The 71,800-nt window shown below is 39.5% G+C and overlaps 5 protein-coding genes across 7 annotated transcripts; 3 read left to right on the top strand and 2 right to left on the bottom strand.

Moving 5' to 3' along the window:
• The first annotated feature begins 1,361 nt into the window (after window positions 1–1,361).
• On the top strand, window positions 1,362–4,532 carry LOC109163110. Its single transcript, XM_019311835.1, has 4 exons — window positions 1,362–1,645; window positions 1,750–1,832; window positions 4,044–4,099; window positions 4,195–4,532. Exons 1-4 carry the CDS (start codon window positions 1,474–1,476, stop codon window positions 4,271–4,273), a joined length of 390 nt encoding a protein of 129 aa, XP_019167380.1. The 5' UTR covers window positions 1,362–1,473; the 3' UTR covers window positions 4,274–4,532.
• A 4,306-nt stretch (window positions 4,533–8,838) lies between these two features.
• On the bottom strand, window positions 8,839–20,551 carry LOC109163108 (extra-large guanine nucleotide-binding protein 3-like). The gene is made up of 8 exons (XM_019311830.1): window positions 19,284–20,551; window positions 19,016–19,153; window positions 18,126–18,230; window positions 17,829–18,014; window positions 11,878–12,052; window positions 11,227–11,471; window positions 9,812–9,981; window positions 8,839–9,703 (listed from the first exon to the last, which is right to left on the bottom strand). Exons 1-8 carry the CDS (start codon window positions 20,244–20,246, stop codon window positions 9,142–9,144), a joined length of 2,544 nt encoding a protein of 847 aa, XP_019167375.1. The 5' UTR covers window positions 20,247–20,551; the 3' UTR covers window positions 8,839–9,141.
• Window positions 20,552–43,649: 23,098 nt separating this feature from the next.
• On the top strand, window positions 43,650–47,357 carry LOC109163109 (UV-B-induced protein At3g17800, chloroplastic-like). 3 transcript variants are annotated; one of them, XM_019311833.1, is made up of 5 exons: window positions 43,650–43,843; window positions 43,965–44,103; window positions 45,562–45,872; window positions 46,202–47,039; window positions 47,074–47,357. In XM_019311833.1, coding segments are annotated over exons 1-4 (1,272 nt in total). In that variant the 5' UTR covers window positions 43,650–43,841; the 3' UTR covers window positions 47,022–47,039; window positions 47,074–47,357. The 3 variants fall into 3 exon arrangements, with proteins under 3 accessions (XP_019167378.1, XP_019167377.1, XP_019167379.1); XM_019311832.1 differs by having other exon boundaries at window positions 46,202–47,357; XM_019311834.1 differs by having other exon boundaries at window positions 43,699–43,791; window positions 46,202–47,357.
• Window positions 47,358–53,759: 6,402 nt separating this feature from the next.
• Window positions 53,760–59,392, top strand: LOC109163196 (calmodulin). The gene is made up of 4 exons (XM_019311954.1): window positions 53,760–53,939; window positions 56,158–56,315; window positions 58,749–58,829; window positions 58,917–59,392. Exons 1-4 carry the CDS (start codon window positions 53,864–53,866, stop codon window positions 59,049–59,051), a joined length of 450 nt encoding a protein of 149 aa, XP_019167499.1. The 5' UTR covers window positions 53,760–53,863; the 3' UTR covers window positions 59,052–59,392.
• Window positions 59,393–63,096: 3,704 nt separating this feature from the next.
• On the bottom strand, window positions 63,097–63,654 carry LOC109163195 (zinc-finger homeodomain protein 2-like). The gene has a single exon (XM_019311953.1). It carries the CDS (start codon window positions 63,616–63,618, stop codon window positions 63,109–63,111), a length of 510 nt encoding a protein of 169 aa, XP_019167498.1. The 5' UTR covers window positions 63,619–63,654; the 3' UTR covers window positions 63,097–63,108.
• Window positions 63,655–71,800: the final 8,146 nt, after the last annotated feature.

A 71,800-nucleotide genomic window follows, 5' to 3' on the forward strand; every position in this document is an offset into this window, starting at 1 on the left:
TCAAACTTGTCTATAAATACCTCCATCCGTCTTAAAGAGGTGTTGGTCATATTCTTTGCGAACAAGTCTTTAAGTGCAAGTGCAAGCTAACAAGTGAATCATCTAGCTGACCATGAAGAGAGAGCTAACGCCAAAATTCAAGACCAAGTTCTAAGGACTACAGCATCAAACGAGAAGTCACTCGCCGAGTCTTGTAGTTGGAGAATGTGAACAAACTTGTGTTCAAACAATCTATCTCTACTAAGGATTAGTAGAAAGGGATGGAGTAATCTTGTTGACTTGTGAAAAATCTAGAGAGTGGTAGCCGGCTTTGTGATCAAGGCACAAACTCTCTCTATTTACTAAAGAGTTTTAGTACAATCCTCATGTGTTAAAGAAGAGTGAACATAGGCTGAGTTTGGCTGAACCACTTAAAAATTCTCTTTCTCTACTTTATTACACTCATATTCCAACACTAATCAACCAAATCTAAGCTTGAAAAGATCAAACACGTGCATTAATTAAAGAGTAAATACCCAAAATGGTCCCTCGACTATAGCTAAATTCACAAATTGGTCCTCGACTTTCAATTTCAACCAATTAAGTCCTTAACTTTACAATTTTGACCCGATTTGGTCCTCCATCTATTTGACCGTTTGTTGACCGCGATCTTTGAGGATATATATGTAGTTTAACGTGCAAAGCTCAATAGAACGCTCTTGGAGGTGACATCGTTGTTGCGGAGGGGAAAGTGCTTCTCCGCTTGAGGTGCTTGGGGATCACGAGCCGGTTCAGCTTAGAGAACGCTCTTGGAGGTGACAGCGCCATTTCGGAGGGGGGAAGTGCTTCTCCGCTTCCTGCTTGGGGATCCCGAGCCGGTTCAGCTTGCCTACATCGCTTGGAGTCACGACTTTCTCGAAGAGCCACTCCAGGGACTTCGGCGATCTATCTATCAAAAGCTATAATCTCTCCGGCATGGGGTGCAGCGCCGGCAGTGGATTCAAATGTAACAGTGCGGTCTAGAAATGCAACCGGAACCTTAAAAACCCGACGATGGACCATGAAATTACATATATATCCTAAAAAAGCGCAGTCAACAAACGGTCAAATAGACAAAGGATCAAATTGTGTTAAAATTGCAAAGTTAAGGACTTAATTGGTTGAAATTAAAAGTCGAAGACCAATTTGAGAATTTAGTTATAGTCGAGGGACCATTTTGAATATTTACTCTTAATTAAAAATAGATAAAATTTTATGCGAGTCTATTCACCCCACTATACTTGCATCCCTTATCAATCGGAACCAACAATTAGTTGTGAGTACACCTAGAAAATTAATACTCCGTAACAATAATTTTATTATTATTATTATTATTATTATTTTGGAAGGAAAGAAATGAGCAACCTTCCAGAAGCTTAGGCTATTAAGAAAGAGAAGTGAAAAATACAGCGATATTAAGAAAGTAGAAAGCTAGAGAATACAGAGAAGAAAACAATGGCTTTGCAGTGGATAATTCTTACGTACGCCGTGGCAGTGGAGGCCGCCATCGCTATTCTCCTCACGCTTCCATCGCCGAAGCCTCTCCGATCGCGGATCGTCTCTCTCATATCTCTAACCCTTCAGCCTTCGCTTTTCATCGTACCCTTCGCCGCTTTCCAGCTTCTTGGTAGCATTTCCTTCTTTATTTTTCCTATTCTTATTACTAGTACGATTTGATCTTATTGCTTTTTAGGATAATTCTTAGTGTTTTTCTTTTTATGGTGTTATTAGATATCTATTGGAAGAATGAGCACCGCTTAATGTGCACCGGTGAGATCTGCACTGCCGCCGAGAGAGACCGCTATGAGAAATCGGTAACCGTTGCCTTTCTTTCTTAATGTTTTCTGTGGATCTCTCTCTGGAAACAATTTAAGTAAATCGTTATGTTCATCATTGTAATTTAACTGAGCAAGATTTTGAAAGATTCTGTGTAGCTATGGAGATTTTGAAAGTATAAATAAATTATTGGGTAAAGTATCATTGAGCAGCTGAAATAAAATGCCTGATAAACTGATTGATTTGGTGGTGCTTTAGTATTTTGAGCGAACAGAGATTCATTCATTAAGATCATAGGAAAGAGCAGTACAAATGAAGGAAGGAGGTTCCTCGAACCAATCCTTACGATCTGCATTGGAAATAGAGTGCCGAGATAACAATGTTTGACAAATGAAATAGATACATTGTCTAGAAGGAATAGTAGATCTTTAACATCTAGGATAACAAGGTCGAAGGAAGAGGATTGAGTTTCGGAGTTGATGCCTTGAATGACAGTTTGAGCATCAGATTCGACCTCAACCTTGCTGTAGTTTATGCTTTTGAGCCAAGAAAGAGCCGCTTTAGTATTAAGCCCCATGATGAGCATCAATCATATGTTTCTTGGTTCCTGTCACCCTTGACTCCCTGTCCTTTGATTTTAGTTAAGAAACTTGGGAACTTTTACATGGCTACCACATTCCTTCTATTTGTTTTCCTTTCTTGGGCACCTACACATCTCAAGTTATCAACATTTTTCTGGTGAAGCATCTGGACAACAGTGGAGATTGGAATTTGAAGAGAATGAGGGTTTGCATTTCATTGGTGGTTATTCAGTGTATCAGTGTATGATGATGCCAAATCCTGGAATTTTAAGACGATGGGCAATGGCATCTGATTGGAGTATTGGACTAATAGGTAGAAAGGACAGGATGATGAATAATCAGTTCTCTTTGGAGAAGCATCATAGCTTTGCTTTGTAGATAATTAAGTGAAACACTGGTTTTAGTGAGAAAGATAGGGTGAATTGAGTCTCTTAACCGAGTAACTAATAGTGCACTTCTATTCAGCTATTTGTTTCCAATTATTATTTTTTGTTTTGTTTTTGAAGGAGTTGTTGCCCATTTCCTTTCTTATTATGGAAGTAATGGGATCAATAACAATTGTGTTTACTTATATGTCCATGTAAAAGAAGAAGCATGTTCATAGTTGTATGATATTCAACGAAGCGTTTAGATGCACTCTTAGTCTTTAGAGTGATGGATAGTTGGATGAGTAAGGAGCAAGCCTTCAAGGCTTACTGCAAAAATCTTAAAGATGGAGGAGATTGCTTGAATAGTTGTATATCATTCTGGTTGAGGAAACATAAGTGGGAAAAAGTAGATACAGGGTAAAATCTGAGAGTGAGAAAGAGAGAACTACTTTAGCTTTTTTGTACTAATAACTACACCAAACCAAGGGTTTGTCTATTCTTTAACTTTCTGTATGCTCTTTTTGTTTCAAAGATGTTGTATTACTAGTTATCAAAAAGAACAAATATCTATAAAATCTATCTTCTCTTTTTTTATTGCATTTCCGATCTATTTGGGGGAGATTACTGTTTCCTTTGTGAAATTAGTTTTACAAGAAATTAGGTTCCAAGCTAGACTTAGGGGATTTTTAGGTTGGAAAGAAAGGAAAGCAAAGCAGCATATATATCAAGGAATAGACAATATTAGTTCTTTTTCAGTAACAATAATTAAAGGGAAAGAACACGGTAAGATTATGTTTATGAAAGTTGACGTGAAACATATTACATAGTAATATTTATTTAATTATATATGTGTATAATTACTTACTGTCATCCTTACCTTTCTATAACTCTCATTTTATGAATGTCTCCTTACTGTCAGAAACTTTGTGTTATTACTGGAATTTGCAAATGAACTTCTTGAGTACATTTTACCAACATAAGGTTTAACTACTTGAAGTTGTTTTCTTTCATTCGTAGTTGACTTCTGCATGTGTTATGCACTTCACAGAAGGAAAATAATTGTTCATCCCAAAGAGTCATTTGAATTTAGTTCTGGTGCCAATATTCTGCTCCTTAATATATGTTCCGGTCCCTAATATTTTTCAAAGCCATGTAAACATCAAACAACATTTCTATAGGTTTATTCCGTTAGCTAGATCTAATTTGCCAACCCACCCTCATAAACCCATTGTGCCACACCAATGGTTTGATCCATGTGTAAAAATTCTGAGGTACCCTTACTTTTAATTGCTTTATCCAGATCTACAAGGCTCAAAGGAATGGCATCCTTTGTGTGGCAGCATGCCTCCTTTACTGGTAAATCACTCGTGTATTTGAACATTAATTTTGAAAAGCTACTTTAATTTAGGCTTTCTTTTGGTAACCACATTGATGTTTGATGTGGTTTTTAGGTGTATCTACCGCATCTGCAAGTACAACAAGGAGATCCAAAGGATGGAGGAAGTGGAAAAGAGAGCCAAGGACAACTAGCTCTTCGGCTCTTCGCTCTTGCCATATATTTCAATTACCAGTGTAGTTGTGTGTGAGTTGGGAGTCTAGGATGGATCAGCATTGAAGATTATATGTATGTTGCGATTTCAGTGTTTTAGTCACATGACATGCTTCTGCCATCTTGTGTTTTCAAGACCAAAATATTGAGTATAATGTAGCAAATACTGTTATAAATCTAGACACTTAGTAGTGAAATCTGGGAATGCCTTTTCTCAAAGAGGAAGTTAGTATTCTTTCTTATCAATTAATCATAGTGTTAATACAAGATTATGTGGAAATCTCATGATCTTATTTGGGGATTGTGTGAGGAGGTTGTTGGTTAAAGGTACTTCCAAGGCTTGGAACCAACACATCTTCGGTAGTATTTTTGATAGATTGCCTGCTCAGTGCTCGGCAAATTATGCTGTGGAAACGTGCAAGGTGGGCACAGTTCCACAATGGCGTCGTTTTCGTTGAACGAAAATGATGCCGTTCTAATTTTATTTTATTTTTTAAAATTGTTTTTCACTTACTCTGGGCGTTTTTCTCTTCGCAATTGCACAGTTTAAAAATTATGAATATACTGTATTTAAATTATGAATTTATAATATAGAAATTATGAATTTACATTATTAAGTTTGTGAATATGTGATAGAGCTATTATATGTTCATAATTTTATAAATATATGTTCATAATTATAGAGCTATATTTTCATAATTTTCGATGTTCATATTCTCAATTGTTGAACTCTGTATTTACAAATCATAGAATCATATGTTCATAATTTGATAACTATACAGTTTAAAAATTATAAATCTACATATAAAATTTATGAAGATAACGATGCCACTAAGACACCGTTACTCAACCACATGAAAACGTCGTCGTTTGAAATTGTACCCACCTTGCTCCACCAGCATAACGATCCCTCAGTGCTCATAGGAGAATGTGAAACAAGCAAATTTTACTTTTGATGCCGACCCTTATCGACTGGCAAATTATTGTGCCAAAAAATATATTTTTAATATATTAAAAGTATATTATTCGTGTGCTAAATGTTCATTATACAAAATAATATATTTTTTTTAAATATAATGTATATTTTTAATAAACTAAAAATTATATTATTTATATATTGAATGTACGTTATTTGATAGGCAAATTATGCTGTGCATCCGTATGCACCATTGCAAAAACGACGTCGTTTTATTAAAAACGCGCGTCTCACTTAAAAAAAAAATTAGTTTCGATTCCCAGCAACAACATTATATTGTGCATAATTTGAACTATATATCCCGAATCAATGAACTAAAATTCCAGAATCGATGAACTAAAATTTCAAAATCTATGAACTAAAATTCCAGAATGAATGAACTAAAATTTCAGAATCGATGAACTAAAAATCCAAAATCAATGAACTAAAAATCCAGAATCTATGAACTAAAATTCCAGAATCTATGAACTAAAATTTCAGAATGAATGAACAACATAATGATGTTGAAGGGAATTGAAACTGATTTTTTTTTTAAGTGGGATGCGCGTTTTTAATAAAACGACGTCGTTTTTGCATCCGTATGCACCATGCATGGTGCATACAGATGCACAGCATAATTATCCTTATTTGATAATATAGTCCATATAGCTGTATTGACCATGGTCTACAAAATAATAATTGATGTTTGAGGTATTGGCTAAGTTTGGGTTATATACTTATATAATGTGTATTGTTGTACTCTTTGTCTATTTACATTCAAAATCATTGATCACTCTCTTTTTTTTTTTCTTTATCTGATTGACATAACTATTTTGGCTCATTTATAAAAGGAATAAGGTTCAAATTAGCAAATGAACGTAATATGAAAATGTAATTAGGCCACTCAACAACAAAAAAAAAAAAAAAAAAAAAAAATGCAATTAGGCCAATAAATACTTCAAAAAAGTGCAATTAGGCCACTGAATACTTCAAATGTATGCAATTTCACCTGATAGCAGGTTACCATCAATTTTAGCAGGTTACCTGCTTACATGGCAGCTGAGTTAACATTTTTAATAATTTTTAATAAATTTTAATAATAAATTTTTAAAAAATTAAAAAATAAATAAATAAATAATCAATAAATAAAACGCCGGCCACCCCATCACTTTTTTTTTATTTTTTCAAAATTTATTATTAAAATTTATTAAAAATTATTTTAAAATTATTAAAAATGTCAACTCAGCTGTCACGTAAACAGGTAACTTGCTAAAATTGATGGTAACCTGCTATCAGGTGAAATTGCATACATTTAGAGTGTTCAGTAGCCTAATTGTATTTTTTTTCGTTGAGTGACCTAATTACATTTTCAGGTTACGTTCAGTGGCCAATTTGAACCTTATTCCTTTACTAGTTTTTCAGGATAATGCCCAGTAATTATTTTTAAATAAGTATTTTAAAGTATATCAATACAATACGGAGTATTATATAGGAGATGTTCATGCATAGGTAATAAATGTTGAATTTGTTTATTTAAATCGATAATTTAAAGTATATAAATGTAAGATAATATATGTGAGATTGATTATAATTGTCACTAAAATAAATATTTGTAACTTTGTAATAACGCTAGTTTGAATACTTAGTCTTAAAACGATAGTTTAAATAAATAATACTTTTGGTTTAAATTTATCTAATTCTTCTTAATTCTCTTTTGGGTAGCATTGTTATTGTTTTCATCTTTAGTACATGTCCTCTTTTTTTTTTTGTGTTTTTTTTTTTTGTTTTTTATTGGTATAGTGTGTCATGTGCAATTAGGTTACTGGGGTAGCAGCATAGAGGGATTCATCATGCAATGAGATTATGGTGTAGGAATTTTTAGATTTGTCTTGCTGTGTATATGACTGAGATTTTAGTTGTAATATGAACTCTTTAGCGTACAAACACCTATTGATATTTAGTAGTGGTAGTTTTTTCCCTACATGTTTTATGTGTTGTGAGATGTCTGACGTAGGTTATCATGTGAAAGTATTGAACAAAATATAAATATTTATTATATTTGTATAAAATACTTGGTAAATAAATTATATATATATATATATATATATAACATGTTTTGTATTATAACTTTGATATTTAATTACAAGATAATGTAAAAAAGAAGACAATGAACAATGTAATGAATATAATAAATTAATAAATTTGAAGGTAAGGAATCTTTAAATTGTAGAAAATAAAGATAATATAACTAATGAAATTATATTTCTTTTAAGTTTTTTTATAATGAATAATTTTTTTTTTAAATAAAGCATTATAGACATCTAATTCTAAATTAATTAAATGCATATGTATTATTTTTTGTTGTAACTACTAATTTATTTTTAATTAATAAGAGTAAAAAAGTGTCGTACATACTTTTCTTCAACAATAATGAAATAAATGATTTTTTTTTAAATTTCATTCCTTGTTGAGACAAATTATTTTGAGAGTTTGTCCACGACAATTGCTACAATTGCTGTCAATAAAGGATGATAATAAATAATTCAAAATATATGGTTACAATATATATTAATATAATGATATAGTAAAAATTAACTTACAAATTTCTTTAGAAGTTTTCATGCATTGATAAAATTTTGATGTGTAAACTTGTTCAATTGGAGCTAGTAGGATGTTAACATTGTCAATTATTTGGAAAATGATCCTACCGTTTTAGAGTTCATGTGTAATTGTATTTATGATCAACAACTTTGTAGTTAGGCCGCGCAAGTCTGACAATAATGTAAGAACAATTTTGTCTGATAAAAGAATAATAGTATAATATTTATAAAGTAATGTACAATTGTATCATTATAAAAAAAAAATACAAAAGATATTAATACCATAATGGCCTAAATCATTCCAATAATGCAAAAGCATAATTGAAATATTAAGTTTTGTTCTAAATAATCAGAAGAAGATTAATTTAAAAAAAAAAAAAAAAAAAAAACTTAACCTAAATTTCTTTTTTTTTAAATAAAAAATTCAAGAAAATCAAATGATTTTAAAGTAATTCCTAATTTATAATCTTTGAATGCTATGTATTTAGACGAGCTAATTATTTGACCAAATTTTATGTTAAATTTTATATTATATATATTTTTTAATACATTTTAACATATTCATAATATATGTTTAACAATTATGCCAACTATACTTGGGATGAGGTTCGAACCTAAGACTTTATATAAATTAAGAGTATGTTAAGAATAATAAATAGTTAACGGAATATTCCGTTACTAAAGTTTAAACTAACGGACTTTAGGGTTATTTAAGGGAAGAAAATAATATAATAGAGGGTAAATAAGGAAAATCATTAAAAGATACTAAAATCAAAATAATATTAATCATTCATTTTAAGAAACAATTAGTACAGACATTTTTTTTGTTCCAATTAAGGGCTTAACATTATTCGCTGTTATTAGATTTGTAGGTTGTAGATAAAAAGTTATGAATGTTCCCCTTTGGGAAGTTGTGTCTCCACTTGTAAACAATTGCCATTATTAAATCAGAAATTGCTCAGTTCTCACTCATCATAGATTTTTTTTTTTTAAATACAAAATACAAAAAAGACCCAGCCTATCCCTTTTATACTGCACCCTTAATATTTAGAAGTTAAAACCAATAATTACAATAAAAAAATACCAAAAAGGGAACAAGAAAACCTATTAGGTGTATACACAAACACTTACCAAAGGTGAACTACGCATTCTTTTTAGTATTCCAGTCAGAAATTCTCGAACCAATCAATCCCTTGGAGGCTTAAAAAGTACCCAAGGGACAGACTGGTATATCTAATCGTCTCTGCACTGGTTTAACTCACTGGTTCAGTAAACAGTATTTGGGAGAAGAAGATTATTCTGTGGCACTATCAAACGAATCATCACTGTGGTCATCGCCAAAACTGCACATTCTATCCTTCTCTTCCTCCCACTTAACCACTTCCCGCACATACCTGAATGATTCATCCACTGAAGCCTCTTCGCGAGCTCTACTTGGCCAGACGAATAGCTTTCGTCCGGTGATAGATGAGTACCACTCCTTGAACTTAAGAGCTACGTAGTGATATGCTTGATTCGCTACAGACTGATTGTGGCGCCGAGTTTTCAGTGGTCTGAAGTCGTTAAACCACTCGCAGGTTGTTAGGGGAACTTTGCTAATTTTGTCCTCAAAGAGGTCGTACTTGTTCAGAATTAGCACGAAAGTGGTGTTCTTAAAACAACTGTGTCGGACTAAGCTCTCGAACAAATCCCTGCTTACCAACATTTTATTTTGCGGTGGACCCTGGGCAAGGGACCAAGTCTGGTCATAGTCACTTAACGCAGCACAGAAGACTACTGCTGTTACATCTTCAAACATTTCCATCCATTTGCCAAAATCATGGGGACCCTTGGAACTAACACGAATCAGCTGGTACCTGTAAGATTGGCCATTGCTTAAAAACAGTTTGAAAATGCTCGAGCAATAACACGATGTTACTCATCACAAATTCACAACCAGTAGAGCAGCTAACAAAGCGTCTTACCTGGTTAGTGGAGATTGGCTTTCGGCATCATCAATATATATATCTGATTTAGCACTGTGATCATCAAATGACAACTCAACGAAGGCAAGTCCATTGCTAGGGGTCACGCCTTCAGCATATAGAATATCCTTTTCGGAAGGCTCATACTCATTACTTGAAATTGCAATGGCCTGTTGGAGGTAGTCATCAAATCACCTTTAGGACTTGGAATAGAGACAGGATACTATAGCTAAATACTACAGCAATCAGTGAGTGACTAACATGAATGTAACATTAGCAGCAGTATCCACCTGACTGGATAACCCAAAGAGAGAACCATATGAATAAACTAACTAAAAACACCCAGGGGCCAGGACGAACTTATTAAAGAAAAACAAAAGTGCAGCAGACACCACAAGTAAGAAAAATATGACATCTGAATTGAGGCCATCTTTGGACAACTGTGAAATAAAATAGTTAGTTGAGAAATAATGTAATAAAAATGTTAAATTTGTAAAATCACTAACTCCTCATGGTAAGTGAGAATTCTTTAAAAAAAACCATAAAAAGCGTCAAACTAATCCACTGTACTAGTTGAATTAGTGCAATTAAGCCATGAACTAAAAACATGTGCAATAACACACCTTCAAACAAGCAAAAAAATGTGCAATTTGCATTTTTACAAGTTACCATCAGGTAATGATTGCTTAGTTGGATGCTTATGCGGAAATTTTTGTTAGCTGACTGAAAAAAAAAAAAAAAAAAAAAAAAAAAAAAGATGAGGCAGCCATCCTCTGTCACATAAGGAATGAAGAGGCAGCCGCCAACCATTTTTTTGTTTTTTTGTTTTTACTTTTTTTATAATTATCCAGCTAAGCTCCTCCAAATGCTATGTGGCATGCTAAATAGAGAACTTACCAGAAAAATTGTAAGTAAACCTTTATAGATGCAAATTGCACCTTTTTTGCTTGTTTAATGGTGTAATTGCATATGTTTTTAGTTCAATGACAAGTCCAGTGGCATATTTAACAATTTTTCATTAAAACTCTTCATACCACCTTAAGAGAGGAGGATTTGAAGATGTGTTTATTCATAGGGCTCTCAGTAAGGTTCCTATGTATTCGTGGGTCATTATTTGTACACACAATAAAATGCCAGTCTCCACGCAAATTACAAATAAAATTAATATTTAATAATTAAAATATTAGGGGGAAAACATGATTGTATTCAGTAAGGCTATCATTATATAACCAACAAAACTTCTGGGCACTACACACTGCAGCACTCCCCCAACTACTCTCCCTCCCAAGTCCCATCTGGCAATGGAAGAGCATGGTAAAGTATACAGTAGATAAATGAAGACATCCCATGGTTAGCTTCATTCAGGTACACAGATGTCCAATTTTCATAATAATAAAGACTAAAATTGATCATACCTGGTCCAAAAAATATTTAGCAGTATCAGGAATAAAATGCATTTCATTTCCTCTCTTATAAGTTTCCTGAATGGCAGGATCTTTCCATATCTCATATACTAGGGGAGCATATTCACGGGTTGCAGCAGGGAAATATGCATTCAAATCTCCAGAAGCCATGATACCCAACAGCCAGTCAGAAAACTGCTTCAGTCTTTGATTGAGAGAATATATACATTGCTTACTCTCATCAGTTTTCATTTCACCTGAATTAGTACTTGGACTGTCAACTATGATGCAAATCAGCAACCACAAACAAATATTATATATGACAAAAGGAACCTGGGGAGGGGGAGCAAAGAAACTATTTCAGACATCTCAGCAAATCTAGAATAAACCTACTGCATTTTTTCATTAGTTTGAAAAGCCACTATATGCAAAAGGCAATGTAGAGAAACCATTCTAGCCAAATGCACTAAAGAATTGCAAGCAATCTAGCATAGCACCCTTCGAAAGCTCTTTGCTTAATTAAAAAAATAAATAAATAAATAAAACTATCTTCATATGAAAGACAAGTAACACCCAACCAAGCGGTAGAGCCTTCCAACGTCTGTGTCAAGAAAATGCAACACAAGATGAAAGATCTAGAAACTGTAATGAGACATTAAAAACCTGGAGAATGATTTTCCACTTGTAATGTAGAGGTGTTCTCCATTAAGGTTTCCTCTTCAAAGCGCTCTCGTTCCTCGAGTAAGATGCTGAGGTATCTATACATGTTACTTTGAATCATGAGCTTTATATTCTGTACCTCATCAGCAGTGTACTCATTTCCATACATAAACTTCATCTGTGCTCCATTAAAAACAATTGAAATCAAATTCATTAACAATCTAGAACAGGGTAAAATTCAGACTAAAAATGAAATCAGGATAAATAAATGTTTAAAGAAAATACAGAAAAAATGACATTTACCAAGAAAGGAAGGTAAGACATTCAAACTTCTAAACTGTGGATCATATCTTCCTTTTCATTAAAAATATCACCAATGGGAATTTAAACCAGTAAAAATTATCAGATCATTTCATCAAGAAAATAGGACCTACATTCTTAGTTTTCACTTATCACAAAACATATGTTACAACAGAAGGAATTCTTTATTCATGTGTACACTACACCCCTATTTATGTAGGGTAACATTCAACACTCCCCCTAAAGTTAGAACATAGATATAGATTATGCCCTAAAATAAACACAAATAAAATCAGCCTATTTCTATTAACCCATTTTGTCAATAGATCTACTAATTGATATCTAATCCATACATACCAAGTAGAAATTAATCCCCAGTTCCCAAATGAATCTTTTCACATATGAAATGACAATCCACCACAATATGTTTTGTTCATTCGTGAAAAACTAGATTGTTCGAAATATGAAAAACTGCCTAATTGTAGCACCATAGGCTCAGTGGTAGACGTGTCTTCATGCCAGGCTCTTTCAGTATGTGATCTATCCATACCAGTTCACATATTTTTTGGGTTGTCACACAATATTTGGATCCTGTACTTGACCATGCAACCACACTCTGCTTCTTGCTCTTTCATGCGAACAACTTTCCTGCAACAAATGTACAATGCCCCATAATCAATCTCATCATTCGGTGAACCAGCACAGTCAGCATCCCAGAATGCTTCAATACCTCAATACTTCAATGTGCATCATTTGTATACAAGATCCTTTCCCTTGTGCATTCTTTACAAATTTAACAATTCAAACCGCTACTTTCCATGCCGGTACTGCAGTAGCAATGTATAGTTGAGTGATAGTGAGATAGTTAAGCTTCCTAACCAAACTTCTGTACCTTTCTAGATCCTCAAATAGCTTACCCTCACTTGCTATCAATTTGACACTATGCTTCATAGGAGTATCATGAGGTTTTGATTCAAGAAATTAGGTATTCTTGAGCATATCCAGCACATATTTCCTTTGTGAGAGAACTACACCTTTTCTGGAATAAGCAACCTCAATCGCCAGAGATTCGTAAGTTTTCACTCATGTAAGACTATAAGAGGTGGAAGGACTAGAGAAATATTCTGAAATGTTGTCACTCCATAGTGTTCGAATTAATGAATGAAACTGGGTTTTGATTCAGCACAAAAGAAATCAAATAACTCACTTCTGGATTTAATTAAATATAACCAAGTGCACCTGGAATAGTCATCTTACACAAAGAAAAGAGTAAATACTCAAAATGGTCCCTCGACTATAGCTAAATTCACAAATTGGTCCTCGACTTTTAATTTCAACCAATTAAGTCCTTAACTTTGCAATTTTAACACAATTTGGTCCTTTGTCTATTTGACCGTTTGTTGACTGCACTTTTTTAGGATATATATGTAATTTCATGGTCCACCGTTGGTTTTTTAAGGTTCCGGTTGCATTTCTAGACCGCACTGTTACATTTGAATCCACTGTCGACGTTGCACCCCATGCCGGAGAGATTATAGCTTTTGATAGATAGATCGCCGAAGTCCCTGGAGTGGCTCTTCGAGAAAGCCGTGACTCTAAGCGATGTAGACAAGCTGAACCGGCTCGGGTTCCCCAAGCAGCAAGAAAAGAAGCACTTCCCCCCCTCCGAAACGGCGTTGTCACTTCCAAGAGCGTTCTCTAAGCTGAACCGGCTCGTGATCCCCAAGCAGCAAGCGGAGAAGCACTTCCCCCTCCGAAACAACGATGTTACCTCCAAGAGCGTCTCTTGAGCTTTGCACGTGAAACTACATATATATCCTCAAAGATCGCGGTCAACAAACGGTCAAATAGATGGAGGACCAAATCGTGTCAAAATTACAAAGTTAAGGACTTAATTGGTTGAAATTGAAAGTCGAGGACTAATTTGTGAATTTAGCTATAGTCGAGGGACCATTTTGGGTATTTACTCCAAAGAAAACAAAGAATCTGAAGCCAATTTTGGATGATGCACAACACAGGCCCAAAACAATAGTATGAACCAATTCAAACATAGAGTCTACCTGTTTATAACCCTAGAAAAATAGGGCAAAGGTCAGTGTATTGCAAACTCACATGACTCACATCGTAAACTAGATAATAGCTCTAAACTAGAACATAACTTCTTTAGGGGGCGTTTGGTTCACAAAATTTTAGATTACCTTAGGGAATGTTAAATTGCTGGGAATGTTAAATTAATGTTAGATTCACGTGTTTGGTTAAAACTGAGGTATGTAATATAAACATGTTTGGTTTAGCGATTATCTTTTATGTTTTAATGTTTTTTTGGTACATTAATACCTTTTAACATATGTTTATGTATTTTATAACTTCAAAATTGAAATTGAAATAAATAAATAAGGCAATTGTAACATATATAAGTACATGATTAAAAAATAATTAACTAAGAGCTTGAACTTGAGAAACAAAATTACTTTATAAGCTAACATGACATATAAGAAATAAAATAATATATATTATTACAAAAATACTCAAATATGATATGTATAATAACACAACATAAAATATATATTTCATAATAATTATAATTAAATGGCAAAAGTAGTAAATATGCATGGGAATCTCATAATACCTAAGAGATGTGAGGGAATCACATTCCCTTCAACATCCTATGTGGAGGGCATGTTGCATTCCTAAGGGAAAGTTATATCCCATGGGAAAGTAAGATAACTTAACCAAACATTGGAATGTGACATTTCAAAGCTCACATCCCCTTGGTTATGTTATATAACTTGAACCAAACATCCCCTTAAAGTAGGTAAAGATGGATGCCTGTACTAACAATGTAATTGTCTAATTGAAATGGCGGCACACTACTTAAATTGGTTACTGCAAGAGCAATTGTCTCATTTAATACATATAACCCAGCAGATTCTCTTCTCTTAGGAATAGTATTTCCTATCAAACGATCTTGAAATGAAAAATAGTTAGGAAAGAAAGAAACAGTGCAATTACAGCTTGGGTAATTTGACCAACAAACAGAAGGTTAAAAAGGAAATTGCATAAATATATTAATATAAAATGGATGATAGAGGCAAGGATGGGGTTAGTGGTTCTACCTTCACCCAAAACATAGGTTTTCGACCCATGGGTAAGGACCTAGGGTAATAGTAGTGCCATCTATTACCATGGGGTGACAGGTGGACAAAATATCTAAATTTTATATATGATTATTGGCACCTAAATTAATAATCCACTTATCCACTGTCAAGAAGATGAAGAGACCCATGCTGTGAGGCTACCTATTTGAACAAATGTTGCAAAAGAAGAAGACGACGGTTATGAAGACCGTCCATTTGGTTGAAGATAGCAAATTCATCTTCAATCAACACTGTTGGATGTAACCTCGGGTATTGTCATGTGAATGATTTAGTGCACTAATTTTGAGAGTGCCTCAATTCTTCACAATTGAAGCATACCCTTGGTCACCCGTGATCTCCTTTAAGACCATCATGATATATTGATATCTACTACTATCTACCATTTTTAAAAAATTTAATCAACAAATACAAAAAAAAAAAAAAAAAAGGTGGGCATTCGTTCTAGTCTTATTCCCTTGTTAAAATGGGGAATACCAACCAATAGTATTGCTTATCTAAAGTAGACAATTTGTGCATTAAATCCAACAAAAATCAATGTCTCTTCGGCAACCATGGGTTTAGGGGTTTCGCCTATACTAGTTCAACACCATGGGTCAAAAGCACCATGATAATGCTATTATTTTTTACCCCCTAACTTCAAGTACCAAAGCAGGCACCAAGCCTTGTCACCACCGTCACCTATAATGCCAACACTCAGTATCACACAACCTAAAGCAAACATCAAACTCTGTTCACTGTTGAGAACACTATTGAAGTAGATGCTCACAGCACAACTGCACAAGCCTTCATCATCACTGACCTAACTCATCTTTTCAGCTTCTAACCTCCACTAGATGGCCTTTGCCACTGCTGACCAAGGCTTCTACTCTCTTCCTTGCCGTAGCACTCTCCCTTGCATTGCATTTGCATAACAGCTTGCCTCCTCTTCTTCTCCTTCTTCTTCTTCTTCTTTTGTGTTGGTATCCTTCTCCTAAGGGTTTCTAAACAAATTTTCTAGAATTCTGATTCCATGTTACAACAAGAAGAAACTTTTTAAACTATTCATGTGTAAAGCATGCATACACTACGTCACTACCCCTATTTATGCATACATAATGGTATAGGTGCCCCTAGCCCATCACTAAGACACTAAAAGTCTAGTGTTACACTCAACAACATACAAGTTGGTCTTATATTTTCAATATTTATTTTACCAAATCGAAAGGACACATAATTTTCAAGACTATAAATGGAATTTAATAGGGTAAATGGATATGCAAATCTAAACCTTAGCACAGGTTGATAATTATAGCCAGTGTTTTCAATTTTGGCAATTTCACCCCAAAATTGGTTAAAATTTGTTTCTACCCAACTTATATGACAAGAGCCAAAGTTGGATTTGCAAAGAAAGGTTGTGGTGAGACATTAACCAAATTATACTGCATACTGTCTAGCGTAGTAGCGTATTCAATTTTCAAATATGGAAAATAGATGGATCTGCCAAATTTTCACCTCCTTTGCTTGCATATCATGTTTTCTTTACCTAAGACATCATTGTATTATGTACTGACTAGTGACTACTACTGATAATATGTTACTATCTGTTTCCTCACACAGAAAGGTTAAGCAAATTAGATGTATATTTTTCCCTTTTTCCCCGTCTTATAGGGTTAAAATAAGTTATATGTTTCTGGCTTTTATTGATAACAACACAGTGGAGCACACAAGATTTTCAAAATGTATGCCAATTGCCAGCTATGACACCATATGACCAGGGTAGAAATCAATATTGACCAAAATTAAGCATTGGCTAAAATTGCAAAGAAATTTCAAAACTTGGGGTGAAATTTGTAAGATTTTCCCTAATAATATATATTATATATTATATATTATATATTAGGGCCTTAATTAAGTGGCAAGTTGACTAGGCTTATTAAGTAGTCTGGTTGGACTGAATAACTAGGAGTTGTTGTTCAACCAGACTCTGTGCCTAATATAAACCTGGATTGATGGGATACAAGATTATTGATTAGATAGCACATTCAGTTACAGTACTCATACTGCTCAGAAAACACCAATACACCATCTAGGGTTCTGAGTCAAGTATGATGCAAAATTAAAAGCATTGGCTACATTCATCAATCCATGCAAAGGTTTGGATTAGGTTCAGCACTAATCCAATTAAATATTTTATTATTTTTATCAAATTATTACATAAGAAAGAGTACATATTTCTTTGAATAAAAATGGAATAAGGTAAGAAAGCACATTTCTACTTTTCAGCCACAGATAGAGAGATGGTGTCAAGCATCATAATAACAATTAACACAGGAACAAAATAGTAATGTAACACTTCGAGCACAAAATCTAAGGTTTGAAAATCCCATGGTTAAGAGAATCAATTTTTTTATAAAACGCATTGTTAATGCAGCAAGAAAGATCCACAATCAAAATATTTAAGTACATACTGAACTGCACATCCAAAAACTATTAAATAAAGAATGTAAGAAACCATACTTGCTTGAAAATAGTGCTTGTCCCAGATCCCTCCAACCCAAATAGCAAAAGTTTCTGAAATCTGCTATGCTCCGAAATCCCAGGCACAGACCTACCTGAAAAAGTAGTTGCGTCCTCTTTTGGCCCTTGAGTATTTCCAGGGGGAACAGGCAATGAAAATAATGAACATAGGAAACGAGTGAATGCCTGCCTAACAGAAAACCCAACTGCAACTAATCACATATCAATATAACCATCCAAAGTACTTAAGAGTTGAGCTCAAAAACATAATTATATTAGAAAGGGTTACAGGAGAACCTTCTCCCATATGTTTCCTCTAATGTTATTTTGACCTTCTTCCTCATAGGAACCATCATCATATAGCCAAAAGTGAGTATTCCTGGGGCAATCTACCTTGGCTAACTGGAAAAAGAAGATGAGAGAGAAATAAAACAAAACAAAAAAAAAATTAAAATAAAATAAAAATAAATAAATAAATAAAAAGAGAAGATGGTAAGCTCAAGCCAGAATTGAATCACAATTCACAAATATGCAAAATATCACCTTTTTCCACATTTTTGTTAAACAATGCAATGCACAATGCATGAGTGGCAGAGACCAGTGGTAGTTCAGTGTTAAATTTACATTGAATGGTGGGGAAGCCAAGGAAAACTCATGCATAGATGTAATGTGTTCTCAGTAATCAGTATAAATGGAAAACTTAACAAATATGAGGAGCTCAAATTCACATGCATAAGCTGTAAGATTGCATGAACCATGGATGCATGGGGAAATGCTACAAGAACTCCAGTGGAGGACACAATTTCATGGGTAAAATTTGAACATTGAAATGCAGGAAGGTCATATATCAGTGCAAATGATCTTGTTTTTCTAAGTATAAATACACAGAAATTGGTAAATAAGAACAATATATCCAGACCTTTTAATCTAGGGAATGAAATTAAAGAATTTTAAAACAATAGGAATAAACTGATCCTCATTTATACTTGCTTTTAAACTTATATTCTAAGTTCAGAAATGCAATTTTAGACAAATGGAAAGTACTAACAAATCCCATTAGTAGAAAGTCCAATTCCACGAAATCTTTCATCAACTTCCATGCGGAAGTTTCATAGCTGTTGCATCTAAAAACACATAATCAAATAGTAAGATGATGGACATAGGCACCAGGAAGTCCAATACAGTACCTTCAGTACTCTGAGTTCAACTTTTGTAATTTCACGGCCATTGATGTAAACTTTTGTGTTTCCACTACTTGCATCCAGCTGAAGCTTTCCGCCTACATTTAGTTTTGAACTTATAAAACTATCTGGCTTCTCACCCTCCTGTCACCCAAAAGAGTCACAGTGATCACATAAGTGTTCAACACTATAAGAAACACTTTATTACATTTCAGCAGTTCTGAAGCAAAATTAGTTTTTTGTATACAAAAATTTAAAATTCAATTATAATCACCTTCCCCCATAATCCAGAATCCTTGTCATACCAATACCTCCCGGGCCTCAATTTCCCAGGTGGTATTACACATCCAAGCAATTCAGCCAATTCCTCCTCCCTCAACTGCCTTCCATTTACCCAGACCTGCTCAGGCCGAATTTGATTAGCAGAACATTCCATTTCCGCCCTCATTATCTGCTTGACTTCCAATGGACTGCACACTTTTGCCAACATACGAGATGGCTTTCCCAATTTCTCCCTATTAGCCTCGTTAATTGGCAAGCCAATGCACCCCAAGCATTTCCTCCCCTCTGGCATCGACCCCATCGCCTTGAGCAGACAGTTCTTACAGTATCCTGCATCACACACAATGCACACCTCTTTCTCCCTTAGCCTATTCTTCTTCCCACACCTACTACAAACCGTTGCCCTAAACCTAAACCTTGATTCACCATTCAGCTCTCCACTCTTTTCCACTCGACTTGCCTGTTCGTCAACTTCACCTGGCAGCGGCGAGCTTCCCTTACTTCCATCTCCATCACCGTCGTTGTAATCATCGTCCCTTCCAGCTTCAGGAGTCACGGGATTTACACAATCACCTTCGGAATCCGGTACGAAATTGGATTGATCATTGGCTTGTTTAGCCTCGGAGTCCGAACTACAGCTGAATTGATGCTTGGAAGCCGGAGACGAGCTTCCGCTGCTGCTTTTCTTCTGACGCAATGGATACCTGGAGAGAACCGAGGGACTTTTCCGGAACTTCGGAGGTTTGGCAGTTGGGAGAGTCAGAGGTTTGACCCTGGGAACATCCTCGAAGCAATCCGTACCGCCATCGTACTCGACGGCGATCGAGTAGTCGAGGTGCTCCTCGTCCGGCAACGGTGCGCCGGGAGGCAGCATCCTCCGTAGAAGATCTTCCCAAGCAGTCGACTCCGGCTCAGGCTCCGGCTCCGGCTCCGGCTCCGACTCCGAACCGGTCATCTTATCGATCGCCGATCAGAAACCAGAGAAATCAAAAGAGACTAATTGGAGATGAGACGACAGATTGCGCAGCATAAGAGAGCGTTTAAAATGGAGTTCCGTGTCGGTTTCGTCGGTTATACTTTCGGTAACTGAAGTTTCAGGAGAGAGAGAGAGAGAGAGTTGGGGTGGAATGCTGGAAAGTAGTTGGTGGATTAGTAGAAGCAAAGGAGAGTCAATGAGCCGACGAGCGAGAGCCGGTGGGTGCTTCGTTGAAGGGCCGAAGAATTTTTAAATTAGGATCCGAGGTGAGTGCGCAGGCTGCCGGCTAGTTTTAATGATCGAAAGAGAAAGGTGGATAAGTACTTTTCAATTATGTTTTTTTTCTTTCAAGTGTCAAGTAGGTTACTGAACTTTTATACATCGTGTAATTGAATTATCAAATTAAAAAAAAATGATAATTGAATCATTAAAAATTTAAAAATTGTGTGATACGATTAATTCCCGATTGTATGGGGTAGTATATACCGTATTGAGTATAAAGTATTTGGAGCTCGGGGTCCTTTGACGGTGGGTTGGGAGGCTCCAGTCCAATGAAGTGTTAAAAGTCCTTTTCAATAGTAATATATGCGATACTTATAGGGGGAAGGAGGGGACACATCTCGGGCCTCCGGCACGGAAAGCACGTGGCGGGCAAGGGCCTCCGGCAAAGAGAGCATGTGGTGAGTGGTTGCAGTATATTTTCAAATAAATAAAATCTGAGTAACGAGTTATTGATCCACAGGGAAGTGGTTGTATCAACCACTAGCTACTAATCTATTCTTTTGAAGCTAATCCTAATGAAAGACATGGATGATTGATTTAAAAATAAAACTAATGTAAATGCAAGATTCAGGTTTTGAAATCAATAGAGAGAATATGAGATTCTTGGAATTCAAGTATTTAATCACCTAGTGTCAATCCTAAGAACAATATTAAAAACCGGGTTTAACAAGTGTGAGGATGCAAGGTGGTATAGAGCTACTCCCGTGGTCCCTAACACTAATGAATATCCCCTCCCGTGATATAAACACCCAATAAAACGAGAACAAGCATCATAATAAATTCCTAATTACTACCAGCTCCCGATGTGCAATAATCAAGAATTAAACTACCTAACAGAATTACTGTTTTCCAAGGTGCAACAATTAGATGCAATTGTGTATGCCCTAAGTTATGTCCAACTTCCGTTGTGACACAAACAAAGCTATGAAGCAAGTAATTCGGACCCTAAACTACTAGCAACAACAATAAGAAATACAATTGCAACACAAGCTTAAAACCCAAATAATAATATATTAAAGAATTTGAGAGCATAGGTTCATAAACACTTTTACCCAAAAATCTCTAAAGGAATTTAGGCAAGCATGGCTAAATTATACATAGTAAATATAATAAAGGAATGACAAATCATCATATAAATATTTTTATGAGTAAATTTCAATTCTGGTCAAATGACTATTGGGGTCTTGTTAATTGCAATACATGACTTTTAAAACTGTTAATTTAGTACTGGGAGACAACGCCACTGTATTGCTTGTGTTCCATCCATTGGCAACCGGCAAGCAGCTCATCTAATAGCTTGTCGTCGAGGCACTCAAAGTCGATCACTTCTTTCGTCGTTTCTTTTTTAATAAAGCCCTTACCCAACGGCAGCGGCGTTACCTACGAACACGAACCATTCATCGACAAATACTCTCCGGGAAAGTTGAGAACCATGAACTTGCCCCTCATTCTATAGGCAACTCTATCATAAGCTCCTGCCGCCTTCTTCGCCGTGTCATACGTTCCCAGTCACATGCAGACGTCGTTCCGGTTAGAGTCCTGTATCTCCACCCCGTACTTCCCCATGGCCGCTTCCTTACGCCACGGTATTTTGCATCATCGCTGTTTTTCCGGGGCTTCCTCCACTTTGTCACTTTTCCTTTTTCGACCAGACATATTGCCCCTTAGATTAAAGATTAATTGGCTAATTAAATTTTTCCAGTGAGATTTGGCTAGAGTGACCAAAATTATTAAATTTACAATTTTAAAAGTCGTAAATTATAATTAACAATACCTCAATTGTCATATGACCAAAATTGAAATTTACTCTATTTTTATTTTAATAACGAGTTAATATTCGATTTGATCACTTGACTAATAGGATTTCACCACTTTGATCATCGACTTTCAAACTTGCTCAATTTCATCCTCAACTATGCAATTATTAACTAAAATAGTCCTAATCATGATTATTTTGGTTTGAACAAAAGGTAACAATTACATAATTGGTAATGAAATTGAGCAAATTTGGAAGTCGAAGACCAAAATAGTGAAGTCCTAATAGTCGATAAACCAAATTAGATATTAACACTTTTAATAAACCTACAATATTACTATAATGAACTTACAATATTATAGTAATGAATCATGATTCATGATGCAAAATAGACCATGCTCCATGATATTACTTGCTGGTAAAAGGATTACATATTTAGTACACTCCATTGCTTCAATGACTCTTGGGCTGGGATTTTGGGATCTTAATGGCATGTTTGGTTCATGGAATAGGTCGGGAATGGAATAACATTCCTTGGAATAGACCTATTCCATCGTTTGGTTGGATCATTTTGTCATGGGAATAGCATGCCTAGGAATGGGCTATTACCTTCACAAGGGGAATAGCCATTCCTAAGGGGGGGGCTTGGTATTAGCTATTCCCATGCCCTTGGGAATAGCTTTTATATCAAAAATATCAAAAATACCCTTTGCACATTATATAATATTTATATTTATTTAATAAATATAATGTATTATATAAATGTATATATTTAATTAATTATAATTTTTATCCATCAATCTATCAATAAATATATATATATATATATATATATATATATATTTAAATAAATTATGTGTGTGTGTGTGTATATAACAACAACAGAATACAATTCCTATTCTATTCCTTACCTATTCCATTCCATGTGGAATAGCATTCCTATTCCCTCCAAATTCATTCCGTGAACCAAACGCGCTGTAAGATTAATATCAGGGTGTGTTTGGAAACTTGAAAAATGAGTTATGGAAATCATTTTTCAAGTTTCTATTATTTGGATGTGCCTGGAAAATTAAGTCAACGGAAATCATTTTCCGTTGACTTTGGAAAATAGGTTTGTTTGAGAGGAAAATGACTTCCCCTTTTTTTTGGGGGAAGTCATTTTCCAACTTTTACACCACACCACCACCGCTACCACCACCAACACCATACCACCGCAACCACTACAACCATCAACACCATACCATCACCACCACCACCACTGCCACCACCACCACCACCATACCACCACAACCATCATCGCCGCCACCACCACCATACCACCGCCACCACACCACCACCACCACCGTCGCCGCCACCATACCACCGCCGCCGCCACCACCATACCACCGCAACCACCGTCGCCGCCACCACCACCATCACACCACCATCACACCACCGCCGCCGCCACCACCACCACCATACCACCGCCACCACACCACCACTGCCACCACCGTCATACCACCACCAGTTATTATTATTATTATTATTATTATTATTATTATTATTATTATTATTATTATTATTATATAACAAATAACACCACTACCACTACACCACCACCACCATAATATTTTTGATATATTATTAGTTATTTTTTTATTATATTTAAAATTATTATTATTTATTATACATGTTGTAATATTCTAAATAAAATAATTAAAATATTTAATTAAACTCATTTTTCAAAAAATGAACTAAACACACAAAAATAGTTTTCCAAAATGCAACCAAACATTGAAAAAGAAAATATTTTCCAGAAAATGACTCATTTTTCAGAAGTTATTTTCCTGCTTTTCAAACGGACCCTAACATAAAATGGGAAACCTAATATATCAAAAAAAAAAAAAAAAAAAAAAAAAAAGTAAAAGGCAGTGTCATTTTCGTAGTTTCTGCTAAGTAGGAGGTTTATTTTCTAGCCCCACGGTTTGAGAATCAGAAATACAACGTTACAACGTGCCACGTATGCCCTCTCAAACTCCATACATAAAAACAAGCTGAATATTATATTGCTTTTGAATGGTCCAGAAAAATGAGGATTTGTCAATGGTTATTGTTAGTACACATAATTTTAGAATCAGTGCAACCGATTCCTTTTGTTTTGTTTCAACAAAAATCAAGCCATTGGTATTGGAACCATGAGCATTTTAATCACAACTTAACCCAAATTTACGATCAAGCAAGAAGTGTTAACAGCAAAACATAAATTCATTACATATGACACAATTACTGACCTGTTTTAAGTACAAAATTTATATTCTTAAGGTACAAAATTTCATAATATAAGATACAAAAATTCACAACATAAAACACATACACATGCACCAAGGTTCCTAGTGCACTGTGAATCCGGCCTGATCTATAGTATAAGGATTGCTTTGAGCATTGTTCTTGAACGACAAAGAGCTAAATTCATACTATGCTACTTTTCACTTATTAGACCACATGTCTTTCCATCTCAGAAGTTGTCTAGATGTATAGGTACAAAAGTTATTCCAGTACAATTGCTCAAATAATAATTCCTTATGGAAAATGGCACTTTTTATCCCTGAGTTATATACTTATAGCATTTTTTTCCCCTCAATTATTTAGGTAAGCACATTAGCCCCTCAATTATTCTAAAAGTGGTGTTTTTTTCCCCTGATATATTAAATTGACATTTATAAGTAAACATTTTATTTATTTTACTACTCCAACAAATTATTGCGTATACGTAGGGATGACCACGGTTCGATTTGAATTGAACGGATACTAAAGCAATCGAATTAATAGTTTACGGTTATAATTCAGATCTAGAACCCAATATTTAAATGTCAATTTATTAAAATTATGTATCAAAAAAATTGAATCTTGAACCGTGAACCGGCGGTTCCGGATCTGATTCGTGGTTTTGAACCGTCTTTATTTTAAAATTTTATTTTTTATTTGAAAATAGTATAAATTCAACAATAAATGTATTTTATTTTTTCAGTTTGGAACATGAACTGTCCGTTCCGGTTCACGATTTTAATAAACTCTAAATATCGAATTTCGATTCTAAATTGTAATTGGAATATTTTGGTTTGGTTGCTATAGTGTTTGTTTAGTTTGAACCAAATTATGGTCATAATTTGTTGAAGAAAAAAATAAATTAAATATTTAGTTTAATGGTAAATATGTTCATTTAATATTTCAGGGGGGAAAACAGTCACTTCAATAATTTAGAGGAAAAAAATGCTATATGTATATAACTCAGGAGGAAAAAGTGTCATTTTCCCTTTTAAAGAAACATTTGAGAAGTAGAATTGATTGGAGTTTGATTTCGATTTTGAATTGGTGGTTCTCAATTTTGAGAATGGAGGAACTAGAACCGAAATCGAAACCTTGTAAGGATAATTTAGTTCATATTCTTCGATTATTATATATATTTTTATTTTTTAAATTCTAATTTGTATTTCAATTATTTATTTTTTAAAAAATTCTATAACAATTTGTACATCAATTATTTATAGGTTAGTTTAAATTGTCTCATTCAAGTTGAACTGTAATCATCAACCTATAAATTGTCTCATTCGAATTGAATTATAATCATTCGTATTGAGGGTTGTGAATTTTTTTATTTTTATTTAAATAAGTACTTCTTATCCAACCAAATAGTTGATGATGAATGAAATTGAAATTTCATAGAAAATAAATTATTCGGAAGATTAATTAAATTGTTTGGTCGATTAAAAAGAAATTACTGTGAATATTAATTTCATTATTTAGTTGGGTTTAGAATTGTAAGGAATAATGAGTATAAAAATCAATATATACCCTACACCACAATAACAACAATAAATAATAGATAAGGGCAAAATTATCTTATTAATTTTCTATGAAAAACAAAATATCAATAGTCAACTAAGAAAAACCTTTTTTGATGAAAAATATTTTTACATGAATCAAACAGAAAAAAATTTAATTTTTCTCAAATTTAAGGAAAAAAAAAAACTTCTGTATCCAACCAAACACCCTGACGGTAAATATGCTACCGGAAATATATTGTAAAGTAACGAATAAGAAAGTAACAATAGTTGTATTGCCTTAGTTTCAGTATGGAAAGTACAGTGTGTCCACCCCCTTGCTAGCTGAGGGGAGCTCTATTTATGCTAAGTCCTAACGTTAACAACATGAAGAGTCATAATTAGGGAGCTGAGGCTAACGGCAATAGCATGAAGAATCATGAATGAGGCGCTCAGCTTTAATTCTCTCCCTTCAATGCAATGAATGGCCATAATGTTTCCACCCGTTGGTGTTCTGCCCGTTGGAGTTCTGCCTGTTGGAATTCCACCCGATGTTGGTGTCGGGTCAGGTGCTGCTTATGATCCGGGTCGGGTGTCAGCACCATTATCCTGTCACCAGTCCCCCCAACTCCTGAGTCTACGGGTGTGTTTGAGTTGACTTGGGAGTAAGGCTGAATTTGCTTGATATCGTGCAGAATCCCGGTTGATCCCGAGTATGTGATTTTATTTTCCAAAACACATATGAATTTTTTTTTTATGCTGGCCGAGACGGGCTGCGGCTTAGGCTGGCCGAGGTGCGTGCCTCCGGCCGATCACGATCGAGGCGTCGCCTCGACCGATCGTGGCCGAGGCGTGCACCCCGGCCGATCGTTCGTGGCCGAGGCGTCGCCTCGACTGCTCGTGGCCGAGGCCTTTTTTTTTTTTTTTTGCGGCGTGGGCCGGCTTCGGGTTGGGGCGCCGCCTCAGCCTGGCTGAGGCGGGTGCCTCGCCCTGTGGTCGAGGCACTGCGCTTCGGCCACGGCCGAGGTGTGCGCCTCGGCCGGACGCCTCAGCCACTTGGCCGAGTCGTGCGCCCCGGCCATGTGGCTGAGGCGTCGCCTCGGCCACTTGGCCGAGGCGTGCGCCCCGCCCACTTGGCCGTGGCGTGCGGCCCGCCCACTTGGCCGAGGCGTGCACCCCGGCCGTGTGGCTGAGGCGTTGCCTCCGCCATTAGGGCGAGGCGTGCGCCTCGACCCCTTTATTTATTTTTTTGATCGAGGCGCTGCCCGGCCCCCCTTTTTTATTTTTATTATTTTTATTTTTTTATTTTATTTTATTTTTTTTGCGACGTGGGACGGCTTCGGGTTGGGGCGCTGCCTCAGCCTGGCTGAGGCGGGTGCCTCGCCCTGTGGCCGAGGCACTGCGCTTCGGCCACGGCCTAGGCGTGCGCCTTGGCCGGATGACTGAGGAGTCGCCTCAGCCACTTGGTCGAGGCGCGTGCCTCGGCCATTTGGCCGAGTCGTGCGCCCCGGCCATGTGGCTGAGGCGTGCGCCCCGGCCATGTGGCTGAGACGTCGCCTCGGCCACTTGGCTGAGGCGTGCGCCTCGACCCCTCTTTTTTTTTTTTTTGATCGAGGCGCCGCGCCTCGGCTTGTGGCCGAGGCGCTGCCCGCCCCCCCTTTTTTTTTATTGTTTTATTATTTATTTATTTATTTATTATTTTTTTTTGTTTGAGGCGCCGCGCCTCGGCTTGTGGCTGAGGCTGCGCTTCAACCATTTGGCCGAGGCGTTGCCTCGACCAGAAGGCCGAGACGTGCGCCTCTGCCTGTGGCTGAGGCGTTGCCCGACCTTTTTTTTTTTTTTTTTTTTTTTTTTTTTTTGTAAAGTGTAGTGACGGCTGTGGGTGATCGAAGGTGGTTTTGAAAACCTTTTTATTTGAGCGAAGTAACCTGGGCGGACCATGTTTACTAAATACTGTTTACAAGTCTGAACGGACCACGACTACAACGTATTACTGATAATATCTAATTAAATTTGCTGACTTCCGTACCCGATCGATCATCCTTGCAAATGGTGTGGACTTGTGGATTCTTTCCGCCAATCTTTTTGCATGCTTTTACGTAACAACTGCGGGCTGTTCACTGGTTTCCTCTGACGACCCCTATCCCATTCGGAGTAGGGAACTTCATACCCAAGTGTTCCACCGACACTATGGCCTTGAGGTCCTCCAGTGCCGGCCTCCCCAAAATGATGTTGTGCGCACAAGTGAGTCTTACCACGATGAATTCCATGTCAAGTTTGCGAATGTTAGGGCTCGTGCCTATCTCCACTGGTAAGGCCACCAACCCCTCCGTCTCCACTGAATCACCCGTAAATCCAGAGAGTGGGGTACGTACTTCTTTGAGCTGGTTCCTAGGTATCTCTAACTTGGTGAAGGCATCGTAATACATCACATTGACTGAGCTTCCCGTGTCGACTAAGATGCGGCGGACAATGACATCGTTGACGTCCATCTCAATCACCAGGGCGTCACGATGGGGTAGCGGGCCCTCTGGGAGGTCATCATCAGAGAAGGTGATGGCCTCCTGTCTCTGTTTCTTTTCTCTAGGAAGACTCACCACTTCTCCCACGTATATCTGTCGGCTCCACTTCTTTCTTTCTGCGGGCGTGTCACCCCCTGCGGGTCCATCATAGATAAAGTGTATGGTGTGCTTCTTTTGTCGTCTGTGCGCCACCTCGGTTTCTTTCTCGCTATCATTCTGCTCAGATATTTGGTCGTGGTCTCTTTTTTTTGGCGTTTGAGGTGGACGGCTCGGTGCCATTCTCATTCCTCCAGACATTTTTTGGTGGATTGTGTTGCGGCTGTTGCTGCTGCTTGGATCGCTTGACGAAATGTCGGAAGTAGCCCTGCTGGATGAGGTCTTCTATTTGTCTCTTCAAAACGTGACACTCATCTGTATCGTGTCCGGCATGCCTATGAAACCTGCAGTACTTTGTTTAGTCTGCCTTTGGGGAGACCTTCATGCACTCCTCGGGGAATTCTACCATTCCCATCTCCTCAGCTTGCTTTAGAATGACACTGACGGGATGGGTAAGAGGAGTTAAATTACGCAAGGGGACCAGGCGAGGTCGTTCGTAGTCTCGGCCCTTCCCTGCGGTCGGGTGGTTCGAGAGTGGTGCCTGGCTGGGCGGACCAGCTTTCCCAGGCTTCTCACCTTTCCTACCATCCTCTTCGTCCTTCTTCTTCCTGTCGACGTCCTCTGCTTCGGCATAGCGGCTAGCCGTCCTCATCAGATCTTCGTAAGAGCGGGGGTGGTGGGCGTTCAGCTGCTTGTGGAAATACCCTGATCTTAAGGCATGGATAAATATTGGGATCGCCGCCTTGGAGTCGAAGTCGTAGACATTATTGACTTCCTTTTTCCATTTGATCAGGAAGTTTTTTAGGCTCTCGCCTCTATCTTGCTTCACTACACAGAGGTGAGAGAAGGGTCTCTTACGCTGTATGCTACCGGAGAAGTATGTTAGGAAGCTCTTGGACAACTCCCCAAAGTTTTGGATCGACCCATCTGGGATGGTGTTGAACCAGTCTTGGGCCGCTCCATCCAGGGTGGATAAGAACGCTTGGCACATGATGGCGTCCCCTGCCCCGATCATTACCATAGCAGCCTTGTACCTCGTCATGTGGACACGTGGGTCAGTGGCCCCCGTGTACTCCTTGATGGCGGGCAACCTAAAGTCCCTCGGCAAAGGTACATCCATGATGCTTGGGGAGAATGGTGCTGTCATCCGTACCTCGGGTTAAGGCGACTGCTCCCGTGCCTCCACCCTTCTTGCTAACTCCTCGATTCTTCTCTGCAGCCTCTCGACCAGGGCCGACTCATCAGGGTGCCGGCGCGGGGCCGGCTGCCGCTCCTCCAAGTGTCGGTGTGGAACCCGCTCATCAAGCTTCCCCGCCGAGTGCCGTCGCGGAGCCGGTTCTTCGACGCGTCGCTCCTCCAAGTGTCGACGTAAGGCCGACTCATCAACGTGTTGGCGTGGGATCGGCTCCCGAGACTCGCCCACCTCCTCTGTGGGTGATCTCTCGGCTTCTCTGTTTTCGTGTTGGCGAGGACCTCTGGTAGAGGATCCCTCGGCCCGTGATCCTAATCTTTGCCGCACGGGCGCCCTTTGTCCCAATCGTTCTGGTGCAGATTGGGAAGGGCCTGGTTGTCATCTGGCCGGTCCACTTCTTTGGGTCTCCACCCTTATTTCCTGGGGCCGCGGCGGGGGCACTTGGCCCGCAGTCCCACTGCCACCTGATTTAGCACCGCCATCACTACTTGCTGAATGACATCGGCAGTCGCCTGGAGGTTCACGGCTTGGTTCACCCCTCCATTGTTGAGTTGGTCTCGAAGGTCCCCTCCATTGTTGAGTTGGTCTCGAAAGTCCCCGGGCCTCCCATTGTTGAGCTGTTCTCGGAGGTCCCCTCCACGATTGTTGGTGAGTTGGTCCCGGAGGTCACCTGAGGCATTGCCATTGTTCACGTTGCGGGAACCATAGGAGCTGCGGGACACCATTCTTTCAAGCTTGCTGTTGAAAGAGGAATGAGTTGTGTGTGTCGTAGCCTGCTTGAGTATTGGACTCAGGCTCTCAACGAGAGCACCAATGACGGTAAATATGTTACCGGAAATATATTGTAAAGTAACGAATAAGAAAGTGACAATAGTTGTATTGCCTTAGTTTCAGTATGGAAAGTACAGTGTGTCCTCCCCCTTGCTAGCTGAGGGGAGCTCTATTTATGCTAAGTCCTAACGTTAACAACATGAAGAGTCATAATTAGGGAGCTAAGGCTAACGGCAATAGCATGAAGAATCATGAATGAGGCGCTCAGCTTTAATTCTCTCCCTTCAATGCAATGAATGACCATAATGTTTCCACCCGTTGGTGTTCTGCCTGTTGGAATTCCACCCGATGTCGGGTTAAATATGGTGTCGGGTCAGGTGCTGCTTATGATCCGGGTCGGGTGCCAGCACCATTATCCTGTCACACCCCTTACAACACATTTTTTTGAATGCTACTAACCCTATTACATTATAATATCTGTTCTGCTCAAAATACTTTCTCAACCTAATGAAGCACACGGAGTTAACAATGCCTCCACTGAGACTCCATCTCATAACCTCCTACATAGGAGAGGTCACTACATGCCATCTAGGTGCTTGGCCCCCTTACAACATTTAATATGATGGAATTTCAATTCAATTTATACAAAATTTCATGTAATTTTCAATTCAATTATTTGGTTGGAAGAAATTGAAATTCCTAAAGTATACTGAAAATTGAAATTCAATAGCAAATAACAACTTTGTCATTATTATTATTATTACATAATTACATAATTACATAATAGTGTTTTTTTTTGAAAACACATTGATGGTTTTTGGGTTTTCGGGCCCAAGGAGGTCCAACACAACCTTTAGCCGGAGGATATACCTTTCACAAAAAGTCTAGATCTTTAGTGAAGTATGATGCTCAATAGTGCTTTCTATTTCCCTCTCCGGGTTCTCCAATCTGCCTCTTACAAGGGTGGAGGAGCCCTCTTTATAGTGGCTCCTCCTCTACTGACTTAAAGGCTCATGATGGCCAACTTAAAGATTACATTCAATGTGCCGAGCCGTTGGGCGACGTTACGGACTCTGCCAACGGCTCTCTCTGGCTAGTAACTGGCGGACCGAGTCCGACTTTTAATGCCTCAACGGCTCCTTGCCTTGACTGCTCTGAAGGCTCTCTCAACGGTTTTCCGGACCGAGTCTTACCCTGGGCCGGACCTGGACCGACTCCTCGTCCCCGTTTGGCATTGGGCCGTCCTTCCGGGCTCTGAGCTGGGCCTCCCTCTTTGGACCTGGGCCGAGTCCTGGACTCGGCCCATGCATTCTTTCTGGGCCTCTTTTCTTGGGCCGGGGTTCTCACCCCATCAACTAGTCCCTCACTTTTCCACACCCGGTCCACCAACCTGGGTTTGGAAAAGTAGTAACCATCTCCTGCTCACCGAATCCGTGCCTTGAATGACTCAGGATTGGCCCCGATTATTCGCTATCTCCCGGATCTCGCGGGACCGTTCTGATCTCCTCGGCCTGGCCTGGCACCTATAAATGACCTTGGCCGTTCTTCTCTTAACTTACTAATTCCTCATGGGTCGCTCACCACTGAAAGGGAAGCGGATTGACTTTGGGTCGCCCCGGCGCCCCTTGCCTTCGAAACGGACTCGGCCTGAGAGGGAGTCTAAAAAGAAGGCTCCCCGTCCGACTCCACAGAGATCACCTGTTGGCGCTGCCTCCATGGCTCTTCATCCGCCGACTCCTGCTCGTCGTGAAGTCGCTCCGACTTCTCGCCCTTCTCCCCCTCCGGGGACAGCTCGAGTAACTTCCCCAGGCGGGACCGTTGTTGACGTGCCTGTCCCAGAGCAGCTGACCTTCCGTATGACCTTTTCTATTCCTCTGGATAACTTGGACGGTCCGCTTACGGGGCTGATGAACGAGGAAGACCTTGCTCGCTATCAGGAAATGTACCCGGACGACGAAGAGCTGGTTGTGCCACCACTCCTGCCGGCGTTCTGGGACTCGCTTTACCCATCCCCTCCTGGACCATCGGGAGGGTTCTTTGGAAGCGACTCCTCCTCGCCGGGTGAATGATCTTTGTGGACTGGGGTCGGCCGGATACTCTAGAGGGGTAGTTCTTTTAGGAGCACTTGCTTATTCTGTAATAAGCTCCTTGTAACCTGCACCTTCTTATTTTATAATAAAATATTCTCGGCCTTCAGTTTCCATCTTTTTTGGTATATTTAGCGCACTCGTCCAAATTGTCGAGGGGTCGGCCACGATGTCGAGTCCTCCCTCCGCTTGACACTTGTAAAATCTCGCTTCCCAGGGCGAGCCAGGCTTTTTCAGTTTAGCGTGCGAATCTCACCCTTCCCGAACTAATTGGATGGGATTAATCTCTGACAGAGATTCGCGCTGCCCATCCCATCCGGTTCAGTTATGTCAGTTACGATTCCCTCCGTGATTTGCGCCTCGGTCGTCGCCCTCTCGAGGCTCTATATAAGGGCTCTTGGTAGCTCTGTGTTTTCTCACTATTTCACATTTCGAAACCTCAAGCTATGAGTTTCAGGGACGGTGATCGTCGTTGGTCCATCCGTAATAAGGAGCATGCCCGGCTGGAGGAGCTCCGGCGGAAGAGGGCGGCTAGCGGAGGGCACTTGGTGGGCGACTCCACTTCTGATCCCATCGTGGTGCCTCCTGACATGCTTGATCTGATGGTCGTGGAGCCGGAGGAGGACGAGATGGAGCCCAAGGTAGAAGACCCGGAGCCAGAGGAGGACCTAGACTGGGAGGCTCCTCCGCTTTTCGGCGTGGCCATGTCACCGAGTGCTCTGGAGAGGCCCCTGCGGATGGTCGTTGATGGGAAACCTGCCGTGTATCTGGATGAACTGCCCGAGCCCGAGCCTTAGCCGAGTCCCCTGCCTTTCCGCCCCCACTACTACCTGGAGGGTCCGCAGCCGGTGCGTCACGCGGAGGAGGAGGAAGTTAAGCCCTAGGCCCGTCTTTTCTGTGTAATGTTTGTGGCCGAGTCCTCGGCCTTGTACCCCTGTCTTTATGGAATAAAATCTCGTTTTTACTTTTCGGTTCTTGGTTTTGCGTGTTCCTTTGGCCGACTCTTGGTCGTTATGACCGACTTGTAGACTCTGCCCGACTAAGCCCTGTGGGTGAAGGACTCGGCAAATCCGTCGGCCGACCTTGCGACCTGAAGCTTGTCCGGGCCTCTCAATTTGGCCGGACCCAGCTGGGTCACTTCTAGAAACTTCCAGCGTGATCTTGATGGGCCCCCATAGCTTTTGCCTTGATGGGCCTTTGCCCTGGCAGGCCGGGTCACCGTCACTCAGCCTCGACCTAGGGTAAACGCGCCGCTTGCAGGCTAGCCCTAGGCCTGAACCGTCGCCCCGCCTATCGAGGCATTAAATGCGGCGTCCCTTCGACGTCTTGTCGCCTCCGATTCCTCCACTAGGGAGGCGCCGCGTGGCAGCCTTTTGGACTTCTTTCTCTCTTTTAAAAGGCCCTTTCCTTTCATTCTTCTTCTTCAATTCTCCCACCAAGCTTCTGCTCCTTCATCGTCTTCTCAGCCCCAACTCCAATCTGTAAGTAATGCCTTCCTCTTCTCATTCTTCTTCCTCCCGTCGGCCGTCTTTTGACAACCCGGCGGGGACTTCTCCGTCATCTTCTTCTTCCTCTTCCGTCGTCCACCGCCTGGAAATGCCGGCGGGCTTCCAGGCGGTGTCTTCTTCTTCCTTCTTAGACCCTTCTTCTTCTGGGGCGGCCACCCCGATGAGCCCAGCCCCGTTGACCACGGTGGCGGCTTTGCCGGGCGGCGTGGTACGGCCGCGAGGCAAGTTTGACTCGGTTGTCCGGCCTTCCGTCATCGGCCACAGCGGCGGACCTGGACATGGCCCGCTTTCTGCTTGGCCCTTCGGCCCTGGTCGTCGCGGCGGAGAGCCGGCCTATCCACGACCCGCCGGAGGGTTTTGTGGGTATCCACCTTCACTCGATTGCATTCGGCTTCCGAGTGCCTCCACACCCATTTCTTTCGCTTCTCTTTCGGCATTATAACTTGGTCCCGGGCCAGTTAGTGCCTAACTCTCACCGACTCCTGACCAGCTTCATCAATCTCTGCCATTGGTGGCAGTGCGAGCCGGATTTGGACCTGTTCCGGTACCTCTTCACCGTGAACAAGGTCGGCTCTCACTCGCCCGGCTTCATCCAAGTCGCTGCCCGTCCGGGGCGACAACTTTTCGAGGGGTTGTCCGACTCTATAAAAGAGTGGAAGCCCCTTTATTTCTTCGTCCGACCTCGCTCCTCTTCCTTCACTTTTCCGACCCTATGGCCGGCGACTCTCTTCAAGCCCTGCTCTCGGCGCGCCGTCTTTACGGAGGATGCTGTCAAGGGCGGCGACTTCTTGAAGGGCTTCGGGCCGTACTCCGTCAAGTACTGGTCCCGAGTCCGGGCCATGGCCAAGCATGGCCTTCTGCCGGAGGGCGCCGCCATCGTAGGTAGCGTCTTTTTCATCTCTTTCTCGACTTGCTTCTTATTTCCTACGGGAACACTCACAAGTGAGTGGATTTCTTTTACAGGTCCGTACGATTCCGACTCCTCCAGCTCCGGCGAGGCAATCGCACCGACCCCTGAGATGGCAAATAGAGCGGAAAAGATGAGGCGTCGCTTGACGCAACGCTCTACTGGTGCCGCCGCTGCGTCCTCTTCTCAGCCATCTCCGGTGGTTCGACCGACTCCTCCACCTTCCCACAACGTGGTTGACCTCACTCTTTCGCCCGTGGTATCGCCCAGTCGGCAGCCGCCTCCTCCTTCTACTGAGAGTCCGAGTTCTAAGCGGCCTGCTGAGCATACGGAGGGGCCGACTCCGAAGAGGATCCGGCTATGCCACGAGGTGGACGAGGATGCCCAAATCTGGATGGGCAACACCTCCGTTCGCAAGTGGTGCAAGGATGTCCTCCTGCCAAAGGATGTAGAATCGACCCGTGCTCTTGGCGACGGGTTCATCATCGAGGCCTTGCTCCGGCAGTCGTATCGCGTAAGTGTTACTCATTCGGCCTTTCCCTCTATTTTTTCGTTCGACTGACGGTTTGGTGTGCAAGACCTCACCCTCCAGATGGAACTGGGCAATCGGTTCCAGGGCTTTAGAAATGATATGCGGGCTATAGCCACCAAGCTGCGCCAGACAGAGGAAGCTCTCCGGGAAGAGCAAGCGAAGCAACTCAAGATGGTGGAGGTGCACAATGCCGAGTTGCTGAGGGTCACCCGTCAGTGGGAGGAGGAGATGGACAGAGTGGCCACGATCGCGCGCGACCTCTGTTGAAGATTATAAGAAGTCGGCGGCCTTCGAGGCGGATGTGCAGGCGGCGGTGGCAGCTCGGAGGAGAGAGGTGGCCAAGGAGTGGCTGGCGACCCCAGAGGGCGATGATTTCCTCCTAGACCTGGGCGAGCGGGATTACCGCCTCGGCTTCCGCGAGGCGCAGATGGAGATTCACGCCACCTTGTTGGCCCGCGACTCTACGTTCACTCCCGAGAGCTGGGGTCTCAAGCCGGTGCTGGACGCGGATGGGCCGGCTGCGCCTACTGACCCGGCGACTCTTCCTGCGGCGACGCCTCCAGAGTTCGCCGAGTCCTTTCTTCAGGCGGAGGACCCTTCCTCTGTTCCCCTTGCTGGACCATCGGCGGGGGCGCAAGTTGAAGGGGTCGCCGTCGACACCCCCTCCCCTGTAGCCTAGGGTCTTTTTAGAATAGACCCTCTTTTTGTAAAGGCTGGCCTCCTTATCGGCCGGATTTTAATAAAAAACAGCTTTCCCTTCTCTTTTCACGGAATTTGTCTTTGGGGCTCTTTCAATATTGGCATTCTTCTAAGGTTTTGAACCTTACTTTTTTCCTCACCGAGTTCCTCAGTCGAGGCGACTCTTTTACGCTTCCTCCGAGAAACGGCTAAGGGTCTGGGCCTTTGTCTCCCAGCTTTTTCTCGCCGAGTCCCTTGGACGAGGCGACTCCTTTCTGCTTTTTCTCTTGGAAACGACTAAGGGTCGGAGCCCTCGTTTCCTAACTTTCTCTCGCCGAGTCCCTTAGTCGAGGCGACCCTTTAGGCTTTTCCTGTTCTCAGAAACGGTTTAGGGTCAGTGCCCCGTTGTTTCTATATATACTTGCCGAGTCCCTCAGTCGAGGCGACTCCTTTTGGCTTTTTCACGGAAACGTCTAAGGGTCTGGGCCCTTGTTTCCTATCTTTCTCTCGCCGAGTCCCTCAGTCGAGGCGACCCTTTAGGCTTTTCCTGTTCTCAGAAACGGTTTAGGGTCAGTGCCCCGTTGTTTCTATATATACTTGCCGAGTCCCTCAGTCGAGGCGACTCCTTTTGGCTTTTCCACGGAAACGTCTAAGGGTCTGGGCCCTTGTTTCCTATCTTTCTCTCGCCGAGTCCCTTGGACGATTGGCTGCAACCCACGTACTTTATTCAGATTTCTTGGAATCCTCGAGCTCATACTTGACCTATCATTGGCTACTGATAAAACCTTTTCAAATGTGTAGCATTCCATATACGATCTATAAGCTTGCCTCCCATGGTCTCTAATTTGTAAGTTCCGGCCTGAACTACAGCCGCGATGCGGTACGGCCCTTCCCACTTGACCGCGAGCTTGCCTCCTTCGGTAGGCTGGCTGGCTTGTCGATCCCGTAGCACTAGGTCGCCAACCTGGAAGGTTCGCGGGCGAGTTCTACGGTCGCGGTATCTTTTCACTGCCTGCTGATACTCAGCCATTCGCGCACTCGCGGCTTCCCTTCTTTCTTCTAGAAAATTTTTCTCAATCTGCAGGTTCTCCTCATTCGCTGCGTCCGAGTAGGTGCGAACCCGGTGGGTGGGTTCGACCACTTCGACAGGAACCTTGGCCTCAAAGCCGTATGCGAGTGAGAACGGACTCTCTCCCGTCGCTCGCCGCTGGGTAGTGCGATAGGCCCATAGGACTCGATCAAGCTCGTCCGCCCAGTTTCCTCGGACGTCTTCGAGTTTCTTCCGGATCCCATCGACCAAAGTTCGATTCACATTCTCAACCTGCCCATTTGCTTGGGGGTAGGCCACCGACACCTTGGTATGCTTGATACCGTGTCGGCGGCAGAATTCGGCGAATGCCTGGCAATCAAACTGTCGCCCGTTATCGCTGACGATGTGTTCGGGCAAACCGAAGCGACAGATCACCATTTTCCACAGAAAACGTCGACACTGGTACTCGGTGATGGTAGCCAAGGGTTCCGCCTCGACCCACTTGGTGAAGTAATCAATGGCCACGACGCAAAACTTCACTCCTCCCGGGGCGACGGGTAATGGTCCCAACAGGTCTATTCCCCATTTGGCGAAGGGAATGGCAGTGGTGACCGGTGTATAAAAGGTGGCTGGCCGAGTGTCTTTCCTGGCGAATGCCTGACAAACGCCACATTTGGACATCCGTTCAACACAGTCTCGCATCATGGTCGGCCAGTAATACCCTTGAACGACCAATTTTCGGGCGAGCGTGTGAGCACCCTGGTGCGCAGCGCAAATGCCTCTATGAGCTTCATCCATTACCTTCTCGGCCTCAGGCCTAAGTAGGCATTTCAACAGGGGTCCTCCGAACGACTGTTTATATAGGTCTCCGTCAATGATCCGGAAGGAGGGGGCTTTCCGCCGAACCCTCGCGGCGACTGCTGGGTCAGTTGGCAACTCGCCCGTTTCCTTGAATCGCCGGATGTCATCTATCCAGAACATCTCAGGGTTTTTCTCTCGATCCCACCCTTCGATGTTTACTTGCTGGACATCTAGCGGCGCCTCTTCGATACTCGGCCGACTTAGCTCCTCCTTCTGGCAAATCTTTATTAAGTGGTCAGGCACCCCTTCCAGGGCGATTTTAGATAAGATGTCGGCCTCTACATTGTCCGCCCGGGATATGTATTCTATTTCATAAGCTTCGAACCCCTTCAACATCTTGGTGGCACATTCTTTGTACAACGCCATCCTCGCGTTCTTAGCTTCGCACGTACCCGAGATCTGCCCGACTACTAGTCGGGAGTCGGTTTTGACTCGTAGCCGTTCGACTCCTAGATCCTTGGCGAGTCGGAGGCCGTTCAACACTGCTTCGTACTCGGCCTCGTTATTCGATGCAGAGAACATGTACCTTAGGGCGTAATACAGCCGAAATCCCTCCGGAGTGATGAGCACAACGCCGCCTCCGCAGTGCTGTCGACTTGATGCTCCATCCGCATGCATCTCCCACCACTCGCCCGGATCGCTCTCCGAAGCGTGTTCCTCCTCCTCCTCACTCGCGGTACACTCGACCAGGAAGTCGGCCAAAGCTTGGCCTTTGATGGAGGGCCTGGGTTGGTACTCGATCCCGTATTGAGTCAACTCGACGGCCCACTTTACCAGCCGGCCGGAGGAAAAGGGGTTCCGTAGCACACTCCCGAGTGGCTGATCCGTCAGGACCCGGACGGTATGGGTTTGGAAGTAAGGCGCCAACTTGCGCACGGTGACTACCAAGGCATACACGATCTTTTCCAGGGCGGTGTACCGTGTCTCAGCAGCTTTCAGCGAGCGGCTTACATAGTAAACTGGGTGCTGGACTCGGTCCTCCTCTCGAACCAACACCGAACTTACCGCTTTGGCCGAGGCGGCGAGGTACAACAGTAAGGGCTCGCCCTCCTGGGGGGTAGACAGTACTGGGGGAGTCGACAGATATTGTTTTAATTCCTCGAACGACTGTTGGCATTCGATAGTCCAAGCGAATCTCTCTTTCTTCTTCATGGCTTCGAAGAAAGGCACAGTTTTATCCGCCGATTTGCTCAGAAAACTGGTGAGAGCAGCCAGTCGTCCGGTCAAGCGTTGTAGGTCCTTGATAGTAGTAGGAGGCTGCATGTCGAGGATGGCTTGTACTTTCTCTGGGTTAGGCTCAATGCCTCGCTTGGTGACCATGTAGCCCAAGAACTTACCGCCCTGGACGGCGAACGCACACTTCTTGGGGTTCAATCGGAGGTTGTACTTTATCATTACTTTAAAGCAGTCGGCTAAATCTTCCGCGTGCTTGTCCTCCCCTCGACTCTTGACGAGCATGTCGTCGACGTATGCGGCTATCGATTTTCCTAGCAGGTGGTGGAACAACCGGGCGACCATTCGGGTGTACGTAGCCCCGGCATTTTTGAGTCCGAATGGCATGACTCGATAGCAATAAACTCCGTCCGGAGTTAGGAAGGCGGTCTTCTCCTCGTCCGCCGGGTTCATGAATATTTGATGGTACCCTCTGAAGGCGTCCATAAAACTGAGCAGCGCCGACCCGGCCGTCTCGTCGACTAACTGGTCGATTCGGGGCAGGGGAAACGGATCTTTTGGGCACGCTTTGTTAAGATCAGTGTAGTCTACACACATTCGCCACGTCGGGGGCTTGGGCACAAGGACCACGTTAGCCAACCATTCCGGGTACTTGACCTCACGGACGTGCTCGACTGTCAACAGCGTGCTGACTTCTTTCTTCACAAACTCCCTCCGGTCGTTGGCCAAGTACCGTTTCTTTTGTACGACCGGCCGGTGCTCCGGGTCTACGGCGAGTCGATGCGATATGATCGATCGATCTACGCCGGGCATATCTTCTGGGCCCCAGGCGAAAACCAGCCGGTGCTCTTGGAGTACTTTCGTGATTCCCCCTTTAACTTCTCCGAAAGGCCGACTCCGATTCTCACTCGCCTGCTCGGCTGTGCTGGGTCAATCTCAATTTCCTCTAGCTCGACAGTCGGCTCTGGGCGAGGTATCACTGTTTTCTTAGGGGGCCTCTCGGTGATCTCATGGACCTGCATCCCACGCTTGCCCATTCCTCTACATGCTTGCAGATAGCAGTCGCGGGCGACCTTGCGGTCACAACGCACCGTTCCTATTCCGTTCGGCGTGCGAAACTTCAGGCATAGATGTTCGATCGAGATCAGGGCCTCGAGGTCTTCCAAACCCGGGCGGCCGAGTATGGCGTTGTGTGAGCAGGCTAGATCGACCACGATAAACTTCATGCTCAACTGTTGTACATCCGGATAGCTGCCGATTTCCACAGGAAGAGTGATGGACCCTTCCGCCTCCACCGAGTCCCCGGTGAAACCGGCGAGAGGGGTGTTCACGGGTCTGAGCTGTTCTCGGGTCAGCCCCATCTTGGTAAAGGTCTCCAGGTACAGTACGTTGACGCTGCTCCCGGTGTCGACCAGGATTCGGCGAACGACCACACCGTTGATGTCCATGGCGATGACCAACGCGTCTCGATGCGGGGTTTCCCCGACTGGCAGGTCCTTATCGGTGAACACGATGGGCTCCCGGCATATCTTTTTGGAGCTCTCTTCTCGACCATAGACTGTTCCGACATATAGCTGCCGAGCCCAGGCTTTTCGGGTGTTCGCGGAATCGCCGCCTTCCGGCCCGCCGACTATCATGTTAATGACCGGCTTCTGGCGCCATTGGGCTTCGTCCTCTTCGGAAGCCGGCTGCTTGCCTCGGCTGTTTTCTGCGTCGGCGGCGGGTCCCTCGCCTCCTCGACTGGTCGACCTTCGCTTCCATTGGTTAGGGGGCGGTGTCCCTTGCTGGATGATCCCCTCCATGATCTTCTTTAGATAGTAGCATTCTTCCGTGCTGTGAGTATAAGTTTTGTGATAGCGACAATATTTAGAAGTCTTACCGGTATCCTCGTTTACTACACGGTCGTCAATCGGCGAAGGCGGAGGCGGGGCGACTGCCTGTACATCGTGGACTGGTCGCTCTGGAACCGGTCGATAGGTGTGAACAACGGGGCGGTCATACGGTCGCCTGACCTCGGGTCGCCGGGCTGCATCCGAGCGCCTCTCTCTTGTCTCCGCCCGCGTCCTTTTTCCGCCGGCGGACCCACCGACCTCGCGCTGCCGTTTATGCTTCATGGCCTGCTCTGTGTTGGCCCTCTTGTTGGCCATCTGAATAGCCTCCGCGTACATCGTCGGGCGGTTGTCCCTTAGGTCCCGATACAGCTGTCCGGATCGCAAAGATTCAATGAAGAAGGTGAGCGCTGTTTGGTCCTCCACTTCTTCTATTGACTGGATCTCCTTTTGCCAGCGAGCAAGATAGGCTTTCAAGGACTCGCCTTCATCCTGATGGATGTCGCCTAAGTGAGTTAGATCCTTCTGTGGCTTAATATTAGCGGCGTAATGGCTCATGAAGCGGTCTGCCAGCTCTTCAAAGCTGTGAATCGACCCCGAGGGCTGCGCCACCAGCCACCTTTGTGCCGGCCCCTTCAACGTGGGTAAGAAAGCACGACACATGACCGGGTCTCGTACCCCCAAAACCTGCATCTTGGCCTGATAGCTCAGCAAATGCTCGCGTGGATCGCCGGTTCCATCGAACGTGGCCTGCTCCGGGAACTTGAAGTCGCTCGGTATCTTAAAAGCCATAACCTCGTCTGAGAAGGGTAAGGCGGTCAGCAATGTACGTCCTGGGGATTTGGCTTTTCCCTCCATCCGTTCCTTCAGATTTCGCACCTCCTGTACTAGGTTAGCCACTTCGACCCTTTCCCGGGCGCGATTTCCCGTGGATTCCGTGCTTTCGCCGACTTCAGACTCAGCCGGTTGGACGGGATTGCGGGGAGGTCGCTCCACGCGACGAGTCTCAGTCCTGGCTCTTTTGGTTCGACTCTTCTCTCGTGCGGCTTGTCGGTCGCGGGCGGCTAACGGGGCACGACTGGGCTCCCTCCGGCCTAATCGTTCCCTTGCCGACCGACGCTCAACGCTGGGACCTAGCCGGGAATGAACGGATTGTACCGGTTGGCTTTCAGCCCGTCGGCTCAATTGCCGGTTGTCGGGCCTCTGAGGTGGTTGCAACTCGCGTTGCGGCTGACGAGTGATGGACTGTTCTCTCACTCCTAGGCTCGCTTCCGCGCAGGCGCGCCCGATTGCGCGCAACTGCTCCGGGGTGAGCAGCACTTGAGGTAATTGCGGGTTTCTCCGCGGCGTCGGCGGCGGTGTCGTCTCGTTTTCTTGGCTCCGAGCATTTCTCCTATTTAGCTGGCTTCTCAAGTCGGCCTCTCGCCCGTTGTCGTGACGGCTCGACTGTTCTTCGCTTCCTGCCATGTCTGGAATTCTCCTGATTCAATTATTGTTCCTCGGACTCGCCTCACTCAAGAGGACACGTGACTCTTCGTTTCGATCCCCACAGACGGCGCCAGTGATGGTTTTTGGGTTTTCGGGCCCAAGGAGGTCCAACACAACCTTTAGCTGGAGGATACACCTTTCACAAAAAGTCTAGATCTTTAGTGAAGTATGATGCTCAATAATGCTTTCTATTTCCCTCTCCGGGTTCTCCAATCTGCCTCTTACAAGGGTGGAGGAGCCCTCTTTATAGTGGCTCCTCCTCTACTGACTTAAAGGCTCATGATGGCCGACTTAAAGATTACATTCAATGTGCCGAGCCGTTGGGCGACGTTACGGACTCTGCCAACGGCTCTCTCTGGCTAGTAACTGGCGGACCGAGTTCGACTTTTAATGCCTCAACGGCTCCTTGCCTTGACTGCTCTGAAGGCTCCCTCAACGGTTTTCCGGACCGAGTCTTCCCTTGGGCCGGACCTGGACCGACTCCTCGTCCCCGTTTGGCATTGGGCCGTCCTTCCGGGCTCTGAGCTGGGCCTCCCTCTTTGGACCTGGGCCGAGTCCTGGACTCGACCCATGCATTCTTTCTGGGCCTCTTTTCTTGGGCCGGGGTTCTCACCCCATCACACATAATAGTGTTTTAATCTTTATTCACTCACTTTTTATTCCTACTTATCAAACAATAGAATTTATTAAATTCATTCTTTATTCCACTTTATTCTTTTTTTTTTTTTTTTTTTTTTTTTTTACGAAATTACGGAATACAATTATTTTTTCCTTAATTATCTCCTTGCAACCAAACGCGGTATCACTCCTTAGTAATGATAGTGTCATATTCGTAATATTCAGGAAATCCGAGGTTTAGTTTAACCTAACTGGTTGAGAACTTGGGGAGTTAAATCAGCCACGTATCCCGTCAAGCAACTCAAGCATAGATATAAGCCTTACCGACTACCGACTCCTTACGGCTTACGCTCAGATATTTCCGCCGGAGCTGTGTCATTGACCGCCGGAAGAGGTACACAGCCAAAACATCAAACACATAAACCAATTCGTCATTGTTGCTGCATGTAAGCTTGTTTTTAATTTGTTTAGTTTTTGTTTTTTCTCCACCAATTTTGTCGTATGATACTTTCTAGGGTTTTCTGATTTTGATGGATTCTTTTTCTCCATTGTTGCTTGTTCGTAAAGGATGGAGATGACAACTTCTCTTCGATCTTCTATCACCGTCGGTTGCGGACCTGTCAAGTCCGGTCGCCGTTTCACGACAGACGCGCCCGGGTTTGTTAAATTCGGATCCAAAGCTCTTCTATCTGCACCTTCAATCAAGGTACATTTGTGATAAAATAAATTATGCGAAAATTTTCTTTGTTTTGCCTTCTATTTTCGTCAGTAGAGGATGTGAACTAATGGCTATAAATTGTGAGTTGCGACTGTTTGAAGCGTTTTAAAATATACATCTTTTAATATCTTTTCCTTTCTAATTTCTAGCTGGAAACTGTTATTCTCTGCAAATTCGTTGGCTGATTGTGACCTCTCCTTGAGGCATTGTGGTTTTTGTGGGTTAGGCTTGTCACTATCCAATACTGGTGTGTAGGGAGAGTTTAGATTGGTTTGGAACTGAGATTTCATCTATAATTCTATAAGTTTGGTGTATGGACTTTCTATGTATTACTAAAATTTGAGTTTTAATAAAAAGATAGAAAGTTTGGTTTGAGATTGAATTTTAATGTTATTAGTACATTTGAGAAAAGTGCGACTGCTCGGAGTCAGTGCTGGTTTTAATGTTATTAATAGATTCCTATATATTTTTATTCTTTTTTTTTTTTTTTTTTTTTTTTTTTAATCTTATTGTGAATTAGTAGTTTGTTTAGTCCTAGTTTCATTCTTTAGTACAACAAGAATTGTATTGTATGCTAAATACATCAAATTAAGGTTTTAGTGTGCAATGTCCAGGCCAAAGTCATCTGCTAATTCATACTTATCCTATGTGAGTTAATACCCGTTTTGATCCCTCGACTATTAAGATTTCACTACTTCGGTACTTGATTTCCAAACTTGCACAATTTCATCCCCAAGTCCCATCTATGCAATTTTTACCTAAATTAGTCATTTGTCCAAACCAAAATAGTCCTGATTAGGACCATTTTGGTTAACAATTGCATAGTTGGGGATGAAATTGAGCAAGTTTGGAATTCGAGGACCAAAGTGGTGAAATCCTAATAGTCGAGGGACCAAAACATGTATTAACTCTATCCTATGTGTACCGAAAGTGGATGCCTCAACTATTTGCTAGTATCTATAACTCATTGATAGAGTGGTAACTTTCAGTCAAGATTGGTCATGGCTCTTGAGAGGAAGAAGTTGATCAAATTAATGTGTTTATGTCCTGATTTATTGCTGAACGTGAATATTAATTGATACACGATTGGCAAAGTGAAAATTTTGTATATTCAATGGCCATATTTGCTGAATATGAGCTAAGTTGTTTTAATTATGGCAACATGCTTAATTATTTGTATTAATACAAGTATTTTGCTAAGTGTTACTTATGCTTTCTTCAAAGAATCATGTATGTCATCACAGACGTGGTATAATCTTTGTTGTGTTTGCCAGCTGGGTTTGGATAAAACACCACTTGCTGATTGCTTATATTTGAGATGAAACTCTGTTGTATTTGTGATTTAGATTACGCTGGAATTTCTTATGCCAATATTGCTTATATAAGTGTTACTTATGCTTTCTTCAAAGAATCATGTATTTGTGACTTCTGAAATCTGAATGGCAGCTGTACCCATCAATTTCTCAGGTAAAGTTGGGCAACAGAAGAGTGGCATTTGGGAGCACAAAATGCAACTCCATTCGTGCATCATTGCCACTTTCAAATTCAGGGGGCTCAGCCATGCCTATTGCTCCACTTAAGTTGGAATCTCCAATTGGACAATTTCTCACACAAATTTTGGTAAGTCATCCACATCTTGTGTCGGCTGCAGTAGATCAGCAACTTGAGCAGCTTCAGACTGACCGTAATTTAGAGAAGCAGAATGAGAAGCAGAATGATGAGCCATCTGCATCTGGCACTGACATAGTTCTGTACAGGTTAGTTATGGTCTGGCTCGAAGGGAGTGGGATGTCTTTTAATGCAGTGCTTGTTCAGTATTCACTAACTGATCTACAACTCCCATCTTAAACTTTGGCTGGTCTAATTTAATTAAAAAAAAGCAGCAAAAAGAAACAAACAAATAAAATACTCCTTCCAAGTACTTTCCATTAAACATACATCAGATGTCTATTCTTTTTTCCCTTCCAGTTTGAACTTTTATTAATTAGAACAAATGCTTTGCAGTTACTGTGTACGAAGTTCAAATCAGACTGGTTTATTTATGCTATTATTTATTTACTTTTCTGTGCTCTGTTGAAACTATTAGGAGAATTGCTGAGGTCAAGGCCAATGAAAGAAGAAAAGCCCTGGAAGAGATTCTGTATGCCTTGGTGGTGCAGAAATTCATGGATGCTGATGTACCTTTGGTTCCGGCCATAACTTCTCCTTCGCAAAATTCTTCTGGTAGTATTGATACCTTGCCAAGCAAAGATGAGCAGCTTGCACGGCTTCATTCACCTGAAGCTTATGAGATGATCCAGAATCACCTCTCTCTCATTCTGGGAAATAGATCCAATGCCAATAGCTCGGTTCAAATAAACAAGTTAAGAGTTGGCCAAGTCTATGCTGCATCAGTTATGTATGGTTACTTCCTTAAGCGAGTTGACCAGAGATTCCAGCTTGAAAAGAACATGAAAGTCCTTCCGCAGGGTTTAGATAAAGAAGATAGTGGCATTCAGCAAGTTGGGGGTGATAGCAGTGATACGTCTTTGAGGTCTTCACCATCCCATCCTGAAGTGGTTTCATGGCCTGATGGTGGGATGGGTTCCAGGGGTTTTGGCACCGAAATGAAACCCTCGAGACTGAGAACCTATGTGATGTCATTTGATGGGGAGACTCTTCAGAGATATGCAACCATCAGATCTAAAGAGGCCATAAATATCATCGAGAAACACACCGAAGCATTGTTTGGTAGACCTGAGATCAGCATCACACCCCAAGGTACCATTGACTCTTCCAAAGATGAACTCATTAAAATTAGCTTCAGCAGTCTCAGGAGGCTCGTTTTGGAGGCCGTAACCTTTGGGTCTTTCCTGTGGGACGTGGAGAGCTCTGTGGATTCTAGGTACCATTTTGTTGCTCATTGAACATTGTGGTGCTCCATGCTTGAGATTTAACTTAGTCAAATTCTGTAAAAAACTATGGACCACGGATCGCATGCCAATCAATTTGTACATAGTGACCATTTTCAGTAACGTCCTGGTTATAACAGTATTTGATTTGATTTTTGGTAGCAGCTAGCAGTCTACAGCCTAGTATAGACTAGCAATTGTTTGGTAATTTGATTGTGTGTTTTTGATAACGCAAGAAGAAGGGATTCGTCTTATTGAATTAAGTGGTAGTTAACAATCTTTTGTATATCTGTGACTTGAGGATGGCTGTGCACATACAAGGAGTATGCGTAATTATAGGTTCCATCAAAATCTAGTTAGTGCATAGTTTTTATCATTATTTTAGTTTTGATACTCACTTGATTGGAATTTAACTAGGCGACTTGTATCATAAACTAGTTTTCTAAAAACTACTAATGTTGGTTAAAATGAATTGAGTTAATTCCAGCAATGGTCCTTCGACTATATTGATTTTTCAAAATTAGTCCTTGACTTTTAATTTGGACACTTTAGGTCCCTTGACTTTCAATTTCTTTCCAATTGAGGTCCTTTCGTCATAATATGGTTAATTGAATTTTAAATGAAGGGGTAAACTCATCATTTCATCTGCCTATGTATTATTCTTAGTATTTCTCCATTGTATAATACATAAGCATGTGAAAGGACGAGTTTACCCCTTCATTTAAAGTTTAATGAATCGTATTCTAACAAAAGGACCTCAATTGAAAATAAATTGAAAGTCAAGGGACTTAAAATGTCTAAATTAAAAGTCGGGGACTAATTTTGAAAAATCACTATAGTCGGAGGACTATTACTGAAATTAACTCAAATGAATTTAAGAGTCTTTGGTTTAGGTACGTAAATATTGTGATATTATATTTCTTTGTTTGGTTACCGAGAATATGAGACTTTAAAATATTATTTTTATTTCATTTTTAGTAATATTCATGAGAATAATATTTTTCTCATATTTTTAGGTTATATGAGATTATATTCTTATATATTACTTCAGAACTTTTCTTGAACCAAATACTTAGAGCATTATTTTACAATTAATCTATAAACCATTTAACCATAAATTCTCATTATTTCAAATACTTTTTTCCCACTATGAATAGCCAATAACCTGTTGTGAGTATTATATCTTGTTTCAATACAAAAGACTTCACAACCAAGGATGAGGGAGACCAAACTCATAATTTCACATCAAGATACTTTTAACTCAAAAATAACATTTCTTTACACTACATAACAAATTTTAGAAATTATTGACACGCGTACTATAATGCAAACATGTCAAACAATTTGCTTTAGTCTTAAAAAGCTCATGGTTCTTATGTTAGCTTAATTTTATCTCTGAAAAGGACGGACTTTCAATCAAACATAACAATAAGCCATCCATTAATTTTTATTTTTTTTTTTGTTTTTGTTTTATATGTCTATGAGGAATGCAGTCCTTGCATTTGTTGTAAGGATTGCACTCTTGACAAATGCTGAACAAATTGACTTGCAATAGTCGAGAAAGACTCTTTATAAAATTATTATTTTTATATTCTATTATAAATGGTAGTTGAAATTGTATTAATGTAGAGAAAATAATAGATACATTATAATAATGTGATATATCAATATAGTCTATTTTAAAAATGAGAAAGTATTGCATGAATATGAATAATCTAAAAGGATATGAATAATCTTAAAGCCCTTGTGTATTGTTTCTTTCATATAATTTATTTTATATTTTTCTAACAAATGCATTTGAACGTATAAATACAAATCCTTGGCAGTTGGTTGGTTGAATAAGTTTGAATTTTATGTCAAGTTTATAATCAATAATTAAATATGGAATATAATATGAATATTTTAAACATGTTATCTTTTGAGTATACTTAACTTTATTATAATAAATTAATTACACATCAATGTATGTACCCCAGTGCCCTATATATATAGAAGATTGCTTTAGGTATCGATTAATCATGCAACCTTGGCCCTGTTTGGTAAATGACTGTTAACTGTTAATTGATTGAGTTAATTATAGGGTGTAATTAGTTGATAACATTAGTTGATTGTAGAAAGGTATTTGATAAATTAACTATTAGCTGATAGTTGTTTGGTACAATTTGTTTTCTCAAAGAACTAATTAAAAAAGTTGCTTTGAGCATTTTTTTGAATTTTAGCATTTTGGAGTTACAAACAACTAATTAACGAAATACTTATATTGATTTTTAACCAAGTCAAACAATTAATAGTGGTCAAATAAGCTAACTATTTTATCAAATTAAACATAGCCCTATATTTCACTGTTTGGCAATTAGATAGTTGATTGAGTTAGTTGATAGGTGATTGTGTTAGTTGTTTTGACCATATAATAATATTAGTTAGTTATAGAAAGATATTTGGTATATTAGTTGTTTACTTTTATATGTAAAATGACATATAAAGGTGTAAATATATTGTGCTATTTACTTAATGGTTAATGTACTTTTATAATTGATTGTTGTTGTTATTATTAATTATTTTTTAATTATTAATAATGTTATAATTATAAAGAAATACTTCGTAATTAATAATAATTCAATATCAAAAATATAAATTCAAATAAAAGTAGAATAAACATAACTTGTTAATAATAATTCAACACAATAATTGTGATTAACATAAATATACACACACACGCAGACACGTGCCCTAGACCAAGAGTCAATTCATATGTAGAGTTCTAGACGCTTTTGATGATATTAAAAATGTAAATTTGAATACAAATTAAATAAATAGAAAAATTATAATAACTAACAACTATTAATAGTAAATTAGACTTTTAAAACGAAAATGTTATAAGCGGATATTAATAAAATGCTACTCCGTATCTATTTTTATAATTGACATTGTTAGTGATTTAGTGTGTGCCATTCCCATTGTCCTTCTTGTAATCTTCTTGTATTGTGATAGGAAATTGAGTAGACATCAATATTGTCGACTAGTGAACCAATTATATTGAAACCCAAAGAAGGGTTTATGTTTTGCTTTAGAATTGGCATGATGAAGTGGTAGAATAGAAATGGTATGGGAATCTTTCTGCTTTCATTTCCTTTTCCCTTGCAGTTTCTCCATACATTCATTTGTAAGGAAAGTGAATAGAATTGACTGAAAACTTTGATTATTCTATTCATTTACTCGTGCTCTTCACGTCTTCCAGCTAGCAGCCCAGGAAAATACAAGGAAGAATGGGTGACAAAAACATTCAAGCTAATTCATTATAAATATAAATCTAGCTATCTCTATCTTATGATGGTTTATTTGCTCTTGTTGATGACTTATATAAAGAGTTAATACCCAAAATCGTCCTCGACTATAGTGGTTTTTCTCAATTTCGTCCTAAACGACTTTGGTGACCTAATATCGTCCCAGATTTTTGTGTTTCGCTCAATTTAGTCCTCTATTTGTTATTCCGTCAAATTGGTGTTAAATGAAGGGACAATTCAGTAATGTCAATATTGATCTCTCTTTATTTTCAACTTGTGAAGTGCGAAATTCCTCTTTCTTGTACGAATTACACCCAGAATTACTCCCAGACCTGCAAATCAAATTTTATATTCGCAGTTTTATGAGTAATTATGGGAGTAATTCGTAAAAAAAAAAAGGAATTTCGCAGTTCACATGTCTATGAGTAAAGAGATGTCAATATTAAAATTACTTAATTGTGTATTTATTTAACACCAAATGGACAGAATAACAAATGAGGGACTAAATTGAGCAAAAACACAAAAGTCTGGGACTAAATTGCGCAAAACACAAAAGTCTGGGACGATATTAGGTCACCAAAGTCGTTTAGGACGAAATTGAGAAAAACCACTATAGTTGAGGACGATTTTGAGTATTAACTCCTTATATAAACTCGAATTGTAACATGGCTCTGATGCCACTTGTTAGGATTTAGAATACTACTACGTCAAAAATTATAGTTAGTAATAAAGACGCAACTTTATTTTATTATACTGCAATACATTTTTGGGTAGAACTTAAACAGCTCGTTTGGTTCGCTGGAAAATATTTGAAGGGAAATGGTAATTGAAATTCCATGGAAAATAAATTCTAAGAAAACAAATTCCATTGTTTGGTTGGTGGAAAAGAAATTACTGGGAATATGAATTCCATTGTTTGGTTGAGTTTGGAATGGTAAGGAATAATGAGTATAATGACAAATATAACCCTACGCAACAATAATAATATAATAATAATAAGAGTAATTAATAATGAATAGAGAGGGTAAAATTGTCATATTAGTTTTCCATGGAAAACAAAATACCTAGCATAATTTGTTTTCCAATGGAAAATGTTTTCCATCCAACCAAACAACATAAAACATCATTTTCCTTCACTTTTAGGAAAACATTTTACATGGAAAATGTTTTCCATTCAACCAAACACCCAAGGGTGTGTTTGGTTTGTGGTTTACACACCAGGAATAAGAATCAAAAGCATAGTTATTGTTTGGTTGTCAATTTTTTAAAACACAACTATGAGATTTGATTACACTTCAATTAAAAATTCTCATTTTCTAATTAAAAACGGGTGTCATTCCATCTTATCCATCTTCATATGTCATCTCCTAATTTGTTGCCTCCTCAATAAATCCGTTAGATTTTGGTTTTTGACTTTTTATTCATATTGGTGCTTAGGATATCAATTATATTAGGATAATTGCCTTGATTTTTTATTTTTGTATTTTTAAAACCTTTATTTCCATTATAAGGTCATACATATAGCCAAACATCAATATTTTGGTAATCATTTCAATTCCACCATACTACCAAACATGTAAAATACTTTCATCAAAATTTGTTACCAATACCAAGTGATTCTCAATCCGATTTGATTCTCATGTGCGAACTAACGCACTCTAAAAATTGTTGAAAAATAACGAAAAAAGTGAAATATAAATATTGTAAAGGGAAAATGGCATTTTTTTCCCCTGAGTTATATACTTATAGCACTTTTCCCCCCTCAATTATTCAAGTAGCTGTTTTTCCCACTAAAATGTTAAATGGACATATTTACCCTTAAAATAAATATTTTATTTATTTTTCTTCTCCAACAAATTATGACCATAATTTGGTTCAAACCAAATAAACACTATAGCAACCAAACCGAAATATTTCAATTACAATTTAGAATCGAAACTCGATATTTAGAGTTTATTAAAATCCCGGAACGGACGGTTCATGTTCCGAACTGAAAAAATAAAATACATTTATTGTTGAATTTAGACTATTTTTAAAATAAAAATAAAATTTTAAAATAAAAACGGTTCAAAATCGCGAATCGGGTCCGGAACCGCCATTTCACGGTTCAGGATCCAATTTTTTTGATTCATAATTTTAATAAATTGAAATCCAAATATTGGGTTCTAGATCTGAATCATAACCGGAGACTTTTAATTCGATTGCTATAGTGTCTGATTCAGTTCGAACCGAATCGTAGTCATCCCTACGTATACGCAATAATTTGTTGGAGAAGTAAAATAAATAAAATGTTTATTTTAAGGGTATAAATGTCAATTTAATATATTAGGGGGAAAAACAACCACTTTTAGAATAATTGAAGGGGCTAATGTGCTTACCTAAATAATTGAGGGGGGAAAAGTGTTATAAGTATATAATTCAGGGGAAAAAAGTACCATTTTCCCTATTGTAAATTTAAAAATTTGTAATAATTATAAAATTAACTTCATTTTTTTTATATTAAAATTCAACTGAGAATTTTTAATTGGGGAAGGTTGTTCTTGAATCCACCCCTCTCTCTCTCTCTCTCTCTCTCTCTCTCTATATATATATATATATATATATATATATATATATATATATCTAAAAACATAATAAGCTTCAATCCAAGTTATACCCCTGGTTTATGTCCGTTTTTTCCGTTAATTTTTTGTGTACCTTGTGCTATAAAAGTTGTACTTCATAATTTTTTGGACAAAAATATTCCTGCCGTTATAACTTCTGTTATCTTTTCATATTATTATTACCATGTACATGCATACACAATAATTTTTCTTACATCCTTCAATGGTAAGTTTGAATTCATTTAGGTTTTAATTAAAATGTTACTATAGTTAGATTTAGTAATTTATCATTCCATAATTCTTACCTCAATAATATTAATATGAATTTTATATATATATATATATATATATATATATATATATATATATATATATATATATATATATACGCGATGCGCAAAAAATATATGCCCAATATTAAAATTAAATATTAAAATCTTAGTTATATTAATTTTTAAAAATAATATTGGGCATATATTTTTTGCGCATCGCGCATATATATATATATATATATATATATATATATATATAATACTCGGTATGAAATTAACTTTATTAAAAATTATTTAAAAATTATTAAAAATGCCAATTCAGCTGCCACGTAAGCAGGTAACCTGCTATCAGGTGAAATTGCATATATTTGGAGTATTTAGTGGCCTAATTGTATTTTTTTTTCATTCAGTGGCCTAATTGCATTTTCAGATTACGTTCAGTGGACAATTTAAACCTTATTCTTTTTTTTTTTTTTTATTAAGTGAAAGAAAATCTTGGGAAAAGGACCTTGGGTTCGAATCCAATGACGCAATCCACATTGACAGCTGTACTGCTGACCGTACGGCGTAGACTATTTATGAGCCAGCGTGTTGGCTTTATATCATTACACGCAACGAAATCTTTGGCGCTCGCCCCGATTTTTCTGCGCTCCTCAAATCCCCAACCCTAAAGCTTCACTCTCCTCCACACTGCGCAAATGGCAGAGCAGCTAACGGAGGAGCAGATCGCTGAGTTCAAGGAAGCTTTCAGCCTTTTCGACAAGGACGGCGATGGTATCATCTCCGTTTCCTTTTTCTTCTGTTTTTGTTTACTTTTATGATCGCAAGTATGTGTACTTGGACGAAGTTGTGTGCATAACTGCATATCGTTTGGTTATGGTCTATCACGGTAGCGTTTAGATTTTCTTTAGTTTATGGAGCTTTGAAGTTAGAGATGCATTCATTGGATACAAGTTTGGGGATTAGATTCGTGTGAAACCTAAAGTGCAAATGAATGTGAGATTTTAGGACAAGTTTGAAATTCTAAAGAGAAAATTGTTTTATTATTATTATTATTATTTTTTTAAAACGGAAAGTGCAAATGAATGTGAGGTTTTAGGACAAGTTTGAAATTCTAAAGAGAAAATTGCTTTTTTTGGGGTGTCAATTTGAGCTGGTTCTAGGGTTATTTTGGTAAATTCAGTCTTCTTTCCACACCTTTAGTTAGAGAAAAAAAATTGGAAAAAGAAAAAATGAAGGAACGCCGGAGGAAAGAAGATGCTGTTGCCGTGAGCTATTGATTGCTGGGACCTGGAGTCCTGGAGTGCTCCGATTCTCCATTGTTGAATGCTTCTTATGCATATCCATCCAAACTGATACCTCTTATTCACATAATAATTAACACACAGCGCTCTGTTTAATAATTTTCATTGTATTTTGCCATAGTTTTAATGGATGTGATAGGATCCCTCTACCCACAACCAACATTGATGCTTAATGCTTTTATAGTTTAATGCATATGATTCGATCCTACAAGACACTATTAATTAGGTCAAACCTCTACTCTTAACTTATGGAAACCTAAGAGAATGAGAATCCTCTTTAGACTGGATTCTCAATTCCCAATTTCCAAGTGAAATAAAGTAAAGTATCTAGCAACAGAAGATCAATTTAGATACGGAGTAGTAATTAATCTATAGTTGTTTTTTTGGGTTGTGAGAATGGCCTTGGATTCTGTTTCTTTCTGAACTTGTTATTTATTGATGGTCTGGAATTTTAGTCCTCTTCATAGGCCTCTGTTGTGTTTGCCCTACATGTACCTGATTGTACTAATATTGACGAAAAATACATTTAATTTTGAGCATAATAAAAAGAGATAAGGATAACATCAATGGAGGGTTCAGCTGATGACCATTAAAATTTGCTAGAAGCAGAGGAAGAGGAAGCCAATGTTTTTGTGCCACATACGCTCTATCAATTAAGTGTATAGAATTTTAACAATATTATACTTCCTGAGTTGTCATTAACACCTCACAGTGTGCAAAATTTCTGAATTCACCAGACTGGTTGTTGTGGTATGTTTGGCTGGAGGAGACTGTTTGAAAGATGAAATTGCAGCAAAATGCAGTTTTCTCAAATTTTAAAAACTTTCTTTATTATATACATGTGTGTCCTGCTAACGCTTTAGGGTCAATTGGTTTGACTGTCATTTTTGAAAACCTCTCCTTATCTCAAATTTTGGAGTGAATGATTCTTGAGAATGGGACAAAAAATGAACTTGGAAGATATTCTCAAGAATCTCACATCCCTAGGACCAAATAAGGGCATGTAACGTACTAACAATCCAATGCCTATATTACTAAGGTTATGTGATAAAATATGAAAGAAATGCCTCCTTAGCATTATTTGGTTCAAATCTAGATAAGACAGAGTATTGTGAGCTTGGGATAAGGGATTATTAGGATGCAGGCAGACCTCCAAGTACATGACTTTTTTGGGGACTAGTGGTTGGACTCACAATCCCACTTTGAAAGGAGATCAGGAATGGGGTTAAGTATGGGATCAAATTTTGATTAGTAATCAAGAAATGGGATAGGTATGGGTTCAAATAACTCTGAAGAAGTTATGATGCTAGACAAGGGGTTGTTGGGATGGGTGGCAAAGACATGTTTTGTGTGCTAGAACTAGCCCATGCTCTTATCTCTTGACCCAAATGATGGATATATAGAAAGTATTGTTAATACATGTATGACACAAACTGAACTACTACTCACAAGGTCACTTGGTCGGGGGATTAATGGTAACTAGGGGGAGACTAGGATTTTAGTCCCTTTCATGGTGGATGAGATTATACGTGAAGATAATGGTACAACTAATTTTTGTATATTCCAGGGTTTTAGTCCCTTCCAAGTGTATCATGTTATGATCATGGTGGACAAATGAATGACTAATTTGCTTTGCCTTAATTAGAACTGCTCATTCTTTAGCGTGATGTGTATTTTTACTTCTACAGGCTGTATTACTACCAAAGAGTTGGGAACTGTGATGAGATCACTTGGTCAAAATCCCACTGAGGCTGAACTACAAGATATGATCAATGAAGTTGATGCTGATCAGAATGGCACAATTGATTTTCCTGAGTTTTTGAATCTGATGGCACGGAAAATGAAGGTAATTTCTTTTATCTCTCTTTTTTATTTTTCATGTTTAGAACTTGCCGTAGGGGTAAAATTCGGTTAACCAACCGAAGCAATAAATTTTGGTTTGGTTTGGTTTACAATTAAAGACTCTTAAAAATTTTAGTTATCGGTTAATTTGATTCAAAAGTGTTGGTTAACCAAATTAACTGATTGGTTAACCAAATTGTTAGTGTATGTATATGTCCAATTTTTTATAAATCATAAATCATATTATTAGGCTAGGGTTTTTATTTTTTATCATTTATATATTAATGTAATGACTATTTTGTGTGAAACTATGGATTGAAAGTTTTCAATTATAGCTTTTGAGGATATTTAAATTTAAAATTTAACTTAAATATTTTGGTTCCGAATGAACATCCCTAGAACTTGGTTTTGCGGGTGAGAGATGGGTCTGTCTGATGCTTGCATTAGTCTAGTGCAGTTATTCCTCATCATCTGATATTTCCTTTGGTAAACTATTTGGCTTGTTTGAAAATGGATTATGTGTAAATTTTCCATAAGGCATATTACCTTTTTTTTTGTTTTTGTTTTTGTTTTTGTTTTTGTTTTTTGTTTTTTTTTGGGTTTGTTTGTGTTTGTGTGTGTGTTTTTTGTTTTGTTTTGTTTTTTTTTTGTTTTTTTTTTTGTTTTTTGTTTTTTTTTTTGTTTTTTGTTTTTTTTTGGTTACTTTATTTTATTATTATTATTTTTTTTTTTGTTTTTTGGGGTTTTAAAGGTATTGGCAGGTAATTGGGTATAGTAGGTTGAATATGGGCAGGCTAAACATGGGCTTGCATAAGTATGGGCAGGCTAAACATGGGCTTGCATAAGTATGGGCTATGTTACCATTTGGTATATTTTATGGGCCAAATTTGCAGCTATAGAGCTATTAGCTTAATTGGCGCAAATTATGCCATGGAATCGTGTTCACCGAGAATGGTGAACACAAGGCAAAACGACGTCGTTTTTAGGCAAAAAAAAAAAAAAGCGCGGATGTGGAGTTAACGGCGTGTGTTTGATCAAATTATGAATTTTCTGTTATGAGATTATGAATTTTATGAAAATTCATAATCTCATAACAGAAAATTCATAATCGCATAACAGAAAATTCATAATCTCACAACTGAAAATTCATAATCTCACAACTGAAAATTCATAATCTCATAACAGAAAATTCATAATCTTATAACAGAAAATTCATAATCTTATAACAGAAAATTCATAATCTCATGGTTCCAAAGTGAATGTGTAGGCATGGTTCCAAAGTGAATGTGCAGGCATGGGTTCATAATTTATGAATGTCCGTGATTTCGGACGGGAATATGTAGGCATGGTTCCAAAGCGAATGTGCAGGCATGAATTCATAATTTATGAATGTCCGAAATTATGAATGTAATGAAAATTCATAATCTCATAACAGAAAATTCATAATCGCATAACAGAAAATTCATAATCGCATAACAGAAAATTCATAATCTTATAACAGAAAATTCATAATCTCATGGTTCCAAAGTGAATGTGTAGGCATGGTTCCAAAGTGAATGTGCAGGCATGGATTCATAATTTATGAATGTCCGTGATTTCGGACGGGAATGTGTAGGCATGGTTCCAAAGTGAATGTGCAGGCATGAATTCATAATTTATGAATGTCCGAGATCTTTGTTCACCTCAAATTAAAGTGAAACCGCAAAATGTGAAAATAAAGAAGAAAAGTCACGCAATTAATTAAGAAAAAAAAAAAAAAAGGATAACGGTGTACTAAGACCGTTGGAACCGTGTTCACCATGAATGGTGAACACGGTTCCATGGCATAACGTCCCCTTAATTGGGCACTATGAAGCTTTTTTAATTCAGATAAAAAAATGGTAAGGAAAACTAATATAGCAATATAATCAAAATGCATAAAATGTAAAATAATTTGTGGATAGAATAAAATGTGATTGACATATATTATTGATAGAAATCTCTTTTATATAGCAAATTGATACCCTTTAGATTGGAATTACATGCAATTGAATGATACTCAAACTATAATAACTAGACTAACTAGAACTCTAATACCCTATGTCAAATAGTCCTATTGTATTACTCTAAATGTGCCTCAATCTATGCATGTAATTATGTAAAACATGCAAAAACTGCAATTGAATTTTCATTGTAAATAACTCCAAAAGATATGGGTATCAGGGTATGTGAAACATATGAAAGATTGCCATTATTTTGGAGAGGACTTGTTACAATATTTTTGAGTACTGTTTTATCTATACCAATACAAATACCTTTTACGGTGGAAGTAACTTGGTCTTTAGGCGTTCTTACCCCAAATGTTGATGGCCTTTTCTGAAGTGCTGAGTTAAAGAAGCAAAGAAAAACAGCTTATATCCCTTTACATGTGAATAATTGTGATTTTTTTTTTTTAAAGGACACTGATTCTGAGGAGGAGCTCAAGGAAGCTTTCAAAGTATTCGATAAAGATCAGAACGGGTTCATTTCTGCAGCCGAGGTATCTCCTTTCTGTACCTGATAATTTTGAGTAATGAGTAGAATATTTTGAAGGTTTTCTGAGGTGCATCTGCGGTGGCACATGCAGCTCCGTCATGTGATGACAAACCTGGGGGAGAAGCTGACAGACGAAGAGGTGGATGAGATGATACGCGAAGCAGACATAGATGGCGATGGGCAAGTTAATTATGAGGAATTTGTACGCATGATGCTGGCTAAGTGAGGTGCAAGTTTCTCAGAATGATGTTCAAATAATGTGATAGTAGGGGGGTGTCATCTCTCTTTCTACATTCTCTAACATGGTGGGGATTTCTGTCTTTTGTATTTGGTGGCAAGTGTTTTGTTGTGCGTTGCTAGCCTTTTCTACTCCTAGTCTATTATATTAGCAATACATAAATATATATCCAACTATCCAAGTATCCAAACAAAGGGGAAAAGAAGCTAGCTAGGTAGGCATGTACAGCCCTATGTTACTGGCTAATTACTTGCTTATTTACTGCATGCCTTTTCTTCTAATGATATCTGCACTAGTTTAAATTATTATTCTCCCCTGCCATTATTCTTCTAATGGTTTAAATTTACACCATAATCACAAATGCCTTTTCTTCTAATGATATTTGCTTATTCTTTTACTACGTGCAATCGCAATTTAGCCCATCAGTTGTGATTATGATGTAAATTTCTCTCAATTCCTTATAGGGGTAGATTTACTCTCTAAAATCTTAAAGAAGTGGGAGATGTTAATCAAATCCAACCAAGGACTAAATTTGCAGTTTTGCTAATAAGTTAAATATTAAATATGGACTGTAAAATAATTGAAAAATTAAATTTATATCAAAATAATTACAACTGTCATTAAAAAAAATTATTATTATTATTATTTAATTACCTTAGGTAGATTGATAGGTGATTTTCATACTTTATTATCAAATTTGATATCTATTACTACGTGTAATTATAAATTCATTATCCTTTTTTTTTAGAAAATGAAATGAAAAATGAGAAAGAAAAAACTTCAAAAAAAATGTCATTGTTCTTGTGGTAAACATAGAACTTTAATATATATGTACATATTTATACATGTGTATTATACAGAGTATATTTTTATATTTTTATTTATTTAAAAATTAATTAATTAATTAATTATTTAATTGTTTATGGAGTATTTATTTAATTTTAATTCTTATTTCTTACCAAACCAAGAGACTTTTACTTTTTATACTTAAACTCATTAACATTACTAAGCATTTGATATTAATTATTATTGACACAATAGAATTAACTGATCCAAATACATGAATAGTTTAAAAATAGACATGTCCTATACTCCTACAGAAAAGATGATTTTTGACACAGTTGATTTTCTTCTTTTGCTCGAAAACTGTAGTAAAAGTGAAAAATAATACTCCGTTAATAAAGAATACAAACTCCGGATGGTGAGTGGGACTACAATGAATATTGAACTGTCATAAGACACAATGTGGAGGGATTGAAGAGGGCAAGTGATCCAAAGCCTTGGCGTGTAGCATCATCCATCGGAATAAGGTCATTTACCAATACATTCTTCCAAAAGGTTGAACCCCAACCCATACATATAATTATTGGCTTTATAGCAGACATATAATTTTTTTTTTTAATACTACCAATTTTGTTACAATGTAGTATATGTCCATCTATCGAAATAAGATTATTGGGTTTGAACCTGTGACCTCTCATTTGGGAGAACTACAACGATGCTATAGAGTTACAAACTACTATATACTAACTAATTGAGTTGATTCTACCAGAGGTCCATTGTCTTTGGTGACAATTCTAAATTTAGTCCCAGACTATCGTTTTTGCCATTTAACATCCCAAACTATTGTTTTTTGGACACTTTTAATCCTTTTTATGAGTTTTCTTATTTTTAATAAGGACATTTTTGTTTCTTCATATTTTTCTTTTGTTATTTTTCCGATTTCAACCGGTTTAACTGGTTTAGGACGTTACTAAACATCGGTTGAAAAAATATGGTTACTAAAAATCAGAGGTTATCTAAAGTTCTAAACCAATTAAACCGGTTGAAATCAGAAAAATAACAAAAGAAAAATATGAAGGGACAAAAATGCCTTTAGTAAAAATAGAAAAAGTCATGAAAAGAACTAAAAGTGTCCAAAAAATAATAGTCTGAGATGTTAAATGGTAGAAACAATAGTCTGTGACTAAATTTGAAATTGCCACCAAAGAGCAAAGACAAGTGACCTCAGGTGGAATTAACCCTAACTATTTTTAGCATGCGTAAATGCAAGATAGTTAATTATATTTGAATTAAGCCATTAATTAAATTAATTGTCATAAATACACTGTAAATTTGAATTAAAATATGTTATTATATTAACTAAATTTTAACTATATATATAATTTACAAATTGATTATAAATATGTGTCACTAATAAAATGAAACATTGCTAATAATTTTAGTTTACAAGAAAATTCACTGTTGTTAACCAAATGTGAATAATGGTAATAAATTACTTTGGCATAGATGGTAGGAGAGGAGGTCCATGTGTTTCTAGTCTCAACCTTAGGTGTATAGGTGAAATTATTCGGAAAAAGATTGTACTTTTACAAACATGGCCATGCCTATACAACGGAGACCACAATCATACTAGTATGGGGTTTCTGAAATGGCAACATTAATAATAATAATAATAATAATAATAATAATAATAATAATAATAATAATAATAATAATAATAATAATAATAATAATAATAATAATAATATTCTATCTTCTATTATAATAATAGGAACTAGAAAATAGAAATCAGAGCCAACTGTAATTTACCTACCTAACATGTACTCACAGATGATATCACTTCACCCCCAAATACTCTTCAAACTTAATATTTGTGTCATCACTTATAATCGAATTAATATTTAAAATCTTTTATCTAAAATAAGATTTTTAGTCAATTTAAATTTTAGAGTTTCGACATTTTTTGTTGCTCTAGTTGCAACCATGGACTCTTTAGCACTGCCACTAGAGCCTGGAGTTACCGGTAAATTCACAATTAGAAATCTCAATTCATAATTTTAAAAATTTTTAAAAGAATTTTTTCTACTTTAGTCCTTCAACTTTTGTAGTATTTTCACTTATAACCATCGATTATTATTATTATTTGTACTATTAATTAATTTCTCAACTTTGAGTTTCCTACCATTTTTTAGATATTTTGACCAAACATTAGCAGAATTAATTGTTGTGCTGGTTTCAAATAATGTATGACAGGAAAACTCACTTGAAGAGCTAAAAGTCACAAGAAAATCAAGCCAAGGAAATATAATAGTAAAAAAAGAGAATATTTGATGACTATACAAAAGTCGAAAGGTCAAAAGAAAAATATTCAAGAGTTAAAAATCACTCCGATTTATATCTCAGAATAACCCAATAGGGAGATTTTGGATGATTTTTGCAGCTTTTATATCCATGTAGAAGAGAGAGAAGCTTGGAAAGGAAATGTTGAGTTCCTCTTACAAGACTTGATTTTTTGGGAGACCCAATGTCCACAAAAAACAATGACTTTCTCATACGCGCATTGCATGCGCCTACTAGGTGCGATTAGATCTATTACTTTTTTTTTTCCTCGGATCATTTCCCTTCTATCTCCCATATTCTCTCTAATCACCCCTACAAAAACCAACTAAAATCTCTGTCCACCCAACTAATCCCTATTCGCTTCGAGTGGCTAGGAGCTGGTCGGGAGGAATCACGAGTTATCATGAAATTCTCCCTCTCAAAGAGAGCTTATTTAGTATTTACCATCTGAGCTACCACCCCGGGTTAAAACCTGTGTTATTATAAAAAAAGAAAAGAAAAAAAAGAAAAAACAAAAGTTTTAGGGATTGAATAACTGTACTCCTCCCTCTCTTTTTGTGGGAATTCTACTAGCCAGACCCATTTAGCAGCCGACAAGTAATCTCAACAGTTATCCAATAAAAGGGAAATACAGATCAGATTGCTCCAATTCTGATCCACCCCCAAATTATATATATAAGTCTAACATATTATACAGACAATCTTAACCATTAATTAGCAAGTAGCAGTAAAGAAATGCAGATGAATCACCCAAAATTTTGTCTCTCATATATTAGACAATCTCAACTGTTATTGGGTAATTAACGGATAATTAACTAAGGTTTTATATATATATATATATATATATATATATATATATATATATATATATATATATATATATATATGATTAAGCTAAATTAAGTGAGAAATGAAATTGGGTTTATTGGGTAAGAGAAGAGACATTGGCAGAAGGAGTTGAAGAATTATTGTTCTTATGATTATGCATCCAAACTTTGAATACTTTTCTACTAACCCCAACCCCTCTGCAAAACCTCTCAATCTCGTCTTCTTCCTCTTTCCTCTGCAGCTTCCACCCCAGCTTCTCCGCGAACGCCAGCATCTTCTCCTTCTGCTCCGCCGTGAACTTCGTCCTGAACCTCTTCTTCCCGCTCCGCTCCGGCGACTCTATCATTTCCGGCGGCGGCGGGGTGGGGGTGGTGGTGGTGGTCATCATCATGTCGTGGTCTTCCACCACGGCCCTGCCGCGCCCGTACGCGACTTTGCGGTGGAAGTTGCGGTGGCAGCCGCAGGCGGCGCACTGCAGGGAGGCGGCGCCGCCGGGGGAGGTGTCGTCCGGTGTGAACTCCCCGCAGCCGTCGGTGGCGTAGCTGCCGAGGCTGGCTGCATGGTTTCGTAGGCACTCTTTGTAGAGCTCGTTTGTGTTGTCCATTCTCTCTCTCTCTCTCTCCCTCTTTCTTGTTGTAGTGTTCTAGTGTATGGCACGTTCATTTACGAGCTCTGACTAATATATACTCCCGTTTTACAATATGATTCTTACTAATCATTATTATTAATTTTTTTTCTAGCTTTTTTACTCCTCATCAACTCTCAACACGACAAGTCGACAACACCTTTATTTACTCTTTCTTACTTTAAAAAATCTAATTTAAAATTTATATTAAAGCTAAGGGCATGAAAATTTAACAACTTTTGACCACCAAAAAGTAATCAAACTTTCAAATTTGTGATTTAATCTTAAATCAAGTTTCCAACCAATTAACTTCCAACCACTCTCGAAATTCTAAAAATATATACTTATGAATAATACTCACAACTTGCAAAGTGATTAGTAATATGTAAAGTGGTCAAAACGGACCCAATTCATTGGGATACAATTTTCTAGACCTGTTTGGGCAGGGCCCTACATATGAAATCCGTTTAATTAACCTTCATACATAAAGTTTATCCAAATATATTTTGTAATTTAATTGTTTTAGGGTTGAAATTTTTATTCATACAAAGAATTAAACTCCTAGCTTTTTAATCTAATCTAACCTCATTATCACCAACTAAACTAATAATACTTGTTGTCATATATTGTATGATTATATATTTATATAAATTACCAAGCACCTTGTACTCAGATGACACTCGGGTTGAATTTCCATATGGGAGATTGTGAATTCGAACCTTAGTGGAGGTGAAAGAGGCAACAACATTCAAAAATATATAAATCATTTTCAACATTATACATTTTTATAATTACATACATTATATTCCATGCCTATATATTTGTATGATATATAATCATGTAACTGATTTATTGATAGACATGAACAAACTTGATAAACTCTATATAAATAAATAAATAAATAAATAAATAAATATATGAATCATTTGATGAACTGCCTCCTCAACCTCTCGATTTGACTCATCGGTAGATGGTTGTGTTGCTTCCTCAGCCTGTTGATTGGTTGAGCTTATGACGTCTAGGCCTCAACAACAGAAGTCAAGATGACCTCTTTAACCATTTGGTCAATATCAGCATGAGATGTGTCCTCTCCAATCTCTCGAGTTGGATTACTCGGCTGATCTGGAACGCTTGTGCTTGTTCTAGCCTAAGGGTTTGGATCCACAAACTCAACTTCAAATATGGAGAAAGCTTGGGCCATTCTCATCTCTTTGGCAAAAGCTTTCTCAATATGAGCAATGAGAGGGGCCTCAGCTTGATCCTCTACCACTTTAGCCTTACCCTTGGCAGCTTCTCTCTCGGTCAACTTCACCGTGTAAACTCAGTGGATTTCATCGATTGTTGTGGTGAGAAGAATAGAGGATGTTCCAAGTCAATTCAACGCGAACGCCGCATGTGTGGAAGACCTTCTTCCAGAGTGTTAAGGTCTGAATGCGTGAGTCCTGCCATGTAGTGACTCAGATGAGCTCGGCGAGCAGGTTTTCATTAGTGTAGACTTCACTTTCCTCACCAGCATAGATATCCTCAGTTAAATCTTCATTAGCTATTTGTTAAGCCAATTCGACGTCAACATTGATTGGACTTTGATGCGCTGCTGGGTCCTCGGTGGTAGCTTTGCTGTCACTTGCAACCTCAGCACGTACCTCTCGTGCTATCCTGGTAATGACATCAGTTACTTCCTCACTCACCATATCTTCTACTTGCTGGGATGAGTTGACGTCGAAGGGTTACTGGAACATTTTCCTCACGGGATGTCTCTATTGGTGCAACTATTTAGAATTAAAGTTGATAGAATAAGTATGTTTTGAGTTGTTAGTTTCTTCAGCTAAAGTCATGTACTGCTCCACCTATTGTGGTGCTTAGGTTAGCTATATAAACCTATGTAAACTCACAGGCAACATCAATCACAGATTATATTACTTCACTTGGTATCAGCCTAATATCGGTCATATGGCCAACCCAACCCTTCCCGGTGATGCCACCACCACGGAGGTTGCTCTGTCGACCCGCCCAACTGAAGAGGTCGCACCTTCCACTCAACGGCCGCCGAACACACTCCAACAGGCACACCATTATGTGTCAATCAAGCTGACAGCCATGAACTATTTGTTCTGGAGAGTGCATCTAGTGCCATTCTTGCGATGACAGAACCTTTACGGGTTTGTAGACAGTACCCACGCTTGTCCACCGGAATTCCTTGCCGCTTCCACGTCGTCGGCATCCCCAATGGTGAACCCGCTTCACTCCACCCGGACACTACAAGATCAATCGATCTTGAGTATGCTATTTTCTTCGTTCTCAGAAGAAGTGTTGTACCTGGCGATCGGGCATAACACCTCTAGAGCCGTCTGGGTTGCGGCGGAGACGGCCCTGGGATCCACTTCGCGCTCTCGTATGTTGAGTTTGCTTACTCAATTACAGAGCCTTCAACAAGGTGACTCCACGCCTTCTGAATACCTGGGTCGTGCGCGGGTTCTGGTCGAACAGCTTGCGCAGGCTGGCCGTCCTATAGGGCTCGATGAGCAGAACCTCTACATCTTTAAAGGACTTCGGCCGGAATGCCGGTCACTGGTGGCGTCCCTCACCACCAAAGCTACTTCGTTGTCCATTCCAGAAGTGGCGGACCTCCTCAACACTCATCGCTATTTGTTTCCAGAAGAAACCAACCCGCATGCCCCGCTTCCGACCGTAGCCATGGTTGCACACCAGTCGGCGTTGAATTTCAAAGGTCCCTCCGACGGCGGTCGTGGGTGTGGACGAAACCATCGTGGCCAGCGTGGTAGAGGGCAACGTGGTCGCGGCGACATTCGGTGTCAGATATGTGAGATCCCCGGACACACAGCTCTCACTTGCTACCGGAGATTTGAGGAATTCGGCGGCTAGGACCCCCCTCTGCTCAACCGACAGTCGATGGCGTGAATCAACCTCAGGCACATGTCGTCTATCAACCGCAGCAAAATGATCTCACCTCTGTCCCCTTCTATAGTGTATGGCTACCGGACACTAACGCTCATGCTACTCCCAACGTCGATGGCTTAGGCGGTGTCGAGCCATACTCAGGTGGTGAGTCGCTACACGTCGGAGATGTGACAGGTTTGGTCATTCAAAATACTGGTTCTGTTTCGTTAAGTTCAAAGTCTCGGTCTCTGTTTCTAAATCAAGTATTGCATGTTCCTCAATTGTGTGCGTCTCTTCTTTCTGTACACAAAATTACCCAAGATAATGACGTCTTTTTTGAGTTTCACCCTACTTATTTTGTTGTGAAAGACCGTACCACTCAGCAAACTCTGCTTAGGGGTCCTAGCACGCGGGGGATGTACTCGTTGAATCTGTCCAAACCCGCTGCATTCCTGTCCGCCAAAGCATCTCCAGATATATGGCATGAACGTCTTGGGCACCCACACTCCCGTGTGTTAAAACAAGTCTTATCTTCCTAGATAATGACATCAGTTACTTCCTCACTCACCATATCTTCTACTTGCTGGGATGAGTTGACGTCGAAGGATAACTGGAACATTTTCCTCACGGGATGTCTCGGCTAGAGACTCAGCCTCTAGAACAGTTTCCAACTCCTTAGCTGTTCAAGGCCTCTTGGTTGAACTTTGAATGGAGGGCTCGGTTTCAACAACCTCTCAAGCTGCATCCATTTTGATCTGTTTCCCCCTAAGTCGGTGACGTCTCGTCCACCACTTCTCGTACCGTCTCGGTTGGCTGCGATGACTTGGTTGGTTTACTCTTCGGCTTCTTGGACTTAGGCACCTTAGGAACTTTGGATTTTGGCTTCGTGGGAGCTTCGATTGTCAACATCTTCTTGGCTTTTGACAGTTTTGTTGTCTCAGCCTGGGGAACATATGCAAAGTATCCCCATGGCTGTGCTTTTCCAAGTACCCATCAATGCCGGTAGCTGCGACCTCATCTCTGTCGTCTCCGACTTGACACCGCCGCACGGAGAAAGCTGGCGATGGCCAATGGACTCTAGAGAACAATCTCCGAAATGTATCTCCTCACGTATTTCCTCCGGTTCGAAACTTTAGTGACCTTCGAAATGGTCATCCCCAGCGTGTACGAAAAAGGTGATGGCACTGTCGTGAGAGACAGAGAAATGAGATCGAGGTGTGGTTGGTGGTTCATGTGCAGTTATTTGGTCCGTTGTATGCATTGTAGGGGTGAGAGGTTTCGCTTGTTGCAGTGTAGTGTGGTATAACACCCCCGATTTTAAGCACAAACAAGATAATTAAAGCTTAACGAATACGGTAAACTAATCATTAAGAGTTTAAAACGCGGAAGCTAAACTTTCAAAACCGGGAAGTGTCATGCCACATCTAACTACAAGCTAGATGCACACACTAGAAAACCAAATACTAAACATCAACATCCAACCATAAAACATTAGTTTGCAAGTCTACGGCTCGCAGGCCACAAGTCTAAGCTAAGGATAAAAGGGAGCTACGCTAACTAAATCTCCATCTACCGCGCTCAAACCATCTATTCTGTACCTGAAAAACATAAGGGTAGCACCCGTTAGCGAATAATGCTAAGTAACCCACCACTACTCGTTGAGTACGGTATAGGTATAGATATAAGAAAACCATTTGAGACTTGGAATACATAATATAGTTCTTTTAAACGAGGAATAGAAACATCATAGAACTCATTGGAATCACTCTCAAACGAAGACCAATACCAACACTTACTCAATAGATCAATAGGAATGACAGAATCAACATATAATCGACACAGTAAGGTAACAATAACATTCATAGGATAACATCAAACATGCTCATAAGCCAATAAAGTCAAGGATCACAACCAATGACATGTTCCAACCTTATGCCTGGTTCCAACCTTGTATCACCTAGTCCAACCTTATTTCAGTTCGAACCTGTACCTCCAAGTGCTACCCTGTACACCGAGTCCAACCTTATCCCTCCTGGAGCCATTTACTCCCCGCCTGCTTGTCGCCATTTTTTCATAGACATTCGTAATGTCGGTAAATAGAATAGTACTAATCACGTGATAGTCTATCTCCTTTCATTTGCACCGTAGTGCATTACCACCAATCTCGTAACAATCACATAGTCATTGACATAAAGGATTGAGGATCATCAATAGCCCAATCAAGATCAATCAATAGAGTACAACATATGTACTAGATAACAACGAGGGATTCAATCGTAAAGCTTCAATGAAAGACATGAAACGAACAATCACATACTAGGCTTTAATACAAAGATTACATTGATTGATGAATACAAGCTACCAATTATTATTAAGAACGAATGAACAAGCACATACTAGTACCAACAACATCGTAACTAGCATGCAAATCAATAGGATAATCAATAATGGTTCAAACGAACATCAAGACTTCACATTAATCCAACGAATCACAAAGTTGGACCTTTAATCACGATTCAAGACTCATAATCCTATCGTGGATACTTAAGACACCGTTCTAGATGTACGAAACATCAAATGAGACACACAATTGCACAACGATTCAACAAAATGGAGGCCAAAGCATCACGTACTAGTGGCGGAACGGTGGGTGGACAACCTCCCGCAACTCCCCCTTCAAGGTACTAGCGGGTGGACCTCCACCCGCGGCACCCCCCGCCGGTAACACAACCACCACCCGCGGGTGGAACGGCGGGCAGACAGCCACCAGCTGTTCCGCCCGCGGGTACATCCTATACCCTCAATAATTCCCTTCGGGGAAAAACATCAACAAAGCCAAGTCCAAGTCCAAAACACCCAAAATCTCACATTCAACAAGAAAGGGACTTGAACACATGAATAACCCAAAGAATAGCATTTATGAACCCTAGATACAAGCTCTAAACATGCATAAACACAAGATTATGCATCAAATCACTCAAGAACATCAAGAATCATCATAGCAAGTATAAAATAGGTTTTGTAGAGCATGGGTTACCTCTTGTAGCCTAAATACTCCTCCTTCAACCCCCTAGACCTCCTCTTGGAGCTCTTCCTCAACAAAGTCTTCCCAATACAAACCAAAACGACACAAACAACCAAAACTTATATATAGATAAGGAAAAACCAACTAAAAATACTATCTAAGCTCAAGTCTTACCCCTCCTAGGGTCTTGGTGGATGAAAGTTGGAATCTTGGAGGATTTCTTGCATGGTTGAGGGAAGATTTTGGTTTAGCATGGAGAAGAAGCTAAACCTCTAGAGAGAAGGTAGAGAGTTGTGTATTTCTTTCCAATTGTGGAAAATGCAAGGTAGTCTTGTTAGGGTAAGACTTGGATACCAAGTAAGGTGGAAAGGACTAGAATGTCCTCCCTTATTCTCCAAAAAGGTTAGGAAGACATTAAAAGGTTAGGTACAAGGCATAAAGCTCAATGTCTTTCTATTTGACAAACTCAATTGACCAAGGAACTTGGTCAATTTAGATCTTCCTACTATTAATTAAGAATTTAAGAAGGGATTTTGCCAAGCAAGCTTAGAATGAATTAAATAGTTAATTCTGTTTAAGGGGGTAGATTTTCGGGGTGTCACATGTGGTTTGTGTTTCTTATGCATGATGTGTGCATTTGTTTGGTGTGTTGTGTACATTATACGGAAAAAGGGAATTAGAAGCTATATGCATATATCTATTTTTTTTAAAATAATGATAATATACATGTGCTCGAACTTTTGTTGCTGTCCATGGTATGCTATTTTTGTCATTGTCATGCAGTGCATACCACGTATCCTAGATGTGCACACGGTGTAATGGGTATGTGCGCTTGTATCGTACTAAGTGCACATAAGAGTCTACATAAGTGCACCCACTCAATTTGATTAGTGCTCATGATATAGAATAAAAAAGGGGCAATGCACACATATGACTAAAGCAAAATCTCCGGCAAAACATATATATACTTTTCGAACTAAAAATGTGCACACACTCACACCCAGAGATGCACAAATGCATAATTATTAATATTTTTAAACACTTCCATAGTTACAAATTAAAAAACGCAAGTGCACACATGTAATGGTGTGCAGTCGTTCGAGTATATATAAGTGCACATGATAGAGCACAAAAGTGCACACAACGCATTGTCAAGTGTACATACGGAACTAATCAAATTCAGCTGTTGAAATAACTATTGATGAAAAAATTACCAAAATAAATAATTACATAAATAATACAAGAATAATAAATAGAAGTAGGAAATCATATCCTACCATAAATATATTCTTAAAATCATGCATACCATCCTAATCAAATAATTGCTTCATTTAAATTGCTATTTAAATTCTGTGTTTTCCCTTATTAATTGCTTCCCTATTAATTAAGATGACAACTGAATAAATTGTATTGAATAAACTTGATTACAAAGATACATTCATATTTAATCGAGAAGGAACTAGGCACCATGTCTGATTCTGTAGAAGAGCGTTGAACTCTTGATCCATTGCCTCACGTCACTCGGGATACTTAACTGCCTGTGTATAACAAGTGGGCTCAGTAGGACAAACCAGTGCAGTTAGGACCGCCGGAGGAGCACGGGACCAACCCCTAGTGGTCATGGCATGAGTCCGTGTGGTTGACTTTATAGATCGGCCACGTGGACGGCCACGTGCTCGTGTAGTACCTACCACAAGAGCAGTTGAAACTTGTTGTACAGAGTCCACATGTACAGTTGACGTGTCATGACATGGCTGTAAAACATATTAAGCCCAATGATGAGCCTGTGGAACTAGAGGTGCCTGCAAAACAGTCTTAGTACCAAAGGGAAAAATTGCCTCTTCAAACTGTACATGCCTGCAAATATATATCTTATTAGTCTGTAAGTCCATGCACCTATACCCCCAAAAAGAATCAGAATAACTTAAGAAGACACAAGGAGAGGATCTGTAGGACATTTTATGACGATTATAAAGTCTCAGGTGATGATAGCATAGACAACCAAAGACACGAAAAAAAATAATAAGACGGAGGAAATTTATGCAGCATAAGTTGATGACTGAAATTATTCAAGACACTGGATGGCATCTTGTTTATCAAATAAACACCAGTTTCAAAGGAAAAATCACAAAACCTAGATGTAATAGAGGCATGAGCCAAGAGAGTTAATCAAATTTCAACAATATTGCCTTGATATTGTCTAGAAATTCGAGACCACCAAGCCAACTATGTTGTCCT

Source organism: Ipomoea nil, unplaced genomic scaffold (genome assembly GCF_001879475.1).
Source record: "Ipomoea nil cultivar Tokyo-kokei standard unplaced genomic scaffold, Asagao_1.1 scaffold2975, whole genome shotgun sequence".
NCBI lineage: Eukaryota > Viridiplantae > Streptophyta > Magnoliopsida > Solanales > Convolvulaceae > Ipomoea > Ipomoea nil.

What these genes read in the sequence shown, in the direction of transcription:
- LOC109163110 (XM_019311835.1), top strand. Translation starts at nt 1,474, where the DNA reads ATGGCTTTGCAGTGGATAATTCTTACGTACGCCGTGGCAGTGGAGGCC. An exon ending in CGCCGCTTTCCAGCTTCTTG is followed by an intron (nt 1,646 to 1,749) that starts GTAGCATTTCCT and finishes TGGTGTTATTAG; the next exon opens with ATATCTATTGGAAGAATGAG. An exon ending in GCAGCATGCCTCCTTTACTG is followed by an intron (nt 4,100 to 4,194) that starts GTAAATCACTCG and finishes TGTGGTTTTTAG; the next exon opens with GTGTATCTACCGCATCTGCA.
- LOC109163108 (XM_019311830.1), bottom strand. Translation starts at nt 20,246, where the DNA reads ATGACCGGTTCGGAGTCGGAGCCGGAGCCGGAGCCGGAGCCTGAGCCG. An exon ending in TTGAACTCAGAGTACTGAAG is followed by an intron (nt 18,231 to 19,015) that starts GTACTGTATTGG and finishes TTCTTTTTCCAG; the next exon opens with TTAGCCAAGGTAGATTGCCC. An exon ending in CTAAATATTTTTTGGACCAG is followed by an intron (nt 9,982 to 11,226) that starts GTATGATCAATT and finishes TACCTCCAACAG; the next exon opens with GCCATTGCAATTTCAAGTAA.
- LOC109163109 (XM_019311832.1), top strand. An exon ending in TATCTGCACCTTCAATCAAG is followed by an intron (nt 44,104 to 45,561) that starts GTACATTTGTGA and finishes TCTGAATGGCAG; the next exon opens with CTGTACCCATCAATTTCTCA. An exon ending in ACTGACATAGTTCTGTACAG is followed by an intron (nt 45,873 to 46,201) that starts GTTAGTTATGGT and finishes TGAAACTATTAG; the next exon opens with GAGAATTGCTGAGGTCAAGG.
- LOC109163196 (XM_019311954.1), top strand. Translation starts at nt 53,864, where the DNA reads ATGGCAGAGCAGCTAACGGAGGAGCAGATCGCTGAGTTCAAGGAAGCT. An exon ending in TTTCGACAAGGACGGCGATG is followed by an intron (nt 53,940 to 56,157) that starts GTATCATCTCCG and finishes TTACTTCTACAG; the next exon opens with GCTGTATTACTACCAAAGAG. An exon ending in GGTTCATTTCTGCAGCCGAG is followed by an intron (nt 58,830 to 58,916) that starts GTATCTCCTTTC and finishes TGGCACATGCAG; the next exon opens with CTCCGTCATGTGATGACAAA.
- LOC109163195 (XM_019311953.1), bottom strand. Translation starts at nt 63,618, where the DNA reads ATGGACAACACAAACGAGCTCTACAAAGAGTGCCTACGAAACCATGCA.